The following is a 72,089-nucleotide window of genomic DNA, read 5'->3' on the forward strand; positions in this document are numbered from 1 at the left end:
CCAGGAACAGATGGGTTGTGACTAATTATGTTGATGAACTTTTTTTTTGCCACTACCTGAAGAAGACTGCATTGAAACTACAGCTCCACACAACTGATGCTGGCAGCAGTCCAAGCAGACACTTTATCCTTAGTTTGAATATTTCCCTCTTTTAAATGTAAGATTCCACTTTGTCTCACCATCAATAATAACAGTGAGCCTGGTTTAGATGGGTTAGAAGAGATCCAGCCTCTTCACTTATGGTTAATCCCACTGAACTCGCCCACATTTCTTGCATAGGTTGTCTTTGTTACAAAAGTAATCACCTTATTCATTTTTGTACTGCAAATGAGTGGCCACTTGTTCATTCCATATACTCTGATTGAAATGATCTTTTTCCCTTAAAAATAATTTGTTTGTTCTGTCGTTAGAGCCACAGGGACAGGCTTCAAGGAAGGGTGGTAAGATTTGCCGAGTCTTTGTCCATATGGAAGTTTTGAGTGTCATTACAAAGGCTTTATTATGTTAGAAAAATCTAAAACTTACTTGTCCTTTAAACTGATAAGGATGGTTTATTAGGTTGTCCATTGAGAACATTTGATCACCATGCAGTTATCAGTATAAGCAGGTATGATCTTTGGAAGAGACAAACAAGTCCTAGGGAGTTGCAACTGATAGCACAGAGTAATTTGGCACAGAGTGTCCCTGCCTAAAAGTCCATGAGGGAGAGAAAAGACCTGCATGAAAGGTTGACACCGCTGTTATGAGCGTGTGTGCCTTGCACTTTGTGTGTATATGTCAGAGTAAATGTAGGAGAAAGGATGAGATTGGTCTTGATTACAGCTGATAGGTTTATTTGAGGAAGGTCAGGAAGATTTGGGAGAAGACCAAGACACCAATAGCTGATAGGGATGATAGAAGTTAATAAAACGCGCATCTCTGTGTGACCAAAGCAAATGGTACTGAGCAATAAAAAAATCTGTTTTATCCGAATCACAATGCAAATTATGAAACAGTAGCTAAAAAAAGTGAAGACAGTGTTTCAGCATCAATTCTCTTCTGCACTGGTGTTCTCCTTTCACGGGTCTTTGAGACTGAACATACCCACAAGTGTCGAGTTGTCACAAAGAGTCTGTTTGACAGCAGCGTAAGCCCCCCACGGCTCATCAGAAGTGTCAATCCAGAGATGCTGTATGCCATGGCAGTGAATGATAGATCTGAAGGTCAAAAAATAGACAAATGAATGACAGTTTAGTGGAGAGATATGCAGATTTAAGGATTATAACTGGGCGTCAGCCACGGTTGGTTACAAATAAAGATCCTTTCAGGATGTAATTGGCAGATATCTTATTATTCGCTTCTTTTTGTTGCCGTTTGTCAGAAAATTATACTGCATCTTAAGTCTTTGCAGTCAAGAAGCACCCTGAGCAGGGGTGTGCCGTGGTGGCGTAGGGGATAGCGCGACCCTCGTTTAGAGGCCTTGAGTCCTCGACGTGGCCGTCGCGGGTTCGACTCCCGGACCCGACGATATTTGCCGCATGTCTTCCCCCTTTCCTGTCAGCCTACTTTCATATAAGGGACACTAGAGCCCACAAAAAGTCCCCCTGGAGGGGTAAAAAACAAAAAGCACCCTGAGCATCTCCCAACATGTGGTTCTCTTGTGTCCCTGCTTCTCCCCACCAGCTCCTGAGTGGAAGAATCTCTTCATCCTCATCATATTATTATCCCTCCATAGCCTGATGAACAAGCACCGATGACAGTGTGTATTTGATTATTGCTGCTGTTGCCCTCCAGGCACTCTGTGTTTGATTACACCTGCCTTGGAGGTTGCTCTTTTTCTGATTACACTTGCTGTTATTTCCCCCTTGTAATCACACCCATGAATAAAGCTCTTGTGTTTTTTTTGGCTGGGATTTGAAATGAGGGCTTTATCTACGTGTAAACATCTCTGGTTTTGGTGTTGTTTTGTTCAGTGAGTAAAAGGTGATTACTGATAGCTCTGAGGCTTGTTTGGGTATGATTGCTTTTGCCTGGCAGGCTAGCATTTAGAATAATTTGTGCCCTCAACAACCAGTGTTTATTTTTGTCAACATTCCAATTACATCAGACCAATCAGTGTGGTCACAGCCCAGTCGTCTCATCCCCACATATCAGCTGTGTCAACATCCTCTGTCATCTCGGGTTGTCACAGCGATTGTAACTCTATCACTCAATCTTTGTATTTGCTAATTGCATTTGCACCCAACTTCAGGAAACAACAAACACGGCCCTTGTCCCTGCTTCATTTTTTGCAACAGATATATTCAGTGAATACTGTCTAAATCCCATAATCCGTATGACAAATTGGGTAAAAAGTCCATGAACCATGTATTTTGAGGGAGTCTGTCACCATGGTGAGATAATCAACAACTTTAGAACAGCACCTCAAAGCCAATTCATTTTTGTCATTCTTTCTAGTAAGTAATAAAGTGCTTTCTTCTTTGATTGGAAAAGACAAATCTTATTTGATGTATTTTTTTGACTTAGGCATGTTACATCAAGTGCATGTGAAAGCATCATATCTCCTCTTTTTGAAAGGATATTTGCCTTGTTTATACCTAAACATTTAGTTTGGTGTACCCCTCATTATTAAAGCTTTTGATTGTTGCAGTGTTATTGCTTGAGAAGGATTTAGAGCTGTAAACAATTTTTGCATGAAATATTGTGTTGACTTTGATTTAAGATTTAAGTTGACTTACAGACCTTTAGAGATCCTATGGCTAAGGCTCACCAGTGGAAAAATAACACCGCCTTTTTGAATTCTTATTGAAAAATTGATCCAAGGTTAGAGTTTGATATAAAGTGAAATTTAATGTCAGGGGAATTGATGCAGTGTAGCTTCCATCCTCCACATCACAGTTTGTTTCGCCAGCTTCCCATCTCCAAATGAGCACATGAATGGGATAGAGTTTGCAAAAAAGAATGTGTATTCTCCCGTTAAGTTTGGTTTTTTATAGATTACAACCTCTGAGTAGAAAGGGCCAATTTCAAGCCCTGTTTGTGCGGATGCCATGTTTATAAATGAGAACCCAGGTTTAGCCGCCCAACCAAGTTTACCTATAAGATGCTAAAGTCTCCAAAGGTCATAAAAGATGGTCCCATAAATGTCATTATGGGACCATCATTCCATTACATCATGACTTGCTGCTAGGTTTTTAAAACTCTAGATGACCTATCAAATGAAAATATTGGATTCATTAAACGTACTCCCACTTTCCAATCTGAACTTATCGATTTTCAAATTATAGCACTTTTCAGAGAAAGAAGAAAAAGGTTGAATTTGGGGATTAAAAAGGCTTGACATAATCCTGCCAAAGCAGGGATAAGGCCAAAACACAGGTTAACCATTAAAAAGCAGGGATGAGAAGGCCAGGAAAAAATGCTGCAAACATAGAGAGAAAGCAAATAATATATAGCATCTCTTAACATAAGAAGCAATAGATTAGTGTAGAACAACAGAGAAAATGCTAGGTATTGTTTTAATCCTGTCTGTGGGAGTCCTCTAATCCCTTGTTGTGAGCATCACAGAAACACGTTGGTGTTTTTGTCGTTTGTTTCATGAGGGTAATCCCTGGCCTGCCTGCCCTCCAGTCTGGGGTGGTATGTCTATGCAACAGTAATGCAGCCTAAAGATATAACACAGTCAATAGGACACATACCACCCTCCAAGCAAGCCACTCTTTATAAAGCTAAGTATTACTAATGGCACCATATACATTTTATTTTTATCTGAGTTTTGGTGCCCATCTCCAGCAGTCATTGGGCAAGAAATGGGGTACAACACACACACTGGACAAACAATCATGCACACATACACTCATACCTAAGAACAATTTAGAGAGACCATTTAACCTAACAGTCATATTTTTGGACTGTTGGAGGTAATGGAAGAACTCACGTATGCAGAATATGGAACATGGAAACGCCAAGAAAGTACCCTGACTGGAAATTGAATCCAGCACCTTCCTGCTGCAAGTTAACGGTGCTGCCAACCGTTTCACTGTGCAGCCTGTAAAACCCCTTAGAAAAAAAAAAAAAAAAAGTAACTGTGAATTTTGATTTGTTTTGTCTTTTATTCTATTGGTTGGGTTCAAAGTTTCCAGGACAATGCTTACTTTAGAAATGCAGTTCTGACAGAAAAGCATGTAGTGGGAAGAGCTTTTCACAGCTCAATTTCATTGGATAAGAGGTTTTGAGTGAAAGCCCAGTCACCCAGATGCCGTTAACATATTTCCTCAAGGTAGATGACGCAGGTAGAAATGGGGTCAAAGCGCTGAAGAGCAGATTTTCCTCTCCTAGGCAAAACACCCACATATCAGTATTTGTGAATGTTGGTCAATTTATCCCTTCGTCATTTCACACATTGGCAGTTTTAGTTGCTTTGTGTCACCTTTTTCGACCATGCATCAGTTTTAATGATCTTCCCGCAGCCTGCTATAAGGAAATCTAGTGACGTGAGGTCAATAAATAATAGATATTAGCAGTTCGTTCACACCTATTTTGATCTGATATCTGTCATATTTTATAAAAGTCACCTGACTCAGTGATTGGTATCACCAATAATGGAAATGGGTAATATTTCGAAAATTGTATGCAGTTAATGTGTGTGTTGTGCGCTTGCGGCTGTAAAGGACTAAATAGAGATACGTATCTAAAATATTACTTTGTTATCTTTTGAAAAATCAATCTTTTCAAGTCTAATGTGGACATGGACATTTGGGCTCAAACTGGTCTTTGCTTTTGGAATGAGTTATTTTCTTTGTCTCAGATTTTCTAATTCACACAAAGAGCTCAGGAGGATTGCATTGATCTTTGACAGAAAACTCATCCCAAAATGCATTTGAACTAAAATAAAGGCACATTATATGCTACTTTTTACTCCAGGAAAGAGTATGTGCTACAAATGTTTTAAGGTGTAGCTCTGGTTTTTGTCTCCACTTAAGAAAAAAACAAACAAAAAAAAAAAAAACGGACAGAAAAGGATATCAAACAATCAAAGTAAGATCTCACATGTAAAGGTTTTTGGGGTTTTTTGCCTTTTGCAAATGTTCTTTTTTTCCTATCCAACTAATTTACCATATTAAAACCAAGTCTGAAAGTGTTAAATTAATTTGTCACAAAGTTCTATTTCAAAAGAAAGCGATGCAAGTCTTCTTTTGCTAAAAAGCCTCTCAGCCAGGATTTTCAAACCTGAAAAGATGAACTGCTCCAAGCCCAGTACGACCTTCAAAAAGCAGAAGAAATTGAATGGATGAGCAGTTTGTTGTGATTTCAAAATATTTTTCTTATTTGTACAAAATAACAGCTTGGTTTTATCTGTAACAATAATCAGCACTTTCAGTACATTCTGTAGGTTTTATCCTTAGAGTATTTTACAAATTACACCACAATATGCCAAATTTGTTTCCTATTGGGGGAAGGGAAAACACTAAGAAAATACCAATATGCCACCTCAGTGTCAGATGTTTATGTCACAGCACAACTGAGTAGAAAGTGCATCTATTTTACCTTGCCTGAAATGCAGTGTGTTGCCTGGTGGCTTAAAGTGATGATGTCAGTGGGCCATAGTGGTTTATGAGATTAAGTCCCAAGAGGAAGTCATAGGCTTTTTAAACCTAGGACAAACAGCCTCTTAATTTAATTGAGGGTGCAACTGGGCACAAAAGTAATGATTGCCTTGATCATAAAAGGCAAAAAGGCATTGTGTACCTCAGTGTTGTTAATAGCAACAGGAAGAGCCAGAGTAGTTATGAGTAGATCCAATCAAACTGTGAGATAAGAGTGGGCAATGAAACTCACTAAAGATAGCTCCATTTTTGCATTTTTCAAATCATGAATGGTTATGTTTAAAAGTTAGACAAATCAATATTTAAGACACTTGTCACTGGAAAACTTCAAAAAACCTCTCCTGACAGCTATTTGTGGCTTCTTCTCTGTGCCTCAGCATGAAAGAACAGTGGTTCTAGCATAAAGTGCAACCTTCCAACATGGAATCAGTCTATAGTGACATGGACACCCACACACTTTACAGATCTGTCTATAAACTCCCCAAGCAGCTCAAATCAATTGAAGCCTTAAAGGGGAATGGTACTGTGAATATTTCTGCCTTGACAGAGCAGAGCTTCAAAGACTTTCCAAAAGAACTTTGGGGCTTGACTGAAGAACATTCCATCACAAAAATCCATAATCATCAATTGGTACATTCACTTTCTGAAATCAAAGTTCTTTTTTTTTTTTTTTTTTCCGATGCCATATCGGATGTTTCAGGAAAAAAAAAAATCCTCTATGGATAAAACAGTTTAATAAAAACTAATATAAAAATGCATTTTTGGATAAAGCTTCTGACTGTTCTTAGGGTGAGATTAACATAATTTCACAGCAGGATTTCCACAGGCTAAGACTTCAAATCTGTTCTAAAATCCCAGATCCCAGAAGAGAAGCATTATGCATTATGTTTGTCTCTTGCTCTCTTATTTTCTTCAGTATTTTGTTTTTTAAATTTATCAAATTGCTGTTTTGACAATATAAAACGTACAAGAGAACATTCATAATATTCATGTGTGGTGAAAGAGGGATCAATATGTTGTCGATCTGGGTTTTGACATCTTTGTTTTCCTCTTAGAAACCGGAAGAACTGGAGTCTGTGGAATGGCATTTGACAATGACATTTTTAATTTCAAGGTTATATGTGCAATGGTACCAGGGAGTACAGGATAGTGTCATGACTAAGTCATGACATTAATTAAATAGTTTGTCTCACAATACTGATTCAATACCAAATTTAAGGGATGTTGGCACTATGGTTTGACAACACTAAGGTTTAGCTGTTTTCATACATGGCACACTAATTTGAAGTCTCTTTCAGAGGAGCTACCTGAACAATAGATAGAAAAAGCTGTCTTCAGATAGAAACCCATTTTAAATGAAGTTGAAGTTATTCTTAATTTTGAACATGAATATGTGATTTATTTTTTTTTTGCAGAGTTCTTTTAAAAAAAATGTCACTACCAAGTTAATAACTGAACAGAAATTTTTTCAAACAGAAAAATTTTGAGCTTTTAACTGTACAGATGTATGGGTGACATTATTCAATAAAAAGAGGTAAATTGGCAAATGTAGTAAGCTACCAATGGTTGCCTGTCCTACAGTGCCCTACAGCCATTTACTGATACCAACGAAAGGTATGAAAAAATGTATGTACTACCAAAGAAACATTTACAACTCTGTGCTCTGCTCAATAAGGATGCAAATGTCATGACTCATCCATTTCCTGTCTCCTGCCATGTCTCATGCTGCTCTCCTCCTAACAACCCCTCCCATTCCTGTTAATTACTCATTGCTCTCACCTATGCTTCTGCCTATTTAAACACCTGCTCACTCAGTATGAGATTATCTGTTGCTGCCGTTATGTTTTTACAAATAAAAGCTGAAAAAGTGTGGCATGCATTTTTGTTCAGCCCTTTGTGTGGATCCACGGTTTTCAGAATGATTAAAATCAACTATTTTGAGCTTTATATAATGTCATAATGTTCATGCATGTTTGAGAAATCCTTTAGTGTCCCATAGCAGCCATTCGGGGGTGCCTAAGTGCCTGTCCTCATCAAACTCTGCCTCCTCAGAGGTGCAGTCTCCAAGCTGAGCCGAATGTGGTACTGAGTGACGTAAAGCGTGACAAAAAGCCATACCGTTATGAGGATTCAACTGCTTAGGAACCATTAGGCATAAGGATACCAGCACTAAAACTATTTTAAGCAAAAGAATGCAGAACTAAAAAACTGAAAATGTCAAAATTCACACAGAGAAAATTATAGAACCCTTAGTAACCTATTTAAACAATTTATTGGCAAAAAAATAATAATAATTTGGGGCTAGTATGGGCCTCTTATCTGTATCTCTGATTACTTAGGCTATTCAAAATTTTATTGTGTCAAATTGTATTTATTTGTATTAGAGTGAAGGGGGCTGAACAAAAATGCACACCACACTTTTCCAGATTATATTTGCAAAAGCATTTTGAAAACCATGTCTTTTCTTCTTCCCACTTCACAATTATGCACTGCTTTGTGTTATATTATCACATATCTCATTAGACAGCTGAGTGTTTCAATTTTTAATGTTGTTCTCACCAATCAATGTGACAAAACAACTGTGATTTCAGTGATCTATTGCCATACTCATTTCCCCTTCCTCCGCCTCACCCAGACCCCCTCTTTTGTCCCTCACACACACTTAAAATAAACTGCTTTACTGCACCACTACCTCTGAATTTCCTCCAATACTTTATGAAACACCATTGTTTGCATAGACTACAGAAGCTGTTTGACCACAACACAATTTAAACCTTGGGGATTTTGACCACGCTTCTTAATGCTCATGATTTATTTAACCATCTGATCATACACAGTATAACTAGCTCCTGGTCCAATAATAAGTTGAACCCTTGTACACTCACCATCTGCCTTTGTATCTGTAACAATATAGCACTGCATGCTGTTTTGTTTCTTATCAAGGCTAAGGCTGATGTACTGTACAGCCACTGTATACATGTCTATCCAGTGGTAAATGATATGCATCAGTGGTCCCCAACCTCTGGGCGGCGGACCGGTACCGGTCCGTGGACCAATTGGTACCGGGCCGCGCAAGAAATAATTAAATATTTCCGTGTTATGTATTGAGTCTGGAGGACTCTGTCAGTTGCGCAACATTGAGCCCACAAACAGCATAGGTTTCGGTTTCCTCCCTATGCCCCCCCCCCCCCCCCCGTCCTCCTTGTCCTCCCGACGCGCGCACCCCCACAACCCCTGGTTTTCTTTTCCAGATGCACCAGAGGAACCCCAAAAATCTCAAACAACTATTAAATATATAGTATAACTTTTTTCTTAAATAAATGAAATCGTCTTTTCAAATCTGTTTTGTGTATTTTTTTGTATTTATTCAAGTTATGTTTGTATAGTAAGTAACAATCTTAAACACTGGGGTGTGACAAAAACACCAGAAGAAATCTAACAGTCGGACAGAACAATTTTTCATTGCTCTGTATAAATTGTCATGGTTGATTCAGAGTCCCAGAAAATAAATAAATAAATATATAAATAAAACAATAGACTTATAGGACATTTTGGTACATCTTCACAAAGAAATATTGCTGTGGCTTCTTGATATTTACTGGGATTTTTAAATAGATTCCCAGGAGAGACCAGTAAACTATACATTTGATTGTTGTAACATTTATGAAATGTATAATTTGAACTTTAGATAATTTTTAATTGCACATAGACACAAAAGGAAAATTCCTTAAGATTTAATTTACCACATGTAAAAGAGAGCTAACTTTCTAATGTCTTCATAATTTCCATTTCTTAAACATATTCTTGCTAGCCCATGACATCCACACTGCTTCTTTTTCTTGAAATTATACACAAAAGGTATATCAACTGAATCTATGCTCATCAAAATGTCATTTCACTTAAAAGTTTCTTTGTGCTCTGTGTAATACAAATTTGCAGATTTCAAATAGGAAAATGAGGGCATTGCGTGTGCACAACACTCCATGAGTCACATTTTGGACTGTCATCTGTTTGATCAGAGACGCCCTCAGATTTCCTACATTTTTAAATGTGATCTTCAGTAGATGAATTTATCTGCAAAGGTCGGGGTTATACGTGTGTGGCTGTCTGAAGCCCACTCAGGTTTCCCAATGTGGACTGCGAAGGTCTTTCTTGTTTTCCCCGGTGATGTTGATTGGGAAACAGCTCCAGGCAACCTTCAGGCTGTGACTCTAACTCTAGGCTCCAACTCTGGCTCTTTTATCTTGTTTTAATATTTGAAAGTAAAAGCACATGGAGCATCCAAATGTTTATGCATGCATCTTTGTTTATACATGTGACTGCGTATGTTCTGGTCACTGACTGCACTACAAAGGTGGACATATAGCCCCCAGGTATGAAAACCAAAGCCAGTGCAGACATACCTTATGCCTCACAGCAGGGCACAGCTTCATTGTTTACAAAACAGAATTCAGAATATAAAGCAGTCTGGGAGAGCACTCTCCTTCATAGCAGAAATGTTACCATATAAAACATTTCCCTCATTAGTTTATAGCCTAGGTCTGTAGTTTAAGAGCTTTGGTTTTACTTTGTGTTTAACAGTCATGTAAAAACACCAATTGCCAAATATGTGGTAACTTTATTTAATTAGATGCATGCAGTCATATTCAATAAATTAGAAAATTGCATAGTTAATGTATTTCAGGGACTTAATTTATTTTGTGAAATACATCAAGATTAATAACACACAGGCTGATGTTTAACATTTTGGTTTTTGCTGATTATGATTTTCCACTTAAACCTAGTGGAAACAAAATATTTAAGATTAGAATATTGCATAAGACCAATAAAAAAATATTATGTTCAACACCTTCTCAAAAGGTACAATCAATGTGACAAATAAGCCACATTGAAATGCATATTCTAGTTTATTTAAAGGGGCAGTATTATGTAAAATTGACTTTTGAGCTTTACATTATGTCATAATGTCATTTCCTCATCAAAAGCGTACCTGGAGTGTTGCAGTGAGTCTTTCATGCATGTTTGAACAATTCTTTAAAAGGGGCAGGCCTCCATTTCAGCTGGTAACCTGGTGCTGAAAGATGTGAATTACTGTCGCTTTATTACATAAACTTAAATGTTTACTTTACCGAGCCTATACAAGAACAAAACGGCTCAAACTCAGGCTGCACACACACTTCAGTAGCTGCACCAACCTCTCCAACAACCAGCTTAGCTTTCACTCCTCTCACAAGTGGCTCTAGTTAACTTTGTAAGAGCTGCAGGAATCCACATTTATACCAGAACAATCAGTTGACAGAACAAATATTTATCATCCGGTTTATAAAAGTTTATAAAAATTGTTCATAAAAGATGCCTTTTATGAACAATTGGTAAGTTTATTGAAAACCACAAGAAATCCTGTTTGAGGTTTTCCACAAGGCATGTAGGGAACACAACAGACACATTGAAGAGGATGCTCTGTTCATATGAAACCAAAATCAAACTTTTTTGCTTGAATACTGCATACAGAAGATTGCACGCTGCCCTGTTAGTATAACATCCATCTTCTTTCTGATACATGATGAATGCAATTTTTATGCTATGGGGATAATTTTCTTCATCACGGATATGGAAGCTGATAAGCTTTGACAGAAAGATTGATAGACCTAAATATAAGGCAATACTGTAAGAAAATTTGTTAGATGGTGCAGAAGACTTGATACTAAGGCAGAGATTTGCCTTCCAGCACTAAACAAAGAACCAGAGCTACGACTGAAAGTTTTAGATCAAAGCATGTAGCTTTCTATATAACACAAATTAACATTTACCTCCAGCCTTTTAGCTGCAAAGTTTGCTAAACCCAGTATGGTGCTTTTAAACACAACTGTCTTCATAGTCATCTTCTCTTTTTTTTATTCTATACATGCTCAAAAAGTAGGCTTGTACTATACAGGTGTTTATAATTGTTATATCGGCACATCAAAGTTTAGGACCTAGGTCTAGCCTGTCATTTTATTTTTGGGAGCTCAAAATGTACAGAGTCTTGTTAAAGTTGCAGTAGGTAACTTTTGAAAAAAATATGTTTGTGTTAAAACTGTTAATGTGCCCTGACAGTATAATATGAAACAAATAATTGGTAAAAAATAAATAAATAAATACAAATCTAGCTTGTCTGCCTCTTCCCTGTAGTCCTACTTCCATATGCAGAAATACATCACTCTTTGGTCAGAAAAACCAATCATAGCGAGGAGGAGAGTCTCAGTAGCACTCAGTAGCAAAAGATGAACTACTGTGTTTTCATTCTGTGTACACAAAAGCTTTTTTAAAGCAGAGTGTCTATATTTTGGTCTGTAGTAACTGGGTCAAACACCAGTGCCATTTTGTGACGTAATCAGGGCAAGTCAACCCCCAAAAAAACTAAGGCTGAGTACACAGAAGCGGAGAAAGTTGTGAGTGATTTCACTGAAGATTTGAGTGATTTATCTGCAGTTTTGGAGGAAGAAGTTATGAAGTGATGAGGAAGAGGAAAGTGGTCCTACTGAAGGACTGCAACCCTATTTATTGAGTCATATTGTTCAGGAAGCAATGATGACTCCTAACATTTCTCGGAAGGAAGGGCCCAATGGTGAAGGGTTAAAGCTGGACATCTGTTGCCTGCAAATCACTGAGTGGTAAGAAACACATCTATGAACATAAAAGTCATTATTTTTGAATTCCAATTATTTAAATAATTGTAATTTTTTAAAGCCAATGCTTGGCTTTTTCAGAAAAACATTGGCTCCACAAGACTACAAAGTCAACCTGAAAGGAGATAATATGCCGAAAAGAGCCCCAGTTTCTAATTCAAGCTCTTTCTGGTAAGCATTGCGATGAAAACATTTTCGCATATAAATTAGAGTTGTGTCTTACAAACATCCATTCATAATTTTCTAATTAGTTTGGATTTCACATTAGCTCCAGTTAATGGTATTAGCTTTTGCTAACATACTAAACAATAGATCACAAGCCAATCATCTTTTTGTTTTAACAGATATCTTGAGTTTCATGGTAAAAGAAAACATTTAGGCAATTTAGACATTTTGTGGCCTACATAGAGGCCTTCGTGGGCCTCTATGTAGGCCTCTAGGCTCCAGATCCTCCACAAGACTAAACAAAATAGAAAGAAAAAATGTCGGAATGAATGAATCTTTGAACAGACAAACGCTAAAAGACAAACAATAATGAATCTACCAGGTTGGTGGAGATGGAAAGGAAATGTGGTCAGATAGTAAAAATAAAGGGAAGAAGAAGGAGGATATAGCCCTTGGGTTAGTGTGGAGGAGGGCTAAATCAGAACGCAAGAGTCACTGCCAGGTGTTTGAACTTTAAAAAAGGTAGCATTTGAAGATGAAGCATAAAGGATAAAGGTTTGTTGGAGCCAATGGGGATTTTACGTCTCTGTCTCTCTATCTCACTCAGCTTGATTGAGCTTCTACCTGCAACTATAGTCACACACACAAGGTGCAAAGCAGGATGAGATACCTTTACTTGGAGGTGTACAGATTGATTTTGAAGTATACTAAGCCTCTTAAGGTTTTTACTCAAATAATGTCTGCTGAAATAATGATACAGCAATTGAGTCACTACCATCAAAACAAATTAGTTTCACATTTGTTTCTTGTTAAATAAATTCTGAGCAAAGTGGTTTTAAGTGTACTGCTGGGTGTTGTAAATCATTGTATAATAGGTTAATCTGAGGAATATTTAAAAAAAATCCCTATTTGAGTCATTTAGTTATTTATAGCTATAATCAGTTTTAAAGTGCATTGTGTGTTCTTTGCAGAACGTACAATAGTCAGTATATCAGTACATTTATTTATTGGTTCATTCTGTTCTCTATAAATTTATGGAGGACTTTCAGACCTTCCCCGACACTGATGAAATTGTAAAAATGAGAAAAAATGTAATACTGAATCAATTTAAAAATTCTATACTTTTTTTCCCCACTCTGTGTTTACCTTTGATGAGACGTCACAGCATCTCAGTGTGCAGGCTTCAATTAGGTAGGAAGAGCTGTGGGAGTTTCGGGAAGTGCAAGAACGGTGTGAATACAGAGCGTGGCATAACAAGAGCACGTCTCAAACAATATTATTTATCTTTCAGAGAGCTTTCCATACACTCTGCGTGCACACAGACACACATATGCACGCATACTCGCACAGAAATCTCAGGAGGGATGTAGCAAAAGCATTAGTGAGCTGTCTCTATTCACTTTCATCTCTTATCTCTTTTTAATACATCCTCCTTTCTGGAGTTTTTTCTTTCTTTTCATGATACTCTCACTTTCTCAGCTGTTATGTTACTAGTTCCAAATGTTTTTGAAGAGGACTCGCAATCAATCAGTGAATGGCCGTGTGTAAAGCTATAAAGACCTTACAACCTCGGGTTACCATCAAGATGTGAAAGGACAGTGTATGCAGCTTTACCATGTGAATGTACACACTAGTTCATGTCAAACCTTTGCTCTTGCATTATCTTTCCACCGCTCTTGTCCTGACTAACACAGCCAGCTGCCTCATATCCATTAAGAGGTTCTCTGCAGCTTCATTCCGTCACAAGTTGTCAGAGTGCACCGAGTATGTGTGTGTGCTTACTTCTGACCATGTGGGTCTCTTTCCTCAGCATGAGAATGAATGTGTGTTTAACTGTGTTTAACTGTGGGTGTGTGTCCTTCACACTGCTTATGCTTCATTTGTCTGCTGAATGAGACCAGAATCTTTCGCTATTCACTTGAGGATCCTGACGAATTCTCTCTCTGCCAGTGCACTGCTTCAGTAAGCACTTTTAATGGTAAGCCGATATTGTGTGTGGCATGTGTGCACTGAATTTGCGCAGGCATATGGGTATGTTAAAGTAAATTTGTTCTGAAACTTTGGTGCTGCTTTTCTTTCTGCTTGTGTGTGTGTGTGGGGGGGGAGGCGCGCGTGTGGGCGTGTGTTAACATGCAAGGACTTTTTGACTTACTTTGGTTGGTAGAAGTACATCAAAGAGTTTAAGGTCAAAAGGGCCCGAGAGAGAAAGATGAGAAGGCCAAGCTAGAAATATTGAGAGAAAGTAAACTAATTCACCTTTTGCTCCCTTTATTTTTTTTTCTTTCACTACTCTCCCTGCATGTTTCACACACTCTAATTTTCCTCCTTCATCTTGCCCTTCTCATTACCCCTGAAACTCATTTTCCCACTTTCTTTTTGACATACATGCACACATAGCCTACTCACATTCCCTTATATAAGTTGTAAAGATCACACCTATAAATGAATAGGATCTTCTGTGGGGAAAAGCAAAGAGAGAGAGTCGGCTCCTCTTATCCTCGCCTTGATTTTCTAAACATCCACTTTTATGGCTCTTCCTTTCTTGTATTGCCGCTGCTGTCGCTGACTCTGGCTATGATGCTGTTGTAGTTGTGTTATTATGCCTAAATAGGATCCTTGCTGGGAAAATTGGCCCGAGTTCACCACCAGGATAAATGACCAAAAAGGCCTTATAATAGGCAGACATAATGGCCCGTGAATGTGTGTTTCCTTGACTGTTTGTATTTGCGAATATGTGTTCACCCTGTGCTTTGTATGTGTTCACTCATCTGTGTGTCTGTGTGCACTTGATAATGATATCCATGAATTATGCATGCAGTGTGATGCTTTTCATTCAATTTCAGATCTTATTTTCCCCCCAAACAACATTACAAAGGCGGGTCTCTGGGCATTTGGCTGTAAATAAACTTGAACTAATAGACTTCAACTGTGGGCAGCACCCGTCTACAACACACTCACCAGGGAGCAAGCTTAGCAAACTGGCTACAGGCGCTGTGTGCAGGTCAGCTCTTATGCATTGCTCTCGACTTTTAGGGTACTAGTGAGGTGAAGGAAAGCAGATCCAACATAAGCCCTAGTGAGGCACTGTTGCTCCATAATATATAGAAAATAAATAAATGAGGGGAAAAAGTCAGAGCATAACCAGAAAGTTTATTTGCATAAATTAGCATGTTATATCAACACAGGTCTGCATGCCTTCAGCAGGAATTGATAATTAAATAAAAATAATTCATTTAATATAGGTTGATTGTGTCTTCCGGGTATCTCTGTGAACTTTCCATGCATGCAGGGTTGCAATTGGGTGCACAGGTGTGTGTCATAGTGTTCAAGTGGCATGAACTATCTTTTATGAATTGCAAGGGGAGTTGGAATGAGGAGATATGTTGCCATACATGACTGCCCATATTTCCCTTGTCTATGGTCTGTGACCTTGTCCTCTCTCATCACTTTACGCTTGTGACTGCACAGTGGCTCAGAGCACTACCCCTCCTCCTACCATGTCTTTCCTTCTCTCTTCTTTTCCCTTTTCTTTCCTTCTGTTTGTTGTGGTGCATTGCTTAGTAATGCCTTAAAGCTCCCCTTTTTAGTACCCAGGGCACTCTATTCATTAATTATAACATTTTAGGTGTGTAAGTTTTGACCTGCCATGCATGAATGTATATGCATGTTTATCACTGTGTTTGCAGAGTTGAGAAAAGTTAATAAATGATTTTTTAGCAAATATTCACCTAGGGCTTTGTTTGAAGCAGCATGAATTATGTTGTCATTACCATTCTCCTTTATGACATTGTTTTGTTGGCTATATGGGACTGTTTATAATAATGGTGAGCAATGGAATCCCTTTGTCATTTCATATGTGAAAAAGTAGTTAAACTCTGTTTTTCAAATGAGAGGTTGCTTATAGGGGGATTTAAACTGGGCAGGGGTACAACTTAGATTGCTTATGTGGATAAGGGATAGAATAGTGTGCCTTTGTTTCAACTCAATACTGCTGTGGGAGTACCGAGTATTGGGTTGCTTTTGAGGACTAACTGGTTGTTATATAGGCATGACAAGAAATCTTTCTGCATTCTAAAAAACTGTAAAACTCTCAAAAACTGTACATTACTCCCTCAAGGACAGAGGTCATACACTGCCCTAAACAGAGAAGCTAAATCATCTGGGTGTTCTGTTGCTAACTGAATTTCATTGAACAGTAGGGGGCGGGATAGACAGATTTGCACCTTATCTGCAGTAAAACAGGTGGTTAGCCAATATTTTTTGAGTTACCCAATAGTGAAGTTCTCATTTTATTGGTTTATCCACATTCTAACCCACACCTCATATGGATCATGACCAATAGATCGCACATAGTAGTAGAAATGATCTTCCTCTGTAGGTTAGCCACCTTAGAGATAGGTGAGACAGAAAGGCAGGGTGAAGTAAGACTAGGGCTGGTTTCTGCATTAAAATAAGTCAGGTGTGTTTAGTGATGGGTTGTCGAGAATGTCCCGGCTCTAAAAGTCGAATATAACTGATACCTGTGAGCAAAGCAGTCTTTGGGAGTTGTGCCACAAGAACCGGCTCTCTGAAAAAAGCGGAATTTCCCTTCACTAGTTGTGTTATTTGAGCCATCTGGTCAGAAGGCCTAAAACTGTTGTCCCTGAAGCCAATGTAGGGTAAGCAGAAGATAATCAGTGAATGACCAAAATTTCAAGATGCATCTCACACAAAAGACTTTGGGGAACATCTCTGCCTTTTACAGATGTTGCTCTCATTTTGGTTCCATCAGTTAAACTTTAATGAGTATTTAAAACTTTATGAACTTAGTGGCATGTAGGTAAAATTTTGTCACATTGGAGGGAATATTTTTTAAAGGGGGGATTGTGATGCATTTTCCAGGAGCACTGTGCTATGAAATTCAAGGATTTCTCAATTTTTTTCCTAAATGATTACCAAAATGCAATGCAAAGTATATAACGTTTTTTTTGGGTTTTTTTCTCAAAACTAACTATCCTTTTACATTGTGTTATTAACTTGTAAGACTTGTCTGTTTCTTATTCTGTCCAAAAAAGTGTCTTAGTTCAGCAGAAATTATATCAAGTCTTTGAGATATTCTCATGTTTTTCAAAATCAACATGCGTTATGGTTTAATTTAAAACCTTCCGCTGTTTTGAAGACTTGATTTTCTTAGAGACTTGATGTTTCAATTGTCCAGTATGGGGATTGAACCCATGACCTTGGCATTATTAGCAACACGCTCTAACCAGCTGCGCTAACAGGCCATACATAGTGTTGAGTTTTAATTGATTTAAGAACTTACATGATCTTACCACAATGAAGATATAAGAAAAGTGCTCATATTCTAATGTTTTTCAAAAATATACCATTCGTAAAGATATATTTTCCAGCCTTTTGTTTATTTTGAAGTGTTGATTGTCTGAAAGACTTTAGATTTTATTTGACCGGTATGGGGATTGAACCCATGACCTTACCTTTATAACCACAATGCTCTTACCACGCCACCTGAGGTAACGCATCATTACCTTACATAATGATAGGTTTTCATCGATCTAAGTAAAACTTACATGATCTTGACAAAAGTGTTCATATTCTAATGTGTTTCAAAATCATCATGTGTAGTGGTTTAATTTAAAGGCTTCCGCTGTTTTGAAGAGTTGATTTTCTGAAAGACAATACGTTTCACTTGGCCCGTATGGGGATTGAAGCCATGACCTTGGTGTGTGCATGACAATGTTGAGTTTTCATCAATTTAAGTAAGAAATACATGATATTCACAAAAGTGCTTATATTTTAATGTTTTTCAAAATCAACATGCTCAATGGTTTAATTTAAATACGTTTGCTGTTTTGAAGAATTGATTTTCTTGAAGACTTAATGTTTTAATAGGCCAGTATGGGGATTGAACCTATGACCTTGGCGTTATCAGCACCACACTGAATTACCCTTTTTTCCATTCCTGTCTCAATTACAGTGTGTGGTGTTGACCAATTGTGGGCCTATTGTGCAAAGGCGATAATTTATTTAATAAAACCAGGCAGCACACAGACACATTGAATATTTCATGAATCATTCATCAGAGGTTACTGCTGTGAAAATGTTAAAGCAGAGATAGCAATTGTAAGTATTGCTGTGTACTTGACTTGCTTTGTGTAGAGCAGCGTTTCCCAACCCTGGTCCTCAAGGCACACTGTCCTACATGTTTTAGAGGTTTCCTTGCTTTAATGTGCCTGATTCAACTGATTGCAGTTCAACAAACGCCTGTTAATCAGTCATCAATTGAAATCAGCTGGACTGAACCAAGGAAATACCTAAAACATGCAGGGCAGTGTGCCTTGAGTACCAGTTTGGGTAACACTTGTGTAGAGGACCTTACTTTGCCACTGGCAGCGTATAGCCAGAAACAAAAAAAAAGTTTCTCTATTTTTGTCCTCATGCCTGGAGTTATTAGTGATTGTTCCAGTCGTATTTCTTTGCTATTTGTTTTCCAACACCTAACTTGGTTTATCATGCTGCATATGTATTTATTTATTTTTGAATGTTTTGCCCAGTCCTTTATGTTTGTATTATTGAGTGGAATTTACCAGATCTGTCTCCCAGGTTTTCTAGGGCCCTATAATTAAATTGTCTACATAATTCTGTGATAGCCTGTTTTTAAAGTCTTAAGCATTTAACAGAGCTACAAATACGTATACATGTGCACACATTGTATAGTTTATGTTTATCATATTCCTGACTGTAGGCAGAATGACTGTGGTGATGTCCTTGGTGACCACCTAGTGACTCATTTATAGCACAGGAACTTAGGACTGGGGTCTTGGCAGGCCACTAGTGTACACACTTACTACACATTACGCTGAGATTTCAATTAAAAAAACATAAGTCTTTCAACAGTGTTTAGCTCCAAGTAATGCATGTCTATTAGGTCTTTGTACACATACTTGAGAAAAATTACTTGTTGAAATATCTTGGTTAATTCTACACCACATAAAATAGATTTGGTCAAACTTCAATCCAATGTAATGGATGAGTCCTTCCTTTTTAATCTTGGGGAGAAAAAATGCACTATGCTGTTCCAAGTAAATTTTACTTTATGTGGTTCTAATCAGACTCTGTGCTCCTTTGTGATTAATTTGCATGAGCATATTGAAGAACTCGGCAAACGTGAAACACAAGAGACAGCGTGTTTTCCATAAGATCCTTTATATTTTTGGATGTTTGCAATGTTATGCATTACATGGAAAGTATTAGAACTCAGTGTAAAACCTAGGGGTTATGCTATTATAGTTTCCAAGTAAAAAAGAAAGACTTAATACACTTATTCTGCCCCTGAACAATATGCATAAAAATCACAGTAAGCAATTTAATTAATTAAACTTTTATATATATATATTCTCATTTTTGTGCTGCTTGCCAAATCAAAATAGGTATTTTTCTTTTCAATTAAATTGTATGCATAAAAACCATTACCATTGGTGGAATAGTTAAAATCTATGAAAGTAATTCCTGGAAGAAAAGCAACTCAGAAATGTAATCTTTTTTTCTTTTTTTTTTAAATGCTTTAGCCACTTTGCTTCTGTGTCAGCTGGATTACAACGTATATATTTACACCAGCACAGACTGCTCTTTTTAATCTCTCAATTTTCCTTGACTCTGTTTACATAAGGCTGTTATTCCAGTCACACTTCACCATCTGGGAGATTAAAGACTCAAATATAGCCCTGTTGCAATATTGACAATATTGATCATAGCTTTAAAAACAACACAGCCAATAAAACAAGATAGAGAGCATTCCAGAAAGGCTTACCACAAACTTTATTTGCAGGGAATCCTATTCCAGTCCATTTTTCAGGATTCAGGTTGAAAGAAAAGAGTAAACAGCAGCGAGATCTAAAGGGACTAAATGTTTTGTCTGAGGTTTTTAGAAACCATAAAGAACATCACTGAATGTACTTATACATGTGCCCTCCTTTTCTTGTTCTCTTTCTTTGCTATTCCATGATGTTCTTACATAGGACTCTACATTTCAGCCACTAAAGACACACTTCAGATGTGAGTATTAGTGGCAGTTAAAAGTCTCTCCAGCTGGCAAAATATATTATTAATATTAAGGGTATAAATTCTTCAAACTAAAAAATATAATATCCCACCAAATATTGCACGCAAGAAGTCATTTGCAATTGCAGCATTGGTCACACTGATACTGCGAAGACAGTGATTTGATATATTGTGCAACTCAACTTATAAACAAAACAAACATTTTATGCTTCTTCTTTAGCTGCAGTAGAATGACCTTATTGTTAAAATTTGTGGACAGCGCTCCTCAAACAAATAAAGAGGAACACATACACTTTACCAGTGTGAAGTGCAAAAAACAAGCAGCAGAAGACAATTGTTCTTCGCTAGGAACTGCTTACTAAAGCATTGTTACATTTAGCACTGCAAGCAGGAAAAGATCTTCAGGCATGTGGGCATCTGGACTGGACCCAGTTTTTGGTGCCCTATACTTTGTAGAAACAATCTTATACTAATGCAAATAACTTGTTTTTTTGTTCAGAAATTTCCTACATAACATAAAACAGTGTGAAAATAAATATCCTCTGAAGAAAATAAATGTACACAAATTTTAATGTTCACATTTAGAGCATGAAATAATTCTGCCTAATCAATGCCAATTCTTTTTAACCAAGCTAAATTTTACCTTCAACATTGAAGGCACAATCTTTGTCATGGACAACTGAGGCTTGTACTTATTTCCTGAGAATGATCTTACCACTTGGCCTTAGGCAATTAGAAAGCAACAGGCAATTTTAGCTTCTTTTTTCTTTGTACCAGGTAATGTTTACGCTCTGTAGACGCCATTTCAGCTAAGTAAGTTTGATATGAAGCAAGCAATATACCTGTGTTGAACATTGCTGACAACGATTTCATTTGATTCATTCTTCAACAACCGTGCAATTTACAAACAGCATGATTATGGAGTGTCTTCTGGTTCTGGATTCTGTTTTGCTCTCCACTTTGGGTTTTTTGTTTCGCTCCATGTATTTAAATGGTGCATGGCAGAACAAAGTTGTGCACTTTTAGTTCTCACATAGCAGTTCTGCATATTTAAAGGTTTAAAGCATTGCTGCATTAAACCTTGGTACACTTGCAGGGCAAACTGAAACACCCACATTGTAAACTTGTATGGCCACCTAATAAGTACTCTGGTAGATATGTATCAGTTTTTAACTATGAGATCTGCAGAAATTTGTGCAAGTACGTTTTTGCTAATTCTTTGCTTTCTTGTGACAATTGATCATTTTTTAATCCACATGCACAATTTGTAGATCAGATCTAAATGACTTAAAACCAATACTGAAACATCGAGCTGCAGGTAGTGAAAGGCTGAAGACTCCTGGAAGAAAAGGTCAGCAGATATTTTTAGCAAAATATAAAGGGTTAATGTAATAAAATATGCTTTCAGAAATATCTTATACAAACATGTGTCTAACACAAAGGGGCTTTTAGTTGCTGTAATATAATCTTTCACTTTAATGTTTTGATTTTCTGTCCATCTTTACGTTTCACTTCGATATATCACACCTAGGTTCATCTTCTCACCTCTCTTTCAATCCTTTCTCACCCCTCAACGCTTGTACTCCACGTCATTGCCTTAACCACCCCCATCCAGCCTTAACAGACTGATGCTCTTTCTCACCTTTCGCTTCCTGCATGGCACTGCAGGGCTTCTTCTTTCTAAAGCACATTATTTTAACCTTGTGGATTTGTATCTTGTATTTCAACACTGGCAGTTCTAACCACTGTGTCAAAATTGTGTGAATCATCTTCTGCACCACCCCATCATTTTATGTTACTTGCAGAAATGTTTCCTTGTAATTACAGACAAGTGTGAAAGAAAGCCTAACTTGGAACTCTCCATTTGATGGGTAAAATTATTCCATATGTAAAAGGTCATATTCTACAAGAGACTTGGAGGTTGTACTGCTTTAGGTTGAAAAGAATACAAAAAAAATGGATCCAAAGCAAAGTGATTTCTTAGATCGGTCTTACTGCCAGCTTTAATATTCTGTAAGGCTGGAAAAATGATGACAATCCTATTTTAATCTAAAGAACTCATTTTGTAACTGCAGATGGTCACAATCAAGCCTAATCATTGCACATTTTACAAGCACACAAACAAAACAGACAGCAGATGAGACAAAATTATTCTACTTTGGTGCAGATGGTGTTTAATGACAAAAAATAAATATATTTATAAAAATATATGTTAAGATTGTTAAAAAAAAAAGTATGACTTCAGATTTGTATTCTTGAAATATATTGTGTGCGTTTATCTCAACTAATTTAGTCAAAACATCCCAAATTTACACCTAATTGCCACAGATGCCTAAATACTTGATGTTGATTGGTATTAAACAACAATACAGACCTGTGACTAAACATTTATTGAACAAATTTTGTGGTTTTATTTTATTTTTTTCTAAGCTTGTGTCAAATGAGAGATTTAGAAAGAGATTGGACATAAAGCCATGATTAACACCAGAAGCTTCACTTAAATTTTAAATAAACATAGGGATAATATTGTCCATCTCTTTTACAAGGTAATGACCATCCATCCATTTTCTGTACACCCTTGTCCTTAGTGAGGTCAGGAGGGGTGCTGGTGCCTATCTCCAGCAAACGTTTCGGGCGAGAGCCGGAGTCACCCTGGCCAGGTCGCCAGTCTGCTGCAGACAAGGTAATATTTATGAACTGAAGAAGATCAAGCCTTTTAGGTCATGGCTCAAAAGCTGTGGAAGATCTGGCCTCCACATTTCCTTTCCTTTCCTTTATTTAGTTAACCAGGTAAACCCTGTTGAGATCTAGATCTCATTTTCAAGAGGGACCTGTGCAAAAAATTTGCAATACATAGCAACCTGGTTACAAGATAAAAACAAGTAATACATATGCACAAGTATAAAACAATAAAAACAATGACACTGTTTCATAGAATCTTGTTGCCTATTTTTAAGAACTGCTCGAAATAAGTCCAGTGAAATAATTTCCGACATCTTAAGTTCAGACTGCAACTGATTCCACGCTGTGGGGGCCAACACACTGAATATCTGCTTCCCTTTTCCAGTTCGAAAGCGTGGGACATGCAGAAGAATAATGTTATTGGAGCATAGAGAACGAAAACTGACAGTTCTATGTAGGAGAGTGCATAAATATGCTGGCGTTAGACCGAGTAAAGATTTATACATCAGGATCATTAAATGATTGTTTCTCCGTACACTTAAAGGAGGCCATTCAGCTTTTGCGTACAAATCACAATGATGTGTCAGACGTCTACTACCGGTTATAAATCTTAAAGTGCAATGATACACAGTATTTAAGGATTGAAGACATTTGGTCGAAGCATTCATATATAAAACATCTCCATAATCCAAAAGTGGCAGGAATGTCGCTGCTACCAATTTTCTTCTAGCTTTGAGTGTAAAACAAGATCCATTTCGATAATAAAACTAAATCTTCATTTTCAATGTCCGTAGTAGATTTGCTATGTGATTTTTAAAAGAGAGTTCGTTATCTAGAATAAAACCAAGATATTTATAATTACTGACTAATTCGATTTGTGCTCCTACAGCAGTGGTAAGCAATTGGGAGGTTTCTGGTAGTTTTCTAGCATGTGAGAAAACCATTGCTTTCGTCTTATCCACATTCAAAATCAACTTCAGAGTTTGTAAGCGTCTTTGAACTACATTAAAAGCAGACTGCAAATACTGTATTGCCTGCGATAGTGATGCAGAATAGCAGTATATTATTAAATCGTCTGCATTAAAATGGTAAAAAGCATTTGACAGATTGTCACACAAGTTATTTATATAAATAGAGAATAAAAGCGGACCCTACATGGACTTTTGATAACTTACAGACAACTTACTGCCTTAAAAATCACTTGAACATTTTGCTAAAACCTTTCATTATGTCACAGGAAGATAAACTTGTCACATGCACAAGCACACAATCTCTATATAGAAGTAGGTATAAGACACTATTTTTTTTTTTAAACAAGGTACTACTGTGACCTTAAAATATTAACATGTTCTACAAACCAGCTATTAAGTCATAACAGAGTTTTAAGAAAAGTTTTAAAAGGAGTATTCTAATAAAAGTAAAATAGAATATAAGACTGTAGCTTTATTTTATTGGTCATTCACAGTGTACCGAGGGTTCTGAACCAGAAAACAAAAATTATGTACAAGAAATTAATGATCTAGCCAACATTTCAAGCTTTGGCATGTTTTACACATCTTTTAAAGACAAAATTAAAATATTTCTAATGTGAAATTGTGTAATGGTATTGTAACTAATAGCTCCCTCAACTGTAGTCAAGACATTTCACATCAGAGTAAGTTTCTAGACAAGTGTAAATTCTCAGTGGTGGAAGGCAAATTCTCAGTGGTGGAAGGCAAACGGTCAGAGGGAAACCTTGTTTTCCTTATTTTAACAATTTGAAAGAGCGGGAACCGAAAACATTTATATCCATACAATGCAATATTTGCAGGTATCAAACATCAACACTTTCACAAGAGAGCGCTGGTAAGGCTGTCAGTACTTTCTCAGCCAAACAACTTCCATAGTATTGTGGTACAGCTACAGTGTATGTCATCAGCCAGCTGTATTAATCCAGTGCATGAGCTAAGTTTGCCAAGAGTTGGGTAACTTTTGGATTTTTCCACCTGCAACAGTGTCTAATATGGCAGATTTGTATGCAAAGTCTTTACGTTGTTTGTTTTGAGGTAGAAAAACCCTAATTCAGAGGGCAGGGGGCATGAATACTTTTATAGGTGCCAGTTTAAGGGGATAGATATGTGAAAAATTAACTGTGACTCAGTGGTTTAGATAAATACGACCAGCTGGATCAGACCTGACAAGGCGAGGCATTTAGCAGATAACACACAGGCCACCTTATCTGTTCTTATTCACACAGGCATGTACATGCAGAATGTGCTTCTGTTCAGAAGAGTGTCTGGATAATTTTAATTGATAATGAAATGCATCGATGGAATAACTATTCAGGACATAGATGAATTCTGTCATTATGGAATTATGTACAATGCATCAGTGATGTATCTATTTAGGACAGGAAATAACCTAGGACAAATGCAATGTTGTAATCTTTTTAATGTCAACTGTAATGTATAAAACTGAGGCTGACTGTTAATGCATTGCCTTTTCTTGCCTGGGACTAGTCCCCGTTTTTGAGCATGTACCACCTGCCCCTTGATTATACCAAGACACAGCTGCACTTCAGAAACTTACAATAAATTATCCCTTTGTATGTAAAAGGAAGAGTTAACATTTAATATCCATTAAAGAAGTCTGGTCATGGGGATATTATCATCCTCAGTTCATGTTGGTTTAAATAACTAAATCTGGTTTAAATTCTGTATCCATCTAACTCTCTTTTAGCTGTCAACTGCATTGACTTTCTGCAATGTAGGACATCTACATACTATCTTCAGGGGAATTATTACTCAATATAACTTCACACAATCTGTCAAATCAAAACAGTGACTTGCTGAACATAAAAACATAGCCTTGTAATCTCAGTGGCCAGTAAAAAAGTAAAAAGACCAACAAGATCTGATTTTGATAGCAAAACTCTTATACCCGCATTAAGCACAAATAAATTAAAGTTGTCTATCAAACATGTTTTAAATTTGGCTCATCGTCTTCTGTAGGTTTTACAATGAAGCCGAACAAAGGGATTCACAGTACTACTTATTATTGCCAATATTTGTACCTGTAAAAGTGTTTACTTTTTGAAAAGATGTGAGTGCTAAAGCATTAATAGTACAAGGGTACAATTACTGAGTAGACTAGTTTTACTAAAACGTTGGATGTTGAAGCAGTTCTGACTCAAGACTTTGTTCAAACATATGGTCCATTTAAAGACTTGCAATAAAATATTTAAAATGAGGAAAGGAAGACAAAAAATGCTCCAGACAAGTGAGCGTGGCCACACCTTATTCTGTATGTGTTCTGATTAATAACAAAAGAAGTGTATACAAGGAATTTGACAATGATCAATGAGGTTAAAATAGGAAAAGAAAGTGGTTCTGAAAGAGCAAAGGCACTACATAGTTGTTAAGCACTGTGCACATAAACTGTTAATGTCAGGCGGAGACAGCAGTGATATATGAAAAAGAAAGTAATCAATATAATGGCATGTGCAGTATGTGGCAAAATCACGACAAGTAGTTGTGGGTTATTATTGCTCTTATAAATGCAGTGCACTCTGCTACAATAAAAAGTGTTTTCTCAATTAAAACACCTTTAGTCTAGTAATTAGACTTCTGACTAGCATCTGAGAGAAACTACAGACTTTCACTAAAATGTCATTCATTTAAGAATGAAGTTCCAGTAAATGGGTGTTGGTGGAAAGTCAAAGCACTATAAAAAACTAAAGTCGAATTGAGGGTAATCAGTTTTGTTTTATCATCACACACAGACAATGCAGAACATGGGCTACAACTGTTCTTCTGATCAAGCATCTTACCTGGTCTAAAGGAAAAAGAATTGGAATATCAGAAAGAGTAGGATGTTCTTAAAGAGATAGAGTCCAATTTCATGGCATCAGATACAACTATGTTGCAAAGTCAAATTTCTATTAAGTTGTTTTTTGATGTATAAAGCATTTTCATAAGAACGGAAGGTAACAGTTACTTGACTGTGATAAAAAAAATGTCACTATCTGCCTGGAAAACACATAATACCCCCTTTTTAAGTATTCCTTCATTTCAAAGACTAGAAACAAACTCAGTGGTTCAGACAAACAGACACATATTTGCTCTCTTCAGCCTCACATTCTCATCGTCAAAGATGAAATATATTGAGTTGGAGGTACAGACAGTCCCACTTGATAAGCGCCTCATCCATGCGGAAAAACATCTTCCACATTCTCATAATGTAGACAAAATGCCATTTACATGATCCATCGCCTCGAGATAATGTCTCCCTTTGTGGGCTTGGAGGTGTCTGCATGTGCATATGTCTGTGACAGTCAAATAGGAAAACGAGTCCTTCCCTTGCCTTTATTGTTCTTTCTGTTAACGTGTGTAAGAATTCTAGGGATAGTATAAAAAAAGTCATAAAAGGTGCATTACTGAAAATATTACACATAGAAAAATGTAAGACTATGCAACACAAAAAGTATATTTTTCCCATTACAAATAATATATTTCTATATATAATGTAAACATAGCGGGCTTTGGGATAACCGATTTTATACTGTTTGTTTGAAACATGAAGATTTGAACTTTTTGTAATGTTTCCAAAAATGTTTTATTTATTAATTTTTACTAACAAGTAATAAAATACAAAAAGAAAATTCTGCCAGTGCGTGGAGACCTCATGTAAATTCACTGGAGATTACATGTATTTATCAAAAACTGTTCTGGGTGGTGCAACATAGTTAGATTGTGACCACTACTCTTTTCTACAAAAGGGTTCAAACATGTCGCATTGCCTTTTGTTAAGGGGAAACAAGTTTCCAGGTGATTCTTTCATTGCATCATGTACAAAAAAAAATACTTTCTATAGAATTAAAAGTATTGAAAATAATTATATCACTGTGACAGCTTATCATATATATATATATATATATATATATATATATATATATATATATATATATATATATATATATATATATATATATATATATATATATATAAAACATGTGACCTCTGAACATTGTTGATTAAAACTACATTTCCAGCGGATAGCACACACTTAAGAGCTGTTTCAGCATTCTGAATGAAGCGAGTGCAAAAAATAATCATAACTGGAAAAGTTGGCAAAAAGCAACAAGGCTAGGTCTGTGTATCATTATGAACAGATTTGAACTCACATTGAGGAGAACTGAAATAATATCTAATGATTGTTTACACAAAAAGGCACTCATGAAATCCTTGAGTAAAAAATATAGTTTCAACTGTTTACCATCAACACAGATTTGAAACAAATATGTAGTGTGGGTTCATTTATTTTATTCAAAATAGAAGTACATAAATTATTCCAATTCCTATTTAAATGATAAATCCATATTTATTGTAATTATGAGTTATGAGTGGGACATCTTTATAATAACTCTGTGTCTGCTGGTCCTTTTCAAAACAGGAAAAGTTTTCTTTCTAGTATCCTGGGGAAAGTTGAAACTTCGGTAGTGTATGGCTGTGTGTGAGGGAGGGACAGTGCTGTCTCATTCTTCACACAACCAGAACAATCTCTGATCACTCTGCCGTGTCATTCAGAAGACTTTACCATTGGAAAAATTGTGAAGGAACAGTTTCAAACCATAGAAACCATGGAATACCCCTTGTAGTATTAACTTTAAATATACAGTTGTGGTTAAAAGTTTACATACACTTGTAAAAAACATAATGTCATGGCTGTCTTGAGTTTCCAATAAGTTCTACAACTCTTATTTTTCTGTGATAGAGTGATCGGAACACATACCTGTTTGTCACAAAAAACAGTCATAAAGTTTGGTTCTTTCATAAATTTATTATGGGTCTGCTGAAAATGTCACCAAACCTGCTGGGTCAAAAATATACATACAGCAACATAAATTGTCAATTTTGGTGATGTAGAGAGTTGTGTCAATCAAATTAGCTTCATGTCATGGCCTCTTCACATCTTGTAAGTGATTCTGATTGACTACAGCTGTTGACTTCTCATGAGCCCATTTAAATAGGGCTCATTTGACCCAGTGATTAGACTCAGCCACAAAAGCTACAATGGGAAAGTCAAAGGAACTCAGTGTGGATCTGAAAAAGCGAATTATTGACTTGAACAAGTCAGGGAAGTCACTTGGAGCCATTTCAAAGCAGCTACAGGTCCCAAGAGCAAATGTGCGGACAATTATTCGCAAGTATAAAGTGCATGGAACAGTTGTGTCACTGCCACGATCAGGAAGAAAACGCAAATCACATGCTGCCGAGAGGAGATTGGTCAGGATGGTCAAGAGTCAACCAAGAATCACCAAACAGCAGGTCTGCAAGGATATGGAAGCTGATGGAACACAGGGGTCAGTCTCCACAGTCAAGCATGTTTTACATCGCCATGGACTGAGAGGCTGCCGTGCAAGAAAGAAGCCCTTGCTACAGAAAAGGCACCTTAAGACTCGGCTGAAGTTTGCTGCTGATCACATGGACAAAGATAAAACCTTCTGGAGGAAAGTTCTGTGGTCAGACGAAACAAAAATTGAGCTGTTTAGCCACAACACCCAGCAATATGTTTGGAGGAGAAAAGGTGAGGCCTTTAATCCCAGGAACACCATGCCTACTGTCAAGCATGGTGGTGGTAGTATTATGCTCTGGGGCTGTTTTGCTGCCAGTGGAACTGGTTCTTTGCAGAAAGTAAATGAGATAATGAAGAAGGAGGATTACCTCCAAATTCTGCAGGAAAACTTAAAACCATCAGCCCGAAGGTTGGGTCTTGGGCGCAGTTGGGTGTTCCAACAGGACAATGACCCAAAACACACATCAAAAGTGGTAAAGGGATGGCTAAACCGGCTAGAATTAAGGTTTTAGAATGGCCTTCCCAAAGTCCTGACTTAAACCCCATTGAGAACATGTGGACAGTGCTAATGAAACAGGTTCATGCAAGAAAACCATCACATTTAGCTGAACTGCACCAATTCTGTCAAGAAGAATGGTCAAACATTCGACCTGAAGCTTGCCAGGAGCTTGTGGATGGCTACCAAAAGCACCTAGTTGCTGTGAAAATGGCCAAGGGACATGCAGCCAAATACTAATGTTGCTGTATGTATATTTTTGACCCAGCAGATTTGGTGACATTTTCAGCAGACCCATAATAAATTTATGAAAGAACCAAACTTTATGACTGTTTTTTGTGACAAACAGGTATGTGTTCCGATCACTCTATCACAGAAAAATAAGAGTTGTAGAACTTATTGGAAGCTCAAGACAGCCATGACATTATGTTTTTTACAAGTGTATGTAAACTTTACCACAACTGTATATATATATTTTTTTAAAAATCATTTATGACAAATTCAGGTTTAAAGCAGATTCAGAGTGAGACAACAGTTCCAAGAAGAACTTCAGGGTTATCAAGAAATAATCTGATGTGCAATAACAGACCTGACAAACGGGCGTAAAGTTATTTAGAGTTTTAACATGTTCGTATTGGACTTTTTCAGCAACAAAAACAAACATTACAACAACCATTTTATTACTGGTAGCATTCAACTGTGTATTGTCTTTCTGAATGAATTTGAAATGGTTAAACATTTCTGTAAAGAAAGACAGAAACTGACCTTCAATATACTTATTCAAAGATAGATTTGAACAGCTGAAACCTTTGACAGTAATGCTGAGAAAGGCTTCGTGTTACACTGAAAGGATCTAAATCACCCTTTCATGTCACAGATTAGGCTCTTGAGATTGTCCAAAATACAATGACTATGAAGGGTTACGATTTACAATTTAAAGCTTATAAAAATGTGAAAAGAAATGTTTTTAAGTATTTTTTTTTTTCCAAGGCTAAAACTCAGTCAATAGAATGTAACCTAGTTGCTACTTTGCTGAACATGTCTCAGTGCACGTCTCTGATCTTGAATTTGGAATACGTTGGCTCCAGACAGTGATGTTCTAATCTAGAATTTTATGAATTCCACATCTTCTGGAAAGGAAAGCAAGCAGTATTTTTCCTTAAAGCTATCTAATACAGAAAGACCACTGCCTTCAGTGTGTGCTTCTGAGAGCTGAGTCAGGGTGATGAGGTGTGCAAATAAGATAAGGAATACTGAGGAAAATTTGGTTGCGTTTTGGTCACCACAACATCCTTTCATCTTTCATCAACATCGTTTTTTAGATTGCTGACAATTCTCAACTAATCAAGAGGAACAGCAAACCATCCAACAACCTTTGAGAATAACCTCCCTGGGCAGACAGCATCTGTGTGAGCCACAGTTGACGATCTTCTTCGCCAAGACACAAGGCCCAGTGACGTGATGGAAGCTAGAGTAAAAACCTGAGATGTTGCAAAAAGTAAACAGAGTCTGACATTCCTATCCTTTGCTATGATAAGGCTGTTCTTCTTCTAGTGAATTCCTATTTTATCTCTTAAACTTTCCCCAAAGTTCAGCCAAATGTTTAGACAATTTGATTTACTGGCACAAATTGGGAGTTTACTTTCTATAACCCATGCAAAGGTTAGACAAATCTGTTAAATGGGCCGATCTCGAGGTTACACTAAGAGAGGAGGATAACAAACATTTAGAAAATAACACGAGAGAAAGAGCCATCGGGTACTGTTAGCAGAAAATGTATTGAATTGCTTTAAAATAAATAAAAGTATTTATTTACATATCTGTGGTCTGTGTTAAAATACTAGAATTGATGGGGGACCTTGAAGGCCTGAGGGCCTTCTGGAGCTGCTGTTTTAATTTGAATTAAATTTGATATTCATTTTAATTGCATTTTTTTGATTTCTTGTTTTTAAGACTCTATAGTTGTGGGTTTAAATAGCATTTCACGGGCGATCTCTTCCCGTAAAATATAATTACCCAGTAATATTTTTACATTCCCTGTTAACTTGATGTCTTTTAGTACAAAAACCTGGTGGACTGCCTTGGCACCCTGACCACCGGTTTTAGCAAGTTTCTGAGTCAGTGTCTGAATGTGTGCATAACTCTAGAGTCCTTGGACTTGATGAAACACTACACAAATACAGGCCATTTACCATTTATCTAGTTACTGAATCTTTTATGACCAGATGTGATGCAGTTTATCATTGATGTCTTAAAATTAAAATTCTGTAAATAAAGATATTTCAATAACATAAAATCCCCTCTCATTCCTTCCAGTGTGTCCAATTTAGGCTTCCTAAAGGGAGAATTTGCCCTTGAGAGTAATATTTTGGTTAAGACTTTAATTCTGCTTCTCATGCATCATGTTGTAAGCTTTAGTAGTGAAACATTTATCAATTGCTCTCCACTCAACTACCCTTACTTTTGTTGCATTTTGAACAATTATCTCATAATTAAACTTTCTTTATTCTGGGGGGGTGGGGGGGTGGCTAGCTCAAACTGGAAGAACATTTTTTATTGTTTTTAATGTTAACATGGTTATCAGAAGAAAAATTATATCTAGGTGTAAACGGCATGTTTTGTGAGACCTGTTTTCCATTTAAATGAGTAAATGGACCACCACTTATTTATTTTCCCTGTTCTACTATATACCAAGTAGACCCCCAACCTAAAGAACATATGGACCCATCACATATATTTACCATTACACTGTTAAATTCATGTAATGGGAGGGGATGGGTCAACTTTTTCCCCGTAATGCAAAAGGGAAATCCATACCGTACAGGCCTCTAAAATACTTAAGTATACTGAAGCTTTTGTTTTAAAATAATGACTCCCATCTAAAAAGATTACAGTGAATCATAGCCAGCCCAGCATTTCATAAAGCATAAACTACATTGTAATCCTTTTAGTCAATTTATTTTGGAGCCAAACTACCAGAAAAATGGTCATTAATATTCACCAAGAGCCAATCTTAACATTGTATTATATCAAAAAATAAATAAATAAAATTTTAAAAATCAGTCAAGATACTCTTAATCAGCCTTGTTCCTCATTAGTAATAACTGCATGGTCCAATGTTGCAATCTTCTTGCCATTTCTTGAGAATATTTAAATATGAAACAAAACTTTATTTTTTTTCACCCAACAACAGCAAGAAAGTGATAAATACATTAACTGTTTATTCTATTAAAGTATTTGTAAAAAAAAAATAATAATAATAATAAACTGCATTAAAGAACATATTTTTGTTTGGAAATAAAGACTGACTCAATTTATATGCAGCAAGCAGATGCACTGAAATACATTTCAGTTATTCTGGCTCAAAATGCAAATAATGATACGTCTTATTTTGAGCAAATGTTCAATTAGGAGCTTTTCACACTTATTTTTAGCCTGGCAGGTGTTGTTCTTGGCTCTGTTGCTTGGAAATATGTTCAACAACCCTTCATCTGGAAAGTTCTTGGAGGGCTGACCTAAAATGAGTACACATCCCATTCAGGTTGGAAATATTAAACTGAAATAAAGATTTTATTCAAAGGAATTCAGTGAAGTGGCTTGGCCTGTGAAATTAGAAGCTGAATTAATAAATCATTTACTAACTAAACTTTGTAAAGACAAAAGAACCCATTTAGTTGTGTTATTAGATAAAATAAATTAAACTGTTGGAAATTTTAGCTTTTAGCCTGAGCTTGAACAATGTAATTCAGAAACTCAAAAAATTTTATGTGAATACATCTAAAAAAAGTGGAAAATTATATTGTCTTATTATGAATACAGCAATTGTGCCACTCAAGTAGCACAGTTAATTTCACTGACCATGTTGGAGGCCAAATTAATGACTTGGTATAATATACTTTGAGAGGGCTTAAAATTTAAAAACAAGATTAGATTTTTAATGCTATCAATGTAAATATATTAATACTGAAAATATTGAAAAGGTTTTTCTACCTCCCAATCTGGTGTTTCAACTATGTAGAGGGGTCTTGTGTTTGCTGTGGACAAAACTCCCCTTTCCAACTCTCCACTACTGTTATAATTGCCATCAGAGTTTGTTTTTTTACCAGTTCAGCAATTTTTCTACACCACAGCATCCCTAATATTTATTTGTTTCATTTTTGAAATTTTAGCCTATTTTTATCTTTATACACTATAATTACTAGCATTTAACATTTCAGGGTTTTTCAGTTGATCAGCAAGCCAAGTGTGCCTGACCCATGCAAACCAAATAAACTGCTGTTTATTATAAATGAATGAAGTCTTCTCTTTAACGTATTGCTCAGCAGCTTTACACAATTCTCTGTAAACCATGTCCTTCACTCTTGTTAAAGGGTTAGCCTTTTTCTCCACTCTGCCCGAGAGAAACGCTTTCGCACATGTCGGTTAGGTTAAATTTGGTGCCAGACAAAGGGAAAAAGTCTTTGGTCCTGGCCTTTGCTTCTATACCAGGCAGGTGTGAAAAGGTGTCTCAGGCTGATCGCACATGTTTGCCTGTGCTGTTCTACTGTGAGAAATACCTGACAGATGACTGCTGCACATGCACCTGCCGTGTGCAACGCAGATCTGGAAAAGCAAAGTAAAAAGAATGCATTGTAATTTGATAGGCAGGTGTGATGCTATCTATAATTAGACTGGTTTCTGGTTGACTTATTTCCCTTTAATATTATGTATTGCATTCTTTAGGTTGCCAAAAACATGGAGGTTTTGGCCCCCTGTCACCAAAGACCTTATTCTGGATATTCACCTTTTTGATTTTTATTTCATCTATTTCATCTCTCCTCCCGTCTTTCCCATTTTCCGCCCAACAAAAGAAAGTGTACGGCTTATGTAACTACCATTTTGAGAGGGCACATTGGGAACAAAAGAAATGACAATCATCAGACAGTGATTATCTTCACAGCTACTCATCCACAGGATAAAGCTAATACATAATGCAAGCCTCTCATTTAACCAGCCATCAGTGGTCCTCTCATCCATTATAACCACAGCCCGATATGTATTTCTCAACTAAAAGGTGATCGAAAGCATGATGGGATTGAGGCAGTCTGAAATGAATGCAACTTTGACCCACATCTCCAACCATTCTCCTAAATTAGAAATCCATACTTCATTTCTTGGGCAAGAACCTCAGTTTCTGAGAGGCTGATGGCTGATACTCTGTGAGAGGCACTCAGTCTGTGTTCAGGCCAACTGGTGCTCTTTATGCCACCAGACTAACTGGTGAAAAAAAGTCAGAATAATAGAAGAAAGGATGAGAGAAGGGTGGGCTGACCTTTAGATAATCATCTCTGAGCTGGGTTAAGGATGCACATCTTTTTCTTTTCTATTTTTGCAGAAGAATTATGTTTGACTTCCATATCTGAAGGGATTAGACCTTAAACCAAAATGCCCTAAGGTAAAAATCCCCAAAGTTTAGTTTATGAAAGGGAATATGTCTTAGTTTGATTTGGTTGTTGAAGATTGATAGTGGCTGATTTGAAACTTGAAAAAGAAAGTGATGCGAGTATACAATGAAATCCCATGCATATTTAAGACCTCACAATGCGGTAGTAAAAATAACTATTAAGTGCAACATGTTTATCAAAAAACATAGAACATCTTAATTGGGTGTATACATGCAAAAGATGAGTTATGTCTGGGAAATAGAATGGCAGGATAAGCTTTGAACACATGATGAAAAGCACCTGCAAGAACCAGCAGCAAAAGAGCAGGAAAATCCATGAGAATGGCTGAAATCTTTCATGTTTTGGAAAGCAACGCTGCTCCTTTAGTCTTAATTGATAGTTAATAAATTAATTTCTCTTTGCTCAGGTACTGCATAAGAATAATCAAATAATGAGCAAAAGCAAAAACCCCTGCAAACTTGTTATAAAACATACTGATGGCAGAACTTATGGGTGTATTTCTAAATTTTAGAATTTTCCAGTAAGAACCTTTAGTCAGATCACAACAAATCTGACTAATGAGTCAAAGGAATAATCAGAAGTGTTTTCCTCGATCCAAGGACAACTTGTGTAGAGCTTGGGAAAGCTCTTGAATTACCAAATTAAGTTTTTTTCATGACAACAATGAGTAACAGATTTAAACACATTTGTTCACCACTCAAGTATCCACAGCTGAAAAAACAAAACCAAAGAAAAACATCAAGAATAAGCAACATATTTGAGTTTTTCCATAAATAAGAAAAATAAAAAGAGGACATCTAGAAGTTGTCATTGTGAAGCTTTTCTGCTAAATAAAAATAATCATTTCATTAAGTGTGCTCAATTTCTATTACTCTTGCCTCCACACTTTGTTTCATATAACTGACTGAGTCTTTATTTATTTATCTATGACTGAGAATACCACTCCAATTGTTTTTATGTTCTAGAAACATGATGTGAAATAAAAAAAATGCTACTTAGAAGCCTCATTTCTAAGTAGCATATTGAATTAACTACTTAGAAGCCTCACTTCAGTATCATTAATACTACAGTGAACCCTCGCTATAACGCGATTCACCTTTCACGGCCTCGCAGCTTCGCAGAGTTTTTCGTGCAGTTTTTTTTTTTCACAGTGCATTGTGTTCTGCGTCCTGATTGGCTGAACAGTCTCCGCGCTTCTTCTCTACCTGTGTGCCAATAACGTTACGGTATTTAAATATACAGCTTGGAAAATGCTGGCAAATATTTTTGCAAAGAAGAAAAAATAGTGACAACAACTACCGATAACTATGTTCTTCTCTCGAAAAAACACACCTGCACCACAGGCTTCAGAAGAAACAGACACCAGAGAGGAGTCAGGCCGCAGCGTCACAGTCAGAGGAACAGTGAAATACACGAGTCACAATTTGTCCTATTGTATTTCATATTGATGATTACAATGATTATTTTACTGTAGTTATTTGTAAGAAAGCGTTCTATTTGTTAAAAAAATGCTTAGGCCTGAAAACAGATTTTGTTCTTTGGTTTCAATATAGAGTATTTAAAATTATGCTGTATAATAATTGTAAAAAAAATAAAGGTAACTACTTCACGTATTTCACCTATCATGGGTTCTTTTCGGAACGCAGCCCCCGCGAAAAACGAGGGTTCACTGTATATGCACTGAGAAACATGTTGTGCCTCTTTATTTACTCTGCTGTATAGCTTTGTAAATATAGTTGCTTTCACTCAGCAAAATCAATTTATGTTTGGCTCAATGGTTACATTCAAATGTTAACATGTAAATGAGGATTCATCATATGTGTCTGCAACTACCTTAAAAATTGTGCATAACTGTAATTAGCTCAAAATTTTAAATTATAATTTCTTTTTCCCTTTTCTCTGAGAAAAAACAGATTCCTTTAAATAAGACCCTTTGGTTCTTAAAAATTGAAGACTTGGAAATAATTATTTTCAATTAAAAATGGGACTGTGGCTTAAAGCTGAAAGACCTTTTTTATTTTAGAGAAAAACAAACTATTTGGCTGTCAGCTTTAGTTTTCTAATTAGTTTTCAAACCAAGATTTTGACATAAAAATATTTAGAAACCTAATTAAATATTGTATTTTTCTCTGCTTTGCTAAAGAAAGGATTTTAACCAATAGAACAAATTAAACATGTGGTTTTAAATTAACTCATTAAAAACGGTTTGTTAATTTATTTAATCTTTCCATTTAAAATAGAGAATAACCTTGTTTATGGATGATAACACATTCTTTACTTGTTTTTTATTATTATTATTATTATGATTATTGTTTAAAGGCTTTGACATCATTGAGCTTAATTTTAACAAATCACAAAATGTGCCATAAAGAATTTCTCTGCCCAGTGTAGAATTCTCCAGTTCAGATTTAATCAAAGTGTTTCAGATTTTAAACAGGATCAAATGCAGTGAAGACAAAAGGCAAAAAAAGAGCAAGATCTTTAGCATCAATAGGAGGCTCTGAAGCAGGTGCTAACTCCAGGAGATAACGAGTAGTCGGTTATTTTCTTTACCTCTGTGGGTACCCAAAATGACGCCGAATAAAAGGCTTCAGGTCATGAAGACATCTATGCTTTAGTAACTGGGTTTTTGTCAGCAACAACAAGAACTCTTGCTTACTTTACAATAAAAAAACATATGTATCCCAATTAAAGGTTGTTTCATTTAAGCTTCAAATCATACATCAAAATTTGTCACATCAGGAAAGGGTCGAATACGCGTATAAAATTAAGAAATTGACCTGATTGGAAAGATGCTGAACTACAGTCAATAAGACACAAATATAGCCCCTATGTTTAATTTTCAAAGGACTTGTTATAATTTTTATATATGATGTAACTTGAGATCAATATTCTTTGACAAATGACACCAAATATTAAACAACTTTGGTTAAATATTCTTCTAATTTTACTTCACATTCAAAAGTGATAGTTAATAGTTAATTCAACCCTTTGAATCAACTATTTGATCTTATCATTGCCTCAATGATATCAACCTCGATATCCATCTGTAATCTACAAATTATATGAGGTTCAAGAGTTTTTGTCAGACTGTAGGCTAATAATGAAACATGTGTCATATGTCAGCTCATATGCATTCTTCACTTCACCGGTTTGAGTAGGATTTAATTAGCCATTTCTTAAGTAGGTATGTTGACTAATATGAATTTGGTTTGTATTCAAAACAGAAGGCCATGCTACATCCTGCAGGGAGAAGGTAGCAAGCACTGATATGTGAAAAACCTGATATGCACTTCAAACAGAAGAAGTGTTCTAAAAGAATACATTTTTGAGAAATGAGCGTTTTATATTCTAAGCCTTACACACAGCCGGCTAGCCTTCATTTAGTGAGTTGCTGACAATAAGGTCATAGTATTGCAATGTATAATCATCATAATTTAGTCATAGTCATAATTTAATTGATTTTAACATTTATGGACTTGTATTTTGTAACTCTAGTATGTAGCATTTAGTAAGTATGTTTTAACACAATAAAACAAGTTTGACTTGTCTTAAGAAAAAGAAAATGAGAACTACCAACCATTTAATAGTTCATTCAGAAACAATTTATATCCAACACTGCTTGATGTTTAATAAACACATTTTTGATATTGATTTTTTAAGCATAGAGAGTAAATGTGTCAGACCCTTGTGAACTAAAGCAGAAAACATGAGTCAAAAGGCCAGAGGATCTGCTGAAGCTGAACACAGAGAAGCTTTCAAAATTGATTTACTTTAATATCCCTAATGAAGTGTTATGAAAACAAAATGGCTTACGGTGCCTCCGTTTCGTTAACCTGACATGCCATATGGTTCATTCAAACAAACCATCTGGATTTTTATTTTGTACAAAAAAAACAACACTTGGAAAAGAAAATAGACTGGCAATCTTAAGCCATAAACAATATTCTCAGATAATCTAAACTATACTCTTGACAAATTTTAAACTTGTCAAGAGAATAGAATTCTGAATAAATCAAACAACTGAATCAGTTTATGACAAAATTGAAAACAAGATATAGAACTACTTACTGGCTTGAATTGTCCATCCAGCCATCAATTTTCTGTACACCCGAGTCCCTAGTGGGGTCGGGAGGGGTGCTGGTGCCCATCTCCAGCGAACGTTTCGGGCAAGAGGCGGGGTACGCCCTGGACAGGTCGCCAGTCTGTCGCAGTGGCTTGAATTGTGAGAAAGATTTATTAAATGTTATTTAATTCCTTCTTGATATAAAACAAAACATCTACTTTTCATTTAAAACTTCTGCTACACAGACAGAGTATCTCTGTAGTAGCCACAGGTCCACTGGCATTTGAAGTTCCTCACACTCTGCAATTACCAGACAATATCTCGGGTAAGAAAAATCTAAGAAAATCTTTGTTTATGAATAGGTTTGTCTCACAGCCAGTCTGGCAGATTGACACACAAGTTGTTAACTTGTATTATAGAAGATGGCTTATTAGGAAAACTGAGCAATTTATAAAAAGCCCAGTAAATTTTCTACAAGTGTGACTGCAGCTTCAACCTACGACTGATCAGTGCTTCCACTGATGTCTTTTTTTCAATAACCTTCCTCTCCCTCTTTTTAAAGTTCAGTTCTAATAATAGGACCTCTAACACAACACTGTATTCAATATTGGAGTATCTCTGTCAGACCCCTCTGATTCAGTTCTGCTGCAGCAATAAACCATACAGTGTGGCACATTTCATCGTACTGTGTAATACAAGTTATGAAAATTTTATACTGCGTTTACACAGTAACACCTGTTAAAGTCCTGTAAAAAATTTAAGATAGCACTTTGTGTGCTAGGCTTTATATACACCCTCCCAGCCTCCCCAGATTGAAACTCTATGTTTGCTATGTCCTGTAGAGTGTGAGGCAGCTCACATGTGCAGTGGTACAGCTTGAGAAACTTTATCTTTGGTGTCAAAACCCTAGACTTCTTTTCCAACTCTAGTTGAGTGAAAGAGAACTATTCAAATGTCTAACAATAATAATCATGACGACAGGAATAACTAAGATCTCAAAAAGAACCATGATAAACCAATTTTATCTTCCAAAATTGAAGACATGCCAGACTCCAGTAATTCTCATTGCATTGGTCATTTCAACATTGTTGCCCAACTTACCTAGACCTGATAACATGCTAGACCTTTATCTTGTTGATTGTTGTTATACACTAGGTATGTGACCATTATATTTAACAGGCAGAATGGACTGATATAGTTAAAATATACTCTATTGCTCAAATACAAAAAAAAAGAACTCAGATGAGAACTAAAGTGCATAGATTGCAATATATAGCTGTACTTATCTGGCTAACAACCAACAATGAACTGTCTCTGAGACCTGTTAGTTTGTCTTAAAGGAGCCCTCCTATCTGACCCTTATTATTTTTATTAATTGCATGCACGTATAAACTTACACAAAACCTGATGTATATTTAACAATTTCACTTATCGATAAATGGGACGTTGCTCTATCAGCACATAATTTAGCTTAAAGAGTAAAACTGGCACAAATACTTTATCACCTAAAATACAAATAAACAACTTATTCAACGCACAATACTCTATAAAACACACTATACGCCATAAATCAAGTGCCAAATGGATTTTTCACAAAGTAACACGTCCAAAGTGTGTGGGAAATTTACCCATCAACTACAAATTCTCTGGCACTTCTCACCTTTTGGTGACTTTTATCTGAGACTAAATGAAGGCCTTTCAGCAGAGTTATTAGAAAATATTTCCATGAATAGAATGCCTATTATTAAGAAAAAAGAAGAAAAGAAATTTGAGTTAACCTGGTCTGTAGAGGATATGGGCTCCAATACCTTGGCAAGGGGAGGCAAGGCTTATGGGGGTCTCCCTCTGTCCTTTGGTGAATTGGGCATGTAGGTGCATCCCTGGGATGGTGGGAGGTCTGACATGGAGGGACTGGTGGTGAAACAGTATTTTGGGTTGTGGGGTGAGAAGCTGGGGGCACCTGCTGAGAACCTATTGGTTGCTGGAAAGGGCTGAGCTGGGGGGTTCCTGGTTACTGGAGTTGGGTGGTGGGCGACCGTTCCTGGCCGCCATGGTCACAATGTTCTGGGCTTGGCCTGCCCTACACAAGAGGTCAGTGAAACTGGACTAATGTTGAACACCCAATGGGATGCATTTGATACTGTCAGGTACAATTTGGTGCTAGTACAGGGTGTGCCAGGAGCATGTCATCCTGTCTCTCCCTGTACCCCTTTGGCCTTGGGACTACTGCTCCTATACCATCCAAGTGTATGGCCACTCTATGGGGCTCTCTACTGTCCATCTGCCTGGGGCTGCTGGAGCCTTTAGGAGTCAAGGCTACCTGCCATATCTCAAGAAGTAGTGTAAAGATATCAGGTCACTGCAATATCTTGACAATATCTATGTTTTTCTATTTTGGAGATTTTACTACAAAGTTACAACAGTGATTGTTCTTTCACGTAATCCAATTTCGGTGAAGATTCAGTTGTCGGACAGATGGTCTGATATTAGGCACCGGCACAGAGACCAGACATTTGGATTCTTTGCTTATACAGAGGAGCTCATGGCTAACCTAATGACTCCAACATGCCAAGAAATAGTAAAAATCAATACCAATCAACTACAGTTGGTAACAGAGGTCTTCTGATAGGCTATATTTGATTTCATTTTTTTTTTTAAATCAAATGGAGTAATGTATCTTACTAAAGTCCACTGTTCCAGAAGCCCTACTGTTACTTTTAAGGTAATTTTAGAAACCTGAACCACACTGACATCTCATTAAAACCAAAATATTCACTTCTGTCAACCATTCCAAACATGCTGCACATGCTCACTAAGGACTTTAGAGTGTGATGTTTTTCAAATTGCTTAAAATTAAACTTATAATATTCCATTACTTGATATGGCTGCTTTTAGTAACTTTACAGAAATCATTGTCTTTGCAAAGCTGGTTATTTATTCAGCATAACACGTGGTCCAGAGCCCACAAGATGAATACCACATAAACTATGCAGAGTTGAATCTGAGAGCAGTGAACATAATTTTCATGTAAATCTCTGCCTCACTATCTCCTCCTTGCGATCTATCCACTTAAATAAGTCATATACAGGTACATCTAATCCCCTATCTTTTGATTGTTTTTTTATCCATTGTTCATTTTTTTGTTGTTGTTCAGAATGTTATAGACCGTCAGATTTAAGACACATAAATCTCTTCTTGGTATTATCGATAATGATTTATAATTGTGAAATTCCTTTATTGTTCTCAGTATAAATGCACTATGTCCAACAAGGAACCCAGTAAAAGTGTTGCACATACTCCGAAGACATCACAAGACTTAGTGTTATACAAATTCCCCCAATTTCTTAAGTTTAACCACACACAACATGTATTTTTCAAAATGTTAGTATACACAGCAAGAAAGGAAACAGCTTTAAGTATTTCAATGAATACTCAGTATAGTCGGGAAGGATCTATTAATTGTCATTCCTTCATTCGTCAATTATCTTTTGCATATCTGGTAGCAAATCTAGGATAGAAACCCAAACATCTCTCTCCCTCTCTCTTGTTCTTGGGGATCCCAAGGCGTCCCTTCTCCTGGCCAGAAGGGACGCATAGTTCCTTCAGCTGGCCCTGAGGTGTCCTCATAGTCGGCCGTGAATGGAAAACCACCAAAGGGATGTTTTCGGGAGTCATCCTGACATGCTTGATTTACCTCAGCTGATCACTTTTGATGTGGAGGACCAGAATCCTAAGATGTTAGACCTCTTTACCCAATCTCTAAGACTGAGTCCAACCACTCTACAGAGGAAACTAACTTATGCCACTTGAATAACTAATAAGCTGCTGCATTGTCCGTAGAATCAAACTCCAACACAGAAACGTGCAATGGAAATGAATAAATAAGAAACATTAAATTATTACTCCTCTGTATTATTAGATTTGAAATTCTGAATAATTTTTTCCTCCAATAAACATGAAATGTTCAATGGATCTTAGATGCTCCCAGAATTCACTTACTTTCACATCTTTTTCTAATTGTTTCATTTGGAATTATTTGAGTCACATTTTCTGCTCTCATTTTTGAGAGACAAGAAAAATAAATTTCATCATAATATTCAGTCTTTGAGTGTTCCCAATTCAAAAATAATTCATTCTTTTCCCTGTAATATCATTCATCTCAATTTGCCCTACACAAGAGGTCAGTGAAACTGGACTAATGTTGAACACCCAATGGGATGCATTTGATACTGTCAGGGACAATTTGGGCTAGTACAGGGTGTGCCAGGAACATGTCATCCTGATTTAGGTGTCCTGTAATGGGGTACCAGCATCAGTATTGGCTGTGACTGAATCTGGCTGTACAATGCTGAGATTACCATCATGCACACACACACGCACAATTGCAGAGACACAAACAGTTGATATGGGCATGCATCTACATAAAAAAACCTCTAATTGTGAGCATGAGAAACAGAAATATAATCTGATAAATATGCACATGAACAAAGTCCATGACTTCACACACATGTGCATGCATGTAAGCACATGTGTGTGGACACCCTGTCTAATTCGATCAAGCTGTTGACTTACAGGGACTTTGTGAGATAAAAAAGAAAAGAACAGTGGGAGAGGTGCCTTAACATTTTACAACATTACAGTGAAACCTTTGTTCTCCAAAGGAATCAGTGGAACGTGAAAAAATTTAGTACATCACACAAAAATGTAGCTAAGAGATGGCTCATCTGTTTTTAAGGTGAGCGAGTGCCACTGTGAACTGCCACAGTTTCATTTTATGGCATTCCTATAATAATTGTAAATTAACATAGATTCTACCTGACTAGAGCTAAGTGCTCACACATTGTGATGCTAACACAAACATGCAAATATTAGTGCCAGCTTCTTTTGTCAATGTAATTTTTCCTAGTTAACCATATTCTTTGAATGGGCTCCCTTTTCAATTTACAGAATCTTGTGTATTCAGGGTTTCCCTCAGTGTAGTATTACCCTGGCGGGCCACCAGGCTTTATTTATGCCCCCACCAGGCTTAGCATTGTTAATTTATTTTATGTATTTATTTATTTTTTTAATGATTGCCTTTTTTTAAAGACATTATAGTTGGTGTTTAGGTATTAATCTTCCAGTCTTCTAATTGATATTTTCAAATTTCCTGTCAACTTTAAACATTTTTTAACTCAAATACATGGCGGGCAACTGAATGACTGCCCTAGTGCCCCGAGCACCGGGATTAGCAAGTTTTCTGGGGGGAACCCTGTGTATTCATATCCCTACATATTTTTCACATGTGTAACTTTCAAAAACAATTGGCAAATAAAAATATGTCCAATATTTATAAAACCATATTTTGCTACAATCACATCCGAAGGTCTTTCGTGGTATCTCGACCAGCTTTGTACCTACAGTAGATTACCTGACTATTCCCCCTCCCCATTCATCTTTCCAAACTAGCTGAAGCTTAGCCAAAGCCAAAGATGATGGAGTGCATCTTTGGCTACAAATTCTTAGTTATATATTTAGGCTATTATTTAGTAGTTAGGTCTGAACTTTGACTATCTCATTTTAAAATATCGACATGATTTGATCTGAACTATTCAATTGTATCTTTGACATTATGTTTTAGGTCAATGTCCTGCACGAGTGTCAAGTCTTTTGCAGCCTCTAAAGGGTTTTCTTCTGTTAATCTTGTATTCAGCTCTGTCTATTTTAGCTTCTTGGATTTTCCAATGAATTCTGACCAGTTTCCCTGTTCCGTTAGAAGAAAAGCATCTTCATGCTGCCAGTAAGTTTTGTGGTGGGGATGGTTCAAGGTGGTATGGAGTCTTAGTTTCTCTCTATACACAGCATTTGTATGTCAATCAAAACAAAGATTGTATCCTATGAGAGAACATTCTTCCATGTTTTGTGTTTTCTATTTGTGGCAAACCTCTTACACTTCCTTCCAACAATAACTTTCTTCTTTTGTTGTCATTATCATAATATCACCACTAACCATTATGATTTAATTAGAAGTCTGTATTGTCCACCCCTCTAAAAAACTATTTATCCATGTCTCACTTTTTGCAAAAAGTGACTTTTACCTCAAGGTGTCCTTAGATACATTCTTAGAATTTCTGGTTGCACATATTTTTGTATGTGACGTTTCTGCTTTGATTGATGGAAATGCGCTATTTTTCTTTTTTAATCAGAGTCTTCAGGTAAAAGACATAGCACATGTCTGGTTTCACACTGGGCTGTAGACATGGCAGTACCTCCATTATTAGTTCCTAATGAACTCCTTTGGGTTTGTATGTGCATACAAAGTGTTTGTGTGTGAATGTGACAGAAAGTGAGGTGGGAATCACTACAGACATTATTTCATGAATTTCATTAGTTAGGCGAAAATAATTTCCCTGCCAGCTAGGATTGTAATTCATCTATTATTGTTAATCCAAATTTAATATGTTGAAAATTACTACAGGGACAATATACTGGGGAATTGTGCTTCTGCAGTGAGTAAAAGTATCTTCCTGCTCTTGAAGTTTTGTGATTTTTTTTTTTTTAATGAAAAAAGCTTGTTTCCATTTCTTTCCTACTGAAATATATCATGTCTTCCCTGTTCATATTGCACATTATCACAATCATTTTCTGCAGGCTTAGGAAATTGTGATCATCACAGATTATTCAGTAATGTATATTCTTGCTTTGAAGAATGGGAATATTGTACACCGTTTGATTTCACTGTTTAGTTTAATGGCCATTTCACCCTATGAGCAAATAAGCAAAGCAAAGCAAAGCGGTACCTGGTTTAGCAGTTCAGTATCCAGTCTCAGGTTCCAGTTCAGGTGAAGAGGAAAAACCAAACTGTGTCCTAAGATGGCGATGCGATCATTCCTCTCCTGGCTCAAGGTTACATTCTAATGAGAAATATCCAGGTGCAGGAAAAGGGAAACATCAAATAATCCAAAGTCACTCTTCAGACTATTACCGCTTAATTTAGAACTAGTCTCCATATCTAGGCCGGAATGCTGAAGATGCAGCCCCTTTAAAAGCTGAGCCAGTTAAACTAGGCTTCCTGTGCAACATCCACTTAGCTAGCGAATGCTAACAGTTCAGTGCTAAAGCGCCTCAAAATGCAAAACAATATATAAAACTACAGGACAAACTTGGAATTGAAACTGTCCAAAATAGTCCAGGAAACTTACTGTATTTAATCACTCACAGCTGTGCCATCGTCTCCTGCGTGCGATTTTCTCGGTCGCTTTACTCAAACTTCGCCGCCACTTCTTCTTCTTTTCTATTATGGGGGATCTCAAGCAACTTCAAGGTGCATACCGCCACCTACTGTAAATGAGTGTATAGAACATTAACCCACTATATAGATTTTTTTTTCATTTTGTAAGATAAATAAAAAATGCTTTCCTTAATGTATAAATATCTTCTGTGTTTTCTTAATTTCCCAATAAGCATTTAGACTCAATTTCTGTCTGTCCTTCTTACTATTTTCCTCAATCTTTCCCTTTCATGCTTATATTTTTTACAATTTATCATGTTCTAAATTTTCTTTCCCTCCACGACCTTCACATTTATCATTATTTTTCCTCCCAATTAAACATAAAAGTCAAAGTGCAATGTATGTGATTGAATCTGAATGTGAGTCTAGAGCCTACTCTGATTCTGCTCTGCTTTAATATTTTCTTGGTATAAATTTCATGTTTTTATCCTGAGATGCGCCGAATAACATTTGTTATGAATTTTAAACAGGCTGAATTGTTTAAATTTCATAACAGTGAAATGTGGTAGATGGAAATAACTGTTTAAAGTTTCTGTTTTATATATTTAATAAGTTAATTTTAGTGAGCCCTATAGCCATAGATCAGTTAGACAAGTAGGTTCCAAAAGTCCATGTTTATTAATTAGGAAATACAAGTATGACTGCCACTTCTGTCTGTCTAAACACTGGCTTACAAGCACTTAAGGACTGTCAAGCAAGTTCCGTTTAATCAGAGGTCTTGTGAAAAATGTGGCCCAGCACATAATTAGAAAACACCATCTCTCTGAATCAATCCAGTTAGGCATCAGAAAATGATAATCCCTGTGACAGTGATGTACAGCTAGTTGTCAAATACCTGGGTGAGTTTGTGCCTTAGGCTTGGTAAGTGGTAAATACGACAAGCTGCATGGATTGGTGGGGGTGTGCGTGTGTGTGTGTGTGTGTGTGTGTGTGTGTGTGTGTGTGTGTGTGTGTGTGTGTGTGTGAGCAGACTTATGTGCTTGCTTTACTTTGTTAAATTCAAGATCCCGCTGAGCACATCTATTACTAATAAACAACGCTGCATATTTTCCTACTTTATTAATCATCAGCATGCAAGTTTAGGGTTTTATGTCCTGATGTTTTAAAAAAGGGATTAATCCGCTTTTATGCCCTTCATCACAGCAAGACGCGCCACCTTATTAAGTCACCATAGGGACCCAAACTTTTCAAGCAGGTTTAAATTAGTGCTTTCTTTATGTGTTTGATTTACATCCAGTGATTTAATAGGGAGTGAGTGTGAGGAAAAAATAGCTTACATCAGCAGCTAGGAAGATCTTTGAATGCAGGACTGTTTTTTTTACTACTGATTAAATCATGCCCTTCCTGTGCTCTCTCCACCAAGCTATTTGTATTATGCCAAATTAGCCACATCTTCTTATTTGGAGATTAATCAAAAAAGGAGAAGTCAGTACAGCACAGATACTTTTGATATTATGCCAGTGTTGGTCCAGCTGTAAAAATGTGCATTGCAACACTGAGCACAATAAAATCTGAGATCTTTATTAGGTCCTCAGTGCTTGGTACATGACAAAAAATCTTTGAGAATTTATAATTTCTCTTTCTTGACTTAAGGTTACGCAACCAATTTTGTAGATTTATTTTCTTTACGCAGGCAACAAGGCCCTGTAGGAATGAAGACCTTGACACAAGGATGACCAAAAACATGAGAAAATTGACAAAGTGATTTTTTATAAGAAAAAATTATCATAAAATGCTTTTAATTCAGCGTCTTTCGTATATATATATTATTTTTAAGATTTCCTAATTTGTTTGATTTTTTCTTTTTTTATATATATATTTTTCAAAGCGTGCCAAAGACTATCATTCTGATTTGTTCTACTGCTCCAACAGTACTTTGATAAGAAGAAATAAAAAATACACCTCCATTTCAAGTAAATTCATATTTCCTCACAATTATTGTTTACACGCCTCAGTCATAATTAGATATGCACTGAGAAATCAGCTGGTGATCCTGATAAACACAACATACAATCCTATTTCGGTGGGAATTGATAGCACCACAGTCTAGAGGACTCAGCTAGCTATCATCAACATTAGCGAGGACATGCTCTGTTTCCCCCCCCCCCTTTTTAAGAGTCAAATAATGTTTGTCACTGAATATGCTTGATTAACAAATGGCAGTCTTTGGGAAATCTCAGATAAGGTAAGGGTCTGCTTTCTCTGTAGAAAATACACAATGACTGTTGTTAGTAACCATGGCAAGTGTTGCAATTGTTAATACAAGGTGCTAAAGACAGTTTCGTATATGAACTATGCAATAATGTCTTCATTTTAAAATATTAGGAAAATTCTGCTTATCTGCAGAACAGCTCACTGCTCCCTCAAAAACATAGAAAAACATCTCTGGTCCTGTTGTACAGTTCTGAGCAAAATCATGGCACCCAATTCCATTATTTACTTTTTTAACATATCAATGTCTTATTGAAGTGGTTATATCTGGTAAAGAACAAAGGACATCAGCAAAAATATGTGTTCTAATTGAGGAAAAGGTCAGGAAATCTTGGTCCATCAAAGCTAGTTTAGGTATATTCTTTGTTATGCAGAGACATAGCTACTTATATAACTTCAGGAAAGATATCCCATCTTCCTTGTACAGTCTATTATGAAGCAGATTAGGTTATTTGGTGACTCAAAACTGACCTTTAGAATGAGTGTAATTTGGCATTTATCTCTCTTTTAGGCTATTGATCAAAATGTATGTTATTAAAATTATGAGGAACACTGATTTGCACTAACCGCAGTAAACCACTCAAACCTCCTTTCTATCCACTAAGAGGGTGAACACAACTAGCCTTTGAAAAAGAAAAGTGGCTAGAATTTGAATCATTCATTCAATCTTGCACACTAATGACAGATTTATGCAGCTACCTAAGTCACATATTTCTCCCATACGGGGCTGAGAGTATGGGTAATACCTACAAGGTCCCCATCTGGATGTAAATGTGCCTGTTCTTTTAAATGAGCAGCATTACCAGCACAAAAAAGCCATCAGAATCCTCACACCTCTCCCTCCCTCTGGCAATGTAATCACTTTGTGCATTGGATATTGCATTTATTTTTTAATATTTCACTTTCCCCAGTCTGTACATCTCTCTTTCTTACTCAGCTTGCTCCCCTGCATGCATTCCATTTTCATTCTCACTCTAAATGGCATTTCTTCCCCAGAAATTAGATATCAGCCTGGCTGTCCCTTATTATTTCAACCCAGAAGTGAGGACTCTTGTTACAGGGCAGAAACCGCACTCTCTCCTGTCGATCTTATGCTCTCTCTCCACCCTATTCCTCTCCAACACTGCCTTTATCTGCATTCTAACTTCTCTCTTTCTCACACTCACCCCTCTGAAGCCTATCTTGCTCCCCTACATTAACTATCACTTGCATTAAATCAGATGGAACACATTAAAAGTGGCATGCATAGCAGACAATCGTTTTTATGATTGCCTTTTGTGTTCGGCCTGGTTTTGTGGCATAGCCCCATAAAATGCCATTTGTATCACCTCATTTCATAAGACCTTATTGCGCAGAGGAAACAAAGAAGAGCGTGAGAAGACAGAGACAAAGCACAGTATGGTATGCTATGTGTAGAAGGGAGATGGAAGGCAAAAGGAAAAAATTGAGTGAGAGTGCAGCAAAGTGGAAATGAGGGTTTGAAAGAAAGAGAATGAGAAAACAATGAGCAGAAAGTGAGAGAAGTTGAGGAAGAAATCACATGAAACAGTTTCAAAGTCCAACACAGCTAAAACAAGTAAGGTGGAAAATTCAAGTTTAAGAAAAATTGAGCCTCAGTAAAGACCTGGCACAAAGTGAGATGACTTGATGACACAATGAATAGGAGCAAAATGAGTTGAGGGGAGTGGAATGAAAGTGGAGGTAAGAGTGAAAAAGGGAAGGAAGAGGTTAGAAAAAAATCATAATGATGTGGAGAAAAATGAGCTGGATTTTTAGCTGACTCAGCATTGACGGGTGATTCCCAGTCCAACCCTTGAGCTTCAATTTTGATTTGTTTTGTCTTCTCTTAGCAAGAAATCCTCCATATCTAATTGTGACTACATCGCCTTGAAAACAATTAAGTGTGAACAATGTTACTGAGCAAAAAAGACTCAAATGTAACTATTCTCTATATCAGTGAAGAGTTTAAAAAGAAATTCTTCACTGGAGCACAGTAATGTAAGAAACCATTCAAATAACAATACACTTTGTTAGATGGTGCCCAAATAATTAATTTTACACTCCTCTGTTCAACAAATATTATTCCAGAAGTACTTGTCTTTATTTATGCTCTTTTTGGCTGAATCTTAGCTGGCCGTCAAGTGTTTTTTTAGAGGAGAGGTTTCTATTTGTACAGTTTTATTCTTTTAGCACAGCTATTCACTTCATATCAGCCGTTACAAGAGCCTGTGCAGGTTGAACTTAATTATCTTCAGTATCGGTGAGGTGTTTAAAACTAAGTCAGATGGAGCACATAAATGTAAGAAACCGTTTAAAAGGAAACTGTATAGTGCACAGCATTTAAAGACATGTCTACAGTTTGTTCAGGCCACAAACAAACTGTAGACATGTTTATAGCCCAATTCACTGTCACATTGAGCTAATGTGACAGTGAATTTGCACAATTCTTTCCTTTTGATTTATAAACATCTCCTTGTCATGGAGGAAGTTATAACAAATGTTGGCAGCTTTTGGAAATCTCATAGTTTTAAAAAAAAGGTGTGCAGTCTCTAGAAATATACATGAAAATTGTTGCTATGGTAATGTTAGGTGAGGTAATTGTTAATATAAAATAATTTAGTCTTTTTAAATATTTTTTTAAATCCTGGTAATACAAATGTCAACGGCCACTCGTGATGGAAAGGCCAGAAAAAAATAGCTTTGATTGCTGTTCTTATACCTTCTGGTCAATTACAGGTAATTATAGTTCTTAAAGTAAAATTGGGATCCAAAGGTCAAAATCTTTCAAAAAACAGCTACAAAATTCTGATGCTTGGGCTTCTGAAATAAAAGTGAGAAAACAGTTGACAAGACCTTAAAAGAAAGAGAGAAAAGTCTAAGATTCATCAATCAAATGCTATTCATTTTAAAACAAGCTCAAAGGGCAACTAGTAAGTTATAAAGCAAAGGAAAATATATATCAAAGAGACAGAGTGCAAAGATAAGGACACCTCTTCCCTCCACTGCCTCCCTTCCTCCCCCTCCATTAGTACAGTGAGCATATTGGGCTTATTAAATTCTAATTGTCTGTAATGGCCGCCCAGGATCTCTGAGGCACTATGTGACAGGGCGAGTGTGAGCGGAGGTATTTGTTTTGCTAATTGGAAACCGTTCAGCTCCCTTAAGTGCTCTGCTGTTTGCCGCTGCTCAGGGAGCGCCTGATAAAAACCAGCGGATAGATGGATGGATAGCACAGGTACCGTGGAGAGAGGGAGAGAGAAAGAGATGCAGGGAGAGACAATGGGCGGGAGGGCAAAGTGTATGAGGAGCACCTTGGGGGTATTTACCGGTGAGAAGGAATATGAAAAATCAATGAGGACATAATGAGCTTCATTTAGAAAGTTGTCAGACAATAGCAGAGAGCTGTTTAGCATGCTGGATACACTGTGTGAAACAAAAGATGTTTACACAACAGACCCCATACAGTACGCTACTGAGGTTTGCTAGAAAAAAACAAAAAACATCTGCATTGGCTTGAGCTTACTTTTAAACAGGCCCTTGTAGAAATGGTATAATACTATGCATTTGTGATTTATTGTTTATATATGACTGTGTGCTTGTGTGAGCTTTTATACTGATCTTCATCTGTATAGCAAGGTTTGTTTATTTCCCTTAGTGCTCGGGACCTCTCTCACACCCCCACCACTCTCAATATCTTGCACGTCCTTGCAGCGTCCTTACACGCAGCATGCCTCAGAAAGCCATTTAGAGTTTTTTCCTTGGTCTGTGAAGTTGCTCTCCATCCACGTCCCTTCCCCATGCCCCCATGGCAAAATAAGAAGTGCAAAGAGGTGCAAAAAGCTTCCACCACGTTTCCATTTGGCTTTAGTTCTGGAGAGGTTCGCACTTGCATGTGGGCATACACACACAGGATTTCAGGTCATGGCATCTCCTTCTCACAGGTACACAGAACCTCAAAAACATCTGTTTTCTCTGATAAAGATTAATATAACTTATCTTGCTCTAAGAGATTCATTCTGTTTTATTATAGAAGTATACTTAATTTCAGACAAGTGTTACACCGAGGCAGATGTCACAGCTGGACAATGGGAAAGCAGTGGTGGTGTCCTTTAACCACAAAAAAACCCCACAAAAAAAACAACAACAAAAAACTTGTTAAAGTTTACCAGGGTCATTCTGACCCTTCAGTGCACATGAAACGAAGTGAGGGTGGTCTACTCGACCTCCTCCAGGACCACGCGCAGGGCAAAAAGATTACACAGGATCCACTCGACCCCTCCTGAGACTGCAAGAAAGTTAGATGATTTGTATCAGAGTTCCTGATTAAGCTCAACTATGAAGTAGGCAGATGTTGCGAGACAATTGCAAACAGGTCTTCCTGTGACCACTATCCACCACTACCCACACACCCTCATAAAACACTTGTGATTGAACATTTTGAATATTCACCCTGACTTCTTCCTTAAGAACTGTTGTTTTAGTAGAAGGAGCCCAGGTAAATTACTGATTTATTAATTTTTTTATGGATGGTTTTTATAGCATTTAATATTTTAATTATTACTTTTACTGCATGATGACAATAAAAAAAATATATTCTGCTCTATTTATATAATCATGGCAATTTTGTTTTTTTGAGGAAGATTAATTAGGAGGAACTTATTTTAACTAGAAAATACTCAAAGTCAAAATGTTTCATATTAAGCTAAATAATTATTTTTAACATACTTTAACATTGCACTGATGTTCAAAGTACTGGAGAAGATTTGATACTTTTGTATTATTTACCTATTATGACATGATTCAGATATTCTTACTTCAATATCTTCTGCTTAATTATAATAATTTTTCACAAGCCTGTTTTTTTTATGCCTCCCATGACCACTTGATTTTTTTGTGGAGGTCTTTTTTGCACATCAGAACTGAAGTTTGCAACATACCTTTTAAATGTAATCAGGCAATTAACATTCTATCATTTTCACTTAAATCAAAATCCAAAGGCTTTTATTTCTTGATATTCTTGTTTGCACACATTGGACTGCACACCAACAAGATTAGGAATCTCAGGTCCCAGACCGTCTCACATTACTTTTCTCTTCAGTAACACAGTGCATGCTTTCTGGAAGGTAACATCTCTTAATTAACAAAAAAAAAATAGATCAGCACAGTCTTCATCCATCAACCCTATCCCTGCTAGAACAAAAGATAAACAATAAAACAGCTTTGATCATAACAACAAAGCACAACAAAAACAAAGTAAACGAGCAGAACTCTATAAATTTCAAAGTCCTTCCACAGGCACTAATCTGTGTCTTGCGGAGTCTTACTCTTTTGTGTGGAGGGTAATTTATCTTCTGCACTATACGTTTTCTCCCTATAGATTTGTGGCAAAACCACAATGCTGGCTAATGTTGTTGTCCCATTAGAAACAAACAGAAGTGGGTCTGATTGCTATTCCTCCTGTCCCCCAGAGCCTTTTTAAGTGCAGCCATGTTATTTTTGCTTCACTGTGTGTCAAGGCTTAAAACAGGATTGGTACTGTATGACAGGCTGTTTGGCAACACCCAGGCAGGTCCCATGGAGGTTTGTCTGAGCTATTGCTGGGCAAATGCATATGGAGGCAGCAGGCGTGAAGATCAAGAAGTGTGTAGAGAGAGCATGTGTGCATGTCGGAGTTTGATTTCATCCTTCTTTTTTATCTTCTACATGTATTTTGCATCTGATACTGCATTCATTTTTTTACTTTTTTTGCAAGAAACCAGCAGATGTTTAGAGACAACCAAACAAATAAAATAAACAATCAAAATGCAAGGAATATATTTTTTGGAGAGGCTATGGGGAATGTAGTCCTTTTAATTGAAGAAACTGGAATAACATCACAACATATGGACTGAGGTGCTGTGAAATAATCAGCTGGAGTTGTAGGAGGATTCAAACCATACTTCCACTATGCCTACACCATTATTTTCTTTACGAGAGTGCCATAAAAAACTCAAAGAAATTCACAAAATCCAAAACATTAGGTGAACAAAAGTTAATTTTTAATTCTGAACTGCAGAAAAATATGGTATGTGCACCTGACCTCCTGAAACAACTGACACATGGGGAAAAAAAAGGAAAACAGCCCAGTCAATCACCCCTAATTCAACTAAAGATGAGAGTGCATAAGTTGGCCAAAATGAGTCAGAGTTAAATTAAGGCTTTTTTTTAGCTTAAAGTAGATGCCTTGACCTTATTCTAAAAAAAGAAGAAAAAAAGAAAGCATGTCAACAATGTGTTAAAGAAATGTCGTGTCATACCACTTTATTAGACCAATCTTAATTTTGTGGACTAATTTGTTTTGATTTTTGCATGTGAGGATTCCTTGGGTTGCCATTGACCTTTGGTTTTAATTTTATGCCTACATCCCCTTTAGAAGTACGTTTACAGAAAAAATACGTATATGTCCTATACTTTTTTTCCCTCACTCTATTACTGTAATTCAGGTCTCTGCCTGTTAAACTGTTTCTGATGTTCTGTTTTGCCTTCGATTTCACCTTTTGATAGTGACTTTATAAATGGCTGGACTGAATCATTTAGGTAATATATCAACAAGTTTCTGTGCAGGGCTATCAGAGAAGTATGTGCAACTAGGCAACAGAAAGCAGAGTTCATCCCAGTTTGTTTGGCATAGACAAGCTCCTGAATAGAGATAACAAGGGTGTTAACTGTAGTTGCTGCCAAAATAGGTAGATGAAAATTGTTTAGTATTCCTGTGAGATCACAGCCCTTTGCCAAGATCAAAAAAATTGTGGATCCAGACAGGTTAAAGGGCAGATTAGGGTCCCAAATGTCCCAAAGGCAGTGAAGTATCTGTTGTACCAATTTGGGACTCTAAATGCAAAACTTTGATCCTCTGTTGTACTACTTTAGCAATCATAGTTACAGTATAAGCATCAAAAATTCATACTCCACTTTGTAGAAGTATGAATCCTTGTCTCTTATGTCTCCTCACAAGAGACAAGGATTTTACTAAGAATTATTTCAACAATTTTGGTGCCAGGATTTGAAATATAAGCGACCCACCACACAAAAAATAAGAAGAAGTCGCCAGGGCACAAAACAGAGAAAATGAAGAAAAACAAAATTTTACTCATAATGTACTGTGGATAAAGAAAATCAAATAAAAACCTGGAACACAATACATTAGGTAACACAAATATGATAATAAGCACTGTACAGTACAAGAAAGAGTTTTGTTACCCATATGTGACAGGCCATAAGAAAAGTAGGAACGTGTTGTCAAAATACACTAATTTCAATATGGTCAAAAAATCTCTTCATCCTAGCATCAAAACTACTTATCAAAATTTTGTATCTTTTTTGAAATTTATATGTTTCCATTAAGCAAATTTATTTTAGAAATGTCAACTTGCACACATAGAGTAAAAGTGTTGGAGTGGCTCCCTAAGTGGTGGGACACGTTGAACCTTGTATCTTATCATCTCTCTGTCTGTAATGTGTGACACTTTACTAAAGCGTTTTAAGAACCTTTATTGAGTTTGGGGCAGGGGTAGTTATTATCAACTACTGCAAGGACAGCTAGGAAGATAAATAATTGAAACAGGATTTTAGCAGAGGCGTGATGATTTCAGGTTGTTTTGCACCTAAGGCACCTCCCAGCTATTGAGTTGATCAAAAACTTCTTTGCATACTGAAATATCCTAGAGTCAAATGTCAGGTCACCTGTCCAAGGGCATTGTCTAAAATAGTTTCAAGGGACAATAAGTACAAACACAGCAGAAAATCTACAATAGAATGGCCGGACGCTAAAAGAGTCAAGATGGGGTTATGGTCCAGTAGTAGTTTATATCTCATCCTGTCGCCATGACAACTTAGAAACTGAAACTTATCAAGACTTACCTTGGTACTTTGCTTGTGATGATGGTTCTAAACATACTGTATCATAGTTTTTGAATGCTTGATTAATTTTTTTGTTTAATAATGACATTAAACTGATGTGTGTTTTTACATTGTGTTTAGTAAGGAGTAATTAATTTTATTATCTAATATGTGAAACCCTAAAATTGAAACATGATATACATTCAAGAATCCCACAAACAACAAATATGTAGCACACACATGGATAGCTTACCGTCGCTCTTGCACATATGGCCCTGGCCAGCATGTTCTGCTAGATCGCGCTAACTGCTTCACCAGATGCCTGTTGGATAATCTAGGTGCCATCTCATAAAGTTCTGCCAAAGAGTGTGTGATTACTTTTTCCCTGCCAAAATAAAAACCTAAACCACAGTGATCATGCTTTAAATTTCTGCACTACTTTAATTTCCTGCCGTTTGAGTATTTTCCCACACCATCCTGCTCCACCATATCTTATTTATTTAGTTATTTTGCAGAGACAATGTGTAAACACATTAATCTTTACAAAAGGAAGAGATGCTTTACATCAGATTTAGCTACAGCTACTTTCCCCATCTGTAGCCCTTACTCAACATAATTTTCATTTTTACTTATCACACATCTGACTTCCATTCTTCCTCATGCTTCCTCTGTCTGGAAATCCCTCCAACACATGCGCCTTGCTTCCCCTGCCTACATTTAATGCCTCCAAGAAGCATGTGTGCTGCCTAATGTTGAATCCAGATTATTCTCAGTGCTTATTGTTTGCCATTTTTTATGCTCAATCCAGTGTAGAATTTGATTGCCACCAATTGTGCGGATGACAGACAGATAGATTTAGCTAGAGAAGAAAGAAACTGCATAATAATGTTTGGCACAAATTAAACCATCACCCAATTTGGAACTAAATAATCTCCTTTCCTGTCAGTAAGTAAAAAGTTTGTGTTAAATGTAGCTTTGAGTAATTTCCATTAATGCTACTTTATATGCGGCACACATAGACACACACTCATACACCTTCAGTCACCCACGCCTCTCCATAAATAAACAAGTAGCCACTTATTTACAGCATTTGCTACTTAACTTGGCAGTCCACCACAGTGACAGCCACACTGTACATCTAAGTGTCCCTTAATCCACCCTCTCAATTTTTCCCACCTCTCCTTCTATATTGAATAGTAGCTCTCTCTTTCTCATTATGTCAAAGCTCCAATTTTTCTTGCTTTCTGTGTTCTTGGTGTGTGTAATTGCGCAGTCACAAATTCATGCCCAAATGGGATCAGATGGCTCTCATACAGTCTTAGTCCTGGATGGGTGACAAATTGTTCTTCAGGGAATGGATTGCTAAAGATCCTTATGTATATATAACCAGGGGATATCAAGAAATCCCTGTGAGAGTACCATATATGGAGATGTGTGTGAGTGCCTTGTATTTTACATAGTCAGAGCTGTGTGAAAAATAGAAATAAACTTCCTTGAATGAGTTAGGTCTTTAAAACAAAGTGAGATAAACTACAGAGAGACAAAGGGGGACACTTAAAGTCATAGCCATTGTGTTTATCTCTAGATGTGTAGCATCTATGGCTCTGGAAGTTCAGTGGTTCAAATATGATTTCTGAATAGGTATCAGAAATTTTATGATGAACAAAATCTTTTAATTTCATATTTATAACTTACAAGCAAAAGAAGTGGCACTTCATGCCTACATGTTTTTTATAAGCAGGTAATATTTTTGACAACATAAAGTCTTTGAAAGGAATTATCCAAATTCACTATTTTACACATTTTAAATATGGGCTCCACTGCATCTAGAAACAGCCAAAGCCCTACAAAAAATACTCAGGCATTTTCGGGGGAGAAGTTATTATTTTTTCCATGTCTGAAAAATTAGCCATTTCAATAACTGCCATACCTCTACTAGCAACTCAAGCAAGTGTTATTAACTCAACAGATTTGTTCCAACCTCCTTAAAAAATAAAAATAAATTATGATTAAAAATACCTCCCATGCTCTATCCCTTACTGGCTGGATCTGAAATAATAGCACATATATCTGACATGATTGGATTACTATTTTTAATGCAATTTTGCACCCATGAACTAGCATTACCTCTCTTAATTTGGGTCAGAAAATTAGTAAATTATGTCCATTTGTTTATATCGTTTTCAAAGCATTTCAAGTGTTTTACAATTATAAAGCCGAGAGAGCAGACAAATGATGTTGACAGGGAGGCAGGCCAAGTGGAAGACAGAAAGGAATTGTACTCAGTGTAGTTCAAATGAAAAATATCAAGAGGTATTCAGCCGATGACTGTAATTTAGCCAAAGCTCTTCAGGGGTACTTGACAAGGCATATTAAACAAGGCAACAGCTTTTTTGGAAAGCAAAAAAGTGACAACATTCGTTTGGCAGCAGTACTTGGACAGAATTGCCTGCTCCACTTCAGTAATGGGCAGAATTTTAATAATTAAGAATATTATCTCAGTGTTTCTGTTGCTATCTTTAATTACAACTTACAATGCACAAAGGCCAACACATGAAAGACAAAAGAGGATGCAATAAATTATGACCAATTGAAAGTTGTAAATTCAGTTTGTATAATCTGCTACTTAGGGCTATAATCACCAAAAATGTAGATTCATCTCACTGAATTTGAATGTTATTTAAAAGCTTATTTATCTGACTGATATATTGATTGACTGATTGATTAATTGACAAAGTGCTTAATAGCAACAAACTAAGGTGACCAAAGCAATTCAACATAAAAATTACAGTACAAAAAAACCTCCAAAATCACATAAGAAAATAAAGCAATAAGATAAGTCCTGAGCTTCGACTTTAAAATGCCCGCGTCTGAGGTAGAGCAAAGGTATAAAGGGAGATTTTTTCTAGAGCTGGGGTGCTGCCACTGAAAAGCCCAGAGACCTGAGTGCTTTAGTCTAGTCCTTGGACCATCTAATGACATTGACTTGATTACCTCAAGGGATACCATGTACAAAATGACTTAAAGGTTCAGATAAATAAGGTAGAGAAAGGCTATTATGAGGAGAAGGTAGACAGAAATGGTGGATTTGACAAAAGTCGATTTGTTTATTAAATTTAATCACCTGATCAAATATTACCCCTAGGTTTCTGACAGTAGTACTTACCTTGAAAGACAGAAAATAATGATGTCTGTGGTGGTAATGTCACCAAATAGATTCATGTGAAGTTATATCTTTCCCTTTGTGGTAAAATATAAGGAGAAAAGAAAAGGCAATTCAATTTCAAAAGTAAAACTTAAATGATATAGCTTCATTATTTAAATTTAGATGTAAATTCAAATGTTTATTTCTATAGATTTAATATCCAATTAAATTTATTTTTTTTAAAAAAGAATGCTATATAAAACCACAAAAATAAAATATTTTCCTTACAAAAACATATTTTTGGGAAAAGATTCTGAACAATTTTCTAACAGTTATTGACTGACACCACACAACGAGGGTAAACCACAAAGCAATTTAATGGAAAATTGAGTAGAAGAAAAAACTTTAAGGAAACATACCTATTCACAATGATGGCATCAGTAGGATTTTGAAGCTTAGCCCATATAAGATTTTGTGGGAGATTTACAAAATATGGACAGACAATCAACTAGAAGTGAGTTTTAATTTTTGTTTAGAGTACTGAAATGTATTCATGTTTTAATGATATTCTAATTCATTGAGATGCACCGGTATGTCAAAGCAACGCTCACCATTTGTACTCATGTTCCTGCAGCTTTCTTCAGAACAAAACAAAAAGTTACTTTGTCAACCAACTTCTGCATAAAAAGATAGAAGAAAATATACACACTCGTTTGACATGCAGAGAGCAAGTCTAAAAGACAAGGTTGGACAGAATAGATGTGGGCAGGTTCACTGATTCTGATGTCAGAGGTAGTCTGAACGTTCTCCGTGTCTATCCTTTCTTCACTAGACCTTACATGGCAGTTCTCCTCTCCGGGGTGTTCTATGAAGACAGGAGGGAAAGCAGGAAGAGAAAAGAGGAGGAATGGGGAGGCGGTGGGTACAATGGCAGGTACTAAGGGATTGTTCCAATGCCCTTGACATGAGGGAAATACCAGAAAAGAAAAGGAAAAAAAAATCAGCTGAGAAGAAGGTCTTAGGGAGGAAACATTGGAGAGCTTAACCTGCTTCTGAAAAGGGCACTTATATTCTTGAAATATATGTTTGGGGGCATAAATATGTATAAGTATTTGAAGATAAGATAGGGGTTCAAAAGCACAGAGATTTGCTGGAAGTGTAGCAAAACTCGAGGTATTCATTTCTAAGGTATCAGTTGTTTGAGTCAACTAGATATTTTTTATGTTATTTTTCTGTTCAATTTCAGTAAGCGAGTGCATGTTTTCACTGCCACAACCCAGAATGAGTCCCAGACCAGCATTTTTTTTTTTTTTTTTTTTTTGGAGAGCAGATGTTTTGCTCTCACCTTGCCATACCTCATAAAGCGTGATGGCTCAGGACCCTGGGGCCAGTCTGGCACACGCAGGTTTGCAAGCACAAACGTGCACCAACACAGAAACACAGAGATATGCATGTATTACATAAACACACATGCACAACTGCCACCACCTCAGACCAAGGCACATATAAACACTCTATACATTCGCAAACACAAAACCTGAGAAAGAGACAAAGACTTGGTCTGAGTTAACACTGTGACACAAGTGTGAAGGGTAGACCAATATGGAACTGTGAATGCCACGAAATATAAAATTACAGGAAGGGAAGGCGCTCACACAACATGAAAGATAAAAATCATAAATTATTCAGTTGCATGAAAACGACCCTGGAATAAATAAAACATGATAAAAGTACCAGAACCGAGTTATTTGACGGACATGAAAACATTCTTTCATCATCACTTAATCCTGGAATTGCACCACTCAAGGTAGCAGCATGTTGAAGTTGGTATTTTTTGAGTTCCTCTGTTTCTGGCAGAAATGTGCATTTTTTGGTTAGTTCTCTCTAATTTAGGATGCTGTGCAGTTAGAAGGATTTTTTCCTGAAGCTTCTTTTTTCCGCTTTTGGTCATTTGTTATGATACATAGCCATAAAAACATGGTGGTTTACAACCGGGAGCAGCTGATTAACATTGCAAAAGATGAAATAATAGCTCAACTGAAGTCGCAAATCCCAGATTACTTGCAGAGCTGGAGCAAAGATAAAAGAGAGAAGAAGGAAGTTCAAACCATCTCAAACCATCAGTCATCTCACATTCCCCATAAATTATGATGGGCAATGTGAGATCTTTGGCTAACAAGTTGGATGAGCTCCAACTTATTAGTTGGAGCTCATCCAACTAATAAGTTGGATGAGCTCCAACTTATTAGTTGGAGCTCATCCAACTAACATTGCATGGGATAATGTTCTGCATTATCCCATGCAATACACATGATTTTAAATTTGGTAGTGAAGAGACATCTCATGGTTCCTCTAAATTTCAAATAACTAAAATACTGTAGCTGGGATGAGGGGGTGTTCATGTTATGTGATAATTACTGGCCTGTTTGAATTTCTTCATTTGTAAAGCAATACATTTTGCAATGTCTGAATTCAAGAGGCACCGCAATACACTCACCTCTACTTCCCAGATCCATATGACATAATGAAACCAATAAATCATAATTTGCCAATAACTTAATTTGTTTTTTTCCAGTAACTTGTAGCCCATTTTATTTTCATAAAGCACCACACATGAAATATGTTCTTTGTTTACTTGACTATCACACAATTAATTTGGATCAGGCTGAGGATGAATTATTTATAGAAAATGAGAACTCTTATGAAACACATAATGAACCACAAAGACTTCCCCTTACCTATTCATAGGCATTTGTTTTACATTAGTGCTTTGAAAATAATCCCCTAAAAAGTTTAAAGTATGTTTTTTTTTAGATCACTCATAACACCATTTATATGCAAATATTCACCTTCATTCATGATCTTAATTCCAGTTTATAACAGAAAGTGAATACAAGACAAAAGTAAATGGATACATACACACTTAAAATTGGACTGTCTTGATGGAAATGTGCTTGGTTTGACAGCGAAATGACAACAGTCAGGACTACACTGCTGTGATTTTCATTAAAACCACAGGAGGAAAATTCCTTGTAATCATGGGAGCATTTAGCCCAGTGATAATCCACAGTGAATTATGCTGAATTGTAATACTGATGTCAGCAGCAAGATGGCAGAAAGCTTGCAACACTAGCACTCAGAACAGCCGTTGCATGAGGTATTTATCTTAATCACTGTTAATTGACCAACCAGTCTCAGATCTGATAATAATTTTTAAAGAGTCTTCGCTTACCCACTCTATCACTTAATTGTCAGTAAATGGTAATAATTTTACTGAAATGCATTTTGATACATTTTGATGTTAGCTTGGTCACAGGGGGGGAGAAAACACATCAATCAACAACTGATTTTGCTGTGTAGTCTATCACACAGGGGGAGTGTTGTTCACCCGGGAAACCAAGCACAGTAAGAAAACTCCTGCATGAATGTGACAGCATATTTCAAAACATGTACAGTACAGACCAAAGGTTTGGACACACCTTTTAATTCAATGAGTTTCCTTTATTCTCATGACTATTGACATTGTAGATTCACACTGAAGGCATCAAAACTATGAATAACACATGTGGAAATATGCACTAAACAAAAAAGTGTAAAACAACTGAAAATATCCCTTATATTCTAGTTTCTTCAAAGTAGCAACCTTTTGCTGTGATTACTGCTTTGCACACACTCTGCATTTTCTTGATGAGCTTCAAGAGGTCGTCACCTGAAATGGTTTTCACTTCATAGGTGTGCCCGGTCAGGTTAATAAGTGGGATTTATTGCCTTATAAATAGTCATGAAAATAAAGAAAACCCATTGAATTAGAAAGGTGTGTCCAAACTTTTGGTCTGTACTGTATATTAACAAAAGAAATCGAGAAACACTAAGGTCTACTAAGGTCTTTTATGGAGGAATCTGTGTGCATGTGCAAGGACAATAGGTTTGAGGTAAAAGTCCTGGGTCACCCAGGAGAACAAAGGCATAGAGCACACATCACCATAAAACGATGGGAGACACAGTAAAGAGTTTTAAAATGGCTCCTGTCGAGTTTTGAACCAAATACCCCATGAACACTTTTGAAGGGAACTGAGTTAGGGAAAAAAAAAAACATTGTCAAACTTAAACATGTGAAGCAACAAAAGACCAATAAAAAAAGTTTGTTTCTTCTACCAGAGACAAAACTTTTCATCAATGGGTGTCTAATTTAGCATTATTATTCGGGTTGGTAAATAGGCTTAGCTTTGCAAGGCAACACAGATAGAAAGTAACTTTATTGACAATAAGGGAATGGTTAGAAAGCTATCATCATGTTCTGCCTACACTCACACCAGTGTAGGCAGCTCAATGAAAGCACACACTATACCTTTCATCTCTATTTGTGTTTTTAGAAGAACATGTACACAGAGACAGGTCAACACAGTGACAAGCTCTATGTTTTTTCAGGCATTCTGCTTTCATCTTCATATATATTAATCACCTTAGGCCTATGTTTCTTTTTTCTTTCTTCGCTTTTTAATTTCTTCTTTTTTGGTGGATGTGAATATGCACACAGATACACTACTGTAAAACGTTTTACATCTTCATGCCAAATAAAGTGTTCATATCTAAAAACTTTTCAAATGTTATCTCCGTCTGAGTAATATAAATAAAGCAAACTCGAGCGGTGCAAGGTTTAATCCTTAGGCCTGTCAGAGATGCTGCTGCAATGAAATAGTCGAAAAAATCTACAGCTGCTGTCCAGCTACATTCCAGGTTACAATGGAAACCTATGGAGTCCCAAGGAGACACTGAAGGAAAAAAAACCCAAAAAAACTTTATTGTACTATTGTACGTTCTGGTGTGCACCACATACTATCTTGTGTGCATTGGAACCAAATATGAAAAGCATGTAAAACACAAACAAACAAACAAACAAAAAAAAACACATCCTTGTCCCAATTTAGCCAAAACCGTTTCACCAAACCATGATGTGGTCTGTAAACTTACAGGGAGTCACATACTAGTGCATATATATAATATTTCAGTTTCTTCCAGACAATTTAAAGGAAGCAACCAATTTCAGGTAAGAATGGTTAAAGCTCCAGCCAAATATAAGGTGGGTCTATGGGCCTAGTTTTTTTTAACCTGGGTGGATGAGAAAAAAAGACATGCTGTGTCATAAGTTGGTGGTGTGAGGTGGTGAGGCAGATGCAATGGAACCAGGTACAGCAGTAAAATGATATTTTAATGATGAAAATAGTCCAAAATAATCCACAAAACCAGGCAGCAAGACTGAGCGGAAGCCAGGGCTCAACGCCAGTAGTAACTGATTAAACGAATGGACAACACGAAGGACTGAGCGCACACTAGACAAGGACCCGACGAAGAACAAGGAACACAGGTGGAGTTAAATACACAGAGTAACTGAATAATTCTCTTAAACAACTTTAATAAAAGTTGTTTTATTGAAACAACTTATTTGAATAACAATAGAAGAGGTTGTTAATAAGGGTTGATATTGAAGTCATTTTAGAAGTTTAAGATTAATCAGCTTTTGCATTCCAAAAATTAGTTTTGTGATGTCTTTGGGATTGTTGTCCCATTATCACATATATTGTGCTCAAGACTCAACCATTTTACCCAATGAAAATTGGTTAGCAAGACTCAAGAGTATCACAAACTGGACACTGACTGCAAAACAGTCTTACACAGATTTACATCATCATGGACCAACAGAGTGTCAACCTAAAGAAGTCCAAATTCAAAATAAAAGTAATAAAATACTTTCCTTTAATACTTTAATTTTAACATTTTTTACTATAAGAATTAATATATAAATGATATTATTTAAAGTATGAATAATAATAGCAATAATATATATATCTTTATATATACACACACACACACATGCCCACAAGTGAATTCGCAAAACACAGATTTGCACATACACCCTAGCAAGGACCTTGTCATTACTCGCTCCATCAAAGTAGATTATATAGGCATTAATTGAGAGTGCAATCATGCTCTGAGCCCATGGTTCAAAGGAGCTGATAATAAGCTGTGATAGGTCCAGCTGATGGAAAAAGCCAGGCAGGCTGTCAGCATGCTCAGGCACATTCTGGGTTTGTTGGGGTGTGCGCGAGTATGTATGCATGATGGTTTGCTTGTGCATTGTGCTCGATCATTTTTCAAGACTAAGATTCTTTCTCCAGTCAGGAAACTTAATCTGTGCACCTGGTTTAGTTTATGTGCTTCACACACACCCCTACAACATTACCACTCAAGCCACAGTTAGACTTAAACTCTATGCATGTATGTATGTGAATTCACTTGCATTAGGGTGTAATACAAGTGTCCACTCCAGCCACTAACTTGTCTCATAGCCAACTCTGTATTCCTGGCATCATTGTGGTCAATAAGACAGTAGCATGCAATATTAATGAGAAGCTCTACTGTGGTTGTTAAGAGCCCTGGACAGGCCAGACTACTGTTTCAGAAAGAACTGAGAACAAGGAGAGAGCCTGAAACACAGAGGTGAGGACAAGTAAGAGAAGAACAGATAAATAAAGAACGCCAAGTAGGAAAGGAAGTGTAAAAGAGGAAGCAAGGTGACAAGCTAGAGGACTGAAGAGATTACAGGAAAAGCAGAGCAATAAGGGGGCGCAAAAGCCGCTAAAAGACAGAGGGCAGACAAAGGTCAACAGAGGCAAAAGGCAGGAAAGGCCAAAAGATGACAACAGCAATAAGAAAAGGAAAATTGGAGACATTAAACTAGGCAGAGGAAAATAAGAAGTGGATGGAAGACTGATTTAAAGGATCAGTGGGTGAAAACAGTCACAGATTCAGAAGAAAGAAAAGCCAAAAGTGAAACTGAAAGTGGGGAGGTAGCTTAAATGGGGTGGAAATGAGGGAAAATCAAAGGTTCAGGGAGGGATTGTGAAAACAGTTGATGCAGGAAAGTGACTGGAAAAGTGAGAAATGAGAGTTGATCAATGCATTTGTAATAATCAACATGGTGACAAACAGATGAGGAACGTGAGATAGAGCCAAGTGTGTTTCCAATGAAACTCTCGCAAATATTAAGATGCATGCTATTAATCACAGATGTTGCCTGGCAACCTTGATGCAAATAAAAGGATGCAGTTCATATACATGAAAGAATATATGCTTAGTAAAAATACTTTCAGCCTAAATATCTCATAATCTTGCTTAATAAAACATTGAGCCAAATTAGCACTTTTTCCCCTTCCTTTTGCACTTTGCTTTTAGTGTACAGTCCTTTGCAATGAGTTTTTGAAGCCAGTTCTGCATAAGGACTGAATTTCTTTTGGAAGTCTCTCATTTCCTTTATTACTTACTGTATTCCACCCTTTGCTCCAACTCTCTCGCCCCTGATGAATACGATCGAAGCACGCCGAAACAATTTAAGGGTCGGCGGGTGGTAATTTATTCCTACTCTCTTGGTTTAACTTTTGCACACCAAAGGAATTGGTAACCTGAAACTCAAGTTCTGCAATATTTCCAAGAAACTGGAGTAAAATTATGGCCTTTCAACCATGACTTGATTTGTCTGCAGAGCTTTTGATGGGAGCTTCTGAATAGCTTCTTTTCTTCTTTATTGGGTGACTGGTCGAGCTTTTATGGGCTTGTTTTTTTTGCAAATAGCAGGAAAGTGGGGATGTGGGTTTAAACATGCAGTGAATCTGCATTTGAACGATTTAGTTTCCAGTTAGAGTTTTTCATATTTGTCTGCCAAAGTTGTTTTCGGTCAGGGAGAGTTATGTGTGGAAAAAATATATAACTCAAGCCCATTACAGCTTGCTTTTAACATCAAGTAACACTGAGTGAAGTAGACTGGGGCTGCACTTGATGATGCATTATCAACTCTCGAGTGGGTGAATTGCGGCTTTGACAGTATTCATAGTCATTTCAAAGACAAAGTAATTGTTAATTTGAGTGCAAAAAAAGAATTCTGTCCAGTTTTTAAATCCCAGAATTCTGTCCTTGAACTGAAGTAGTATTTGTCCCAAATGAAATTAAATTATTTTGATGTAAAATTGAAAAATTTCAAACCGTACATCTATTTGTTTCGTAAAAAAAAAGAAAAAAGAGAAAATGTCTGTGTAGTTCTCAATGGTAGATATTGTTTATCATGTTTTTCAAAAGCACAGGAAAATATACATACACTTAAGTCAAAATTGCATCAGTTTCACCTTCACTGTCAGTTTGAACTTTTAAGTAGATTCAGTATGGGATTCAGTTTAAGTGCCATAAATCTGAGATGTATGCCAAAGATATGCACCATTGATAAGAAACTTATAGGTATTGCACAAATGTTGCAGCAATGGCCCAATAATAGTATAACTTTAATTGATAGTACAATTTTTGATAAACCAACAGGAATGGCAAGAAGGGAAACAGTATGTCAGAAGCTTAATTTCTCATAGTATTTTACTTTACATTTTCTTTATTCTCCTTTAACAGTTAAAAACTATTGTAAGGAGATATAGGAAAACCTACAAGTATCAAAACATATCTACACTGAAGTAATCCAAACATTTTCTTTTTTACATTTCACTCTGATTTGCCTTTTTTGTCATAAGACTAATAATCCTGTGTGGATTACTAGATGACCTGTGATAGACTGGCAACCTGTCCAGGGTGTTCCTCAACTCTCGCCCAATGACTGCTGGAGGTACCAACTCCCTGCCACAAATAAATGGGTATAGATGATGCATTATTGGATGGATACATGGCAAAATTAGCAGAGCAGATTGTGAAAAATATCTTATAAAAGCTAGTTAAAATAAAAGTAATATGTAAAACCCAAAAAAATCTCTTCTATATCAAAAACATAACAGAAAGCCAACTTGGTTTCATTTTAGAAGTAGTGAATTGGAATTTTCCTTGATATATTAGATATTATATAAAAGATAACTTTAAACATTGCAATTGAGGTTGAAAACATTGTGATCTTCTTACTATCTACCACTTTGTTAGAGAGGATGTTAAAACTGTGCCACAAACGAGATGCGTTGTAGACAGATTTCAGAATTAAATTTTTAGATAATTTTTATACCACAAGTACTGAAGCTTCTGTATGAGCTCTGGTAGTCTTACAAAGAGAAGAAAAAAAAACATTCTATCTACTTGTGCTTTGAGAAAAATCACCACAATGAGAAAGAAAGAAAGAAAGAAAGAAGGAAAGAGGCTTTTGTTGCAGATATGGTGTTTGAAGAGTTTCTAGTGCTTTGCCACTTAGTTTTGAGATCTTGTCACCAAGCACTGACAATATTTCAAGCTGCCCACAGTTATTTTGAAAAAAAGAGATAATTCTACCTTCCTTAAAAGATACTAGTGGCTTTGATAGTCCAGGTTTTTTAGAGTCATCTAGGCACTTGTAGTTGTCAGTAAGTGCCTGTCTGTCTAAAATTCATCAAACTTAAATCTCCTCAGCTCTTCTTAACAAGTCAACATGCTTTCTGACTTTACTACTTAATAAATGAAAATACCAATCACGCATTAAAGAACATGTCCAAGTAATATAAGAATATATGAGGAATACTTCCACATTAAATCTGAGCAACTTATTGGGATTACCTTTCAGACTTAAAAGTTGTTTTCATATGTCTCATGTAAAGACTAAAATTGGCTATGAAGACTTTAGCAAACACCAGCAAGACAATCAACAGGTCCCATGTTTATTAGTGTTTAAGTGATCAGTGATAATTGCCCGAAAATAAAAAAAAAACAACAACTAAATAATCTTAACAGCCAATTTAATAGGGATCAGTAGTACACTGTATAGCTTGCAGAATATACATCTGACTTTGCCATGTTGGCACAATAAACCTGTTGTTTGCGACATCTAAAATTTGCACAACATTGGCCCTCAAGACCTGGATTTGAGGACCCCAGAGATAAACGTTTGAAAAGAACACACAGCTAATTTACATCCCCAACATATCACCCTATCCGGTAAAACATTGTCGGAAAGAAAGACCTCAGCCCCGGGTTTACATGTCTGGGCCAAATGCTCACCTATATTTGACCCAGAGACAGATACATTTTTCTATCTGTGCAGTCGCAAACTGCAGAGTGGATGGATTCTTTAGCAGCAAAAGTAGAGCGGCAGAACACAGACATCTTGAAGCTAACATCTTTACTTCAGAGATAACAACATCCACCATTAAGAGGCTTCTGAAAAGAAAACAACATCAGGACTACTTACATGATTGGAGGCAGGTACTGTAAGTCTGCATGAGTTCCTGGGGTGAGTTTCAGAACTTTTATTGTTTTCAATCTGGGTTTGCCCAGGTCTGTCTGGCATGTGGCTGTACTGTTGCGACTCTACTGAGTCGTATGCTCTGTGCTGACTAACTCCCTCTAGTAGTTGTAGCACCTAAAAAAAAATAATAATAATTATATCGGCCTTTCACCGGCTAAAAGAAAAATCCTTATCTACAGTATGGATTACTATCTTGCACTTTTCCGTGCAAACGTCACTGTTGCTTATCCAATTCAGCAGTACGTTTTGAAAAAAGTTTTCCGAATCTTTCAGAATACTTTACCTCATTAAATTTACCATATTCACTATTTTTTCCCCCTATCTGTTCTGGACCCCACAGCTCCTCTTCTTTCTCTTATCAACCTGGGAGATTTTGGAGCCCAAAAGCATCAATTTCCACTAACACAATCTTCACCAGACACCTATTGCTCATCTATTTTACCTCTGATGGAAAAGAAAATACCAGCAAGAACATAAGCTACAAATCATCCACAGCATAAATTGGCTAAGTCATCTAGTCCACATCATAGTGCAGAGATATCCTTTGCCATCAGTGTTCCGGTCTACAATTAATCTAAAATGCCTTTCCTTAATCACCCATCGTGTTGCCCTCGGTTACAAAGCTGACCTGTTTCAGAACAGATTGCCTCCTGCTGTCTGACAATGTCATTATTGTGTGATTATCGAAGCAGTTTGCAAAACACTACCAGCGAAAGGGTCAAGTTGTGGCAGCAAGTGAAGAAATGTCTAATAAGATGAAACTGTGTAATATGTCAGATATAATTACAAAGAATCAATTTATAAACTTGACGATATTTGTTAATCAAAATGGCTCAGATAGATTTCTGCTGCTAATTAAGATAGTTTTGTTGGTCTCTTTAATAAAATATACATTAAGCATTCAAACAAAATTCAGGCAATCATATTGCAGCAAAATTTTAAGAAAGAATATTATCAAAAATAATATTTATTTCAGTTAGATTCTTGTTACATAAATAAATGAGATAAAGGAATTTAAACAAAATTGTTGTCTTATTATTTACACAAAAGTACAACTACAACAAAACAAATTATTTTAAATGTACAGTACTGTGAAGGAAGATTGTTTTTTTTTCTGGGAGAGTAAGACAGGTTTCTGTGGTGTGTGCTATCTCTGCACATTAATAAAAAAAGTTAAGTAAAAGAAAAAGGTGTGGTGGAAAAGGATGAACAAGAAACATAGGTACCCACAACCTAAAATGTTGTGGGTTCTACAGGCACTGACCTTTTTAGGTCAGTGCCTGTAGAACCCACACAACAGTATATTAATTTGGCTGAGGAGAAACAAAATCCCAAAATGTCTTCTCAAAGTAAATTTTGGATATCAAAGTTACAAAATCAAGAAGAATGTGGAGGGAGAGTCATAATCTGATCACCTCTTTGCCATACCTCAATGAGGCAGTAATGCAGAAGAGCTGACTAATTGTAGATTGCACAGCATTATCATGTTCTTCCATTTCTCCAGTGCTTTAAACACCATCCAGCCTGGACTTCTGAGGGACAAGCTGGAGCTGTCAGGAGGAATGGACCACCACATATCCTAGTGGATCCTGGACTACCTCACTTACTGCCCACAGAATGTGAGAACACAGGGCTGTGTCTTCAACAGGCTGGACTGCACTATGGAGGCCCCACAGGGAAATGCACTGGCTCCGTTCCTCTTCACCCTCTACACTGCAGACTTCTCCATCAACTCCCCAGGCTGCCATTTACAAAAGATCTCTGATGGCTCTGTCATAGTCATTGACAGTGTGTCTGTCTGCAAACCTCAAGAAGTTATGAAAAGTGCCAAAGATC

Source organism: Xiphophorus maculatus, chromosome 5, assembly GCF_002775205.1.
Source record: "Xiphophorus maculatus strain JP 163 A chromosome 5, X_maculatus-5.0-male, whole genome shotgun sequence".
Lineage (NCBI taxonomy): Eukaryota > Metazoa > Chordata > Actinopteri > Cyprinodontiformes > Poeciliidae > Xiphophorus > Xiphophorus maculatus.